Genomic DNA, 59858 nt, shown 5'->3' on the forward strand with positions numbered 1-59858 from the left:
CACTGCATCATGTAGGTGTGATTCTACTTCTTTAGATGGTATCTCTGCATGTACCAAACTATCATAATGCTCCGGGTCAATTAACATGTCATTGTTTTCTAAGATTAGTGACATATGTACATGTGGCAATCCTCTTTTTTGAAACTCACCTTTCCCAAGACACCCTTAGTAATTACATCCTCTTTCAGCTGTTCAAATTTGGCTCGAAAAATTCTTGTTGTTAGATCTAGACGATCTTATAGAGTTTAAATTGGGTTGAGTTCTGAAGTTATTTCAGTCCAAGATAGATTGCATGTCATTGTGAGAAAAATATCTGGCTTGCCCTCTTTAAGAAAAATAGCCATTCCATCTTCATATCGTTGGGTCATATCACGACGGCCACCAATAAATGATGATGGTAGTATTGTTCCTTTTCTTCCCACATTTTCTGAAGACAAATATAGAGAGAAATATTATTAGTTTCAATAATTATTCTGGGTAATTCTTAATGATTTACGAAGTAGCAATTAGATACAACAATAGTTACCTGCATTAGTGATGAGCGGATAATTTATACGCTTTTTGGCATTGTTTTTAGTATGTTTTAGTTAGTTTTCATTATATTTTTATTAGTTTTTAATTAAAAATCACATTTATGGACTTTACTATGAGTTTTTGTGTTTTTCTATGATTTCAGGTAATTTCTGGCTGAAATTGAGGGACCTGAGCAAAACTCTGATAAAAGGCTGACAAAGGACTGCTGATGCTGTTGGATTCTGACCTCCCTGCACTCGAAATAGATTTTCTGGAGTTACAGAACTCCAAATGGCACTCTCTCAACGGCGTTGGAAAGTAGACATCCAGGGCTTTCCAGAAATATATAATAGTCCATACTTTGTTCGAGATTAGATGACGCAAACTGGCATTGAACGCCAATTGTACGCTGCATTGTAGAGTTAAATGCCAGAAACACGTCACGAACCAGAGTTGAACGCCAAAAACACGTTACAACTTGGCGTTCAACTCCAAAAGAAGCCTCTGCACGTGTAAAGTTCAAGCTCAGCCCAAGCACACACCTTCGGAAGTGGATTTTTGCATCAATTACTTACTTCTGTAAACCCTAATAGCTAGTCTAGTATAAATAGGACCTTTTACTATTGTATTAGACATCTTTGATCAGTTTTATGCTATCTTAGATCCTTATGGAGGGCTGGCCTCTCGGCCATGCCTGGACCTTTCAGTTATGTATTTTCAACGGTAGAGTTTCTACACACCATAGATTAAGGTGTGAAGCTCTGATGTTCTTCATGGATTAATGCAAAGTACTACTGTTTTTCTCTTCAATTCAACTTATTCCGCTTCTAAGATATCCATTCGCACCCAAGAACATGATGAATGTGATGATTATGTGACGCTCATCATCATTCTCACTTATGAACGCGTGCCTAACAAACACTTCCGTTCTACATGCAAACAAGCTAGAATGAATATCTCTTAGATTTCTAATACAGGGGACCGAGTCCGAGATATTAGAATTTTCGTGGTATAAGCTAGATTGATGGCGGCATTCATGAGAATCCGGAAAGTCTAAACCTTGTCCGTGGTATTCCGAGTAGGATTCAGGGATTGAATGGCTGTGACGAGCTTCAAACTCGCGAGTGCTGGGCGTAGTGACAGACGCAAAAGGATAGTAAATCCTATTCCAGTATGATCGAGAACCTCCAGATGATTAGCCATGCAGTGACAGCGCATTGGACCATTTTCACAGAGAGGATGGGATGTAGCCATTGACAACGGTGATGCCCTACATAAAGCTTGCCATGGAAAGGAGTAGGATTGATTGAAGGAAGGCAGTAAGAATGCAGAGATCCAGCAGCAACAGCATCTCCATAAGCTTATCTGAAATTCTCACCAATGAATTACATAAGTATCTCTATCTTTATTTTCTGTTTATTTATTATTATTATTCGAAAATTCCACAACCATTTAATATCCGCCTGACTGAGATTTACAAGATGACCATAGCTTGCTTCATACCAACAATCTCCGTGGGATCGACCCTTACTCACGTAAGGTTTATTACTTGGACGATCTAGTGCACTTGCTGGTCAGCTACACGGAGTTGTGACAAATTATGAATTAAGATTAGAGCACCAAGTTTTTGGAGCCATTACCGGAGATCTCAATTTTGCGTACCAAGTTTTTGGCGCCGTTGCCGGGGATTGTTCGAGTATGGACAACTGACGGTTCATCTTGTTGCTTAGATTAGGTAATTTTATTTTAATTTTAAGTTTTTGTTTTTATCCTTTTAAATTTTTGGAAAAAAAAATAAATATAAAAAATTTATTTTATGTTCTTCAGAATTTTTAAGAATGAATTCTAGTGTTTCATGAAAAATGTTGAAGCCTGGCTGGCTGTAAAGCCATGTCTAAATTCATTTGGACTGAGGCTTCCAAACCATCATCATAAGAGCAAGCTAGTTGTTGCTAATCAAATTTGCTGTTGTATGACTGATTTGTATTCTAAAGCTTGGCTGGCCATTAGCCATGTCTAGTGTTTTGGACCGGAGCTTTCACTGAAAGCTTGGCTGGCTAGTAAGCCATGTCTAATTCCTGGACTGAAACTTTAGACTAACATTGCAAGATTCCTGGAATTCATATTAAAAATTTTGAAATCCTTATTTTTCTTTTCCCAAATAAATTTTCGAAAAAAAAAATTTCTTTAACAAAATACAAAAAAAATCATAAAATTATAAAAACCAAAAAAAAAAAATTTTGATGTTTCTTGTTTGAGTCTAGTGTCAATTTTTAAGTTTGGTGTCAATTGCATTTTTTCTAAAAATTTATGTATTTTTCAAAAATTCATGCATTCATAGTATTCTTCATGATCTTCAAGTTGTTCTTGGTAAGTCTTCCTGTTTGATCTTTAAATTTTCTTGTTTTGTGTCTTTTGTTGTTTTTCATATGCATTTTTGCATTCATAGTGTCTAAGCAATGAAAATTTCTAAGTTTGGTGTCTTGCATGTGTTTCTTTTCTTAAAAAAATTTTTCAAAAATATGTTCTTGATGTTCATCATGATCTTCAAAGTGTTCTTGGTGTTCATCTTGACATTCATAGTGTTCTTGTATGCATCATGTGTTTTGATCCAAAAATTTTCATGCATTGCATCATTTTCATGTTTTTCTCTCTCATTATTAAAAATTCAAAAATAAAAAAAATATCTTTCCTCTTTTCTCTCATAAGATTTCGAAAATTTGGATTGACTTTTTCAAAAAATTTTAAAAAATCTAGTTGTTTCTTATGAGTCAATTCAAATTTCCAATTTAAAAATCTTATCTTTTCAAAATCTTTTTTCAAAAATCATATCTTTTTTTTTCTTATTTATTTTCGACAATTTTAAAAATCTTTTTCAAAAATCTTTTTCTTAATTTTATCTCATAATTTTCGAAAATATTATCAACAATTAATGTTTTGATTCAAAAATTTCAAGTTTGTTACTTGCTTGTTAAGAAAGATTCAAACTTTAAATTCTAGAATCATATCTTGTGATTACTTGTGAGTCAAGTCATTAATTTTGATTTTAAAATTTAAATCTTTTTTCAAAAATAATTTTAATTATATCTTTCTATCATATCTTTTTTAAATCATATTTTTTTTTTCAAAAATTTGATTTTAAAATATTTTTTCTAACTTCTTATCTTCTTATCTTTTCAAATTTAATTTTCAAATCTTTTTCAATTAACCACTTTACTTTTTGTTTGAATCTTATCTTTTTCAAAACTACCTAACTAACTCTCTCTCTCTCTCTCTCTCTCTCTCTCTCTCTCTCTCTAATTTTCGAAAATCCTTTCCCCCTTTTCAAAATTCAATTTTAATTAACTAATTGTTTTAATTTTAATTTAATTTGATTTCAATTTTAAGATTCGAACTTTAACTTTAAAATTTAATTTTTAATTTTTAATTTTAATTAATTTTCGAAATTCCCTCTCTCTCTCCCCCTTCTATTTATTTATTCATCTACTAATACTTCTCTTCCACCCAAAATTCGAACCCCATCTTTTCCTCTGTGTTCGAATTCTTCTTTTCCCTTTTTCTCTTCTACTCTTCTTCCCTTTTACTCACATAAAGGAATCTCTATACTGCGACATAGAGGATTCCATATTTTCTTTGTTATTTCCTTCTTTGTCATATGAGCAGGAGCAAGGACAAGAACATTCTTGTTGAAGCAGATCCTGAACCTAAAAGTACTCTGAAGAGGAAACTAAGAGAAGCTAAAATACAACAATCCAGAGACAACCTTACAGGAATTTTCGAAAAGGAAGAGGAGATGGCAGCCGAAAATAATAACAATGCAAGGAAGTTACTTGGTGACTTCACTGCACCAAATTCCACTTTACATGGAAGAAGCATCTCAATCTCTGCCATTGGAGCAAACAATTTTGAGCTTAAACCTCAATTAGTTTCTCTGATGCAGCAAAACTGCAAGTTTCATGGACTTCCATCTGAAAATCCCTTTCAGTTCTTAACTGAATTCTTGCAGATCTGTGATACTGTTAAGACCAATGGGGTTGATCCCGAGGTCTACAGGCTCATGCTTTTCCCGTTTGCTGTAAGAGACAGAGCTAGAATATGGTTGGACTCTCAACCTAAGGATAGCCTGAACTCTTGGGATAAGCTGGTCACGACTTTCTTAGCCAAGTTCTTTCCTCCTCAAAAGCTTAGCAAGCTTAGAGTGGATGTTCAAACCTTCAAACAGAAAGAAGGTGAATCCCTCTATGAAGCTTTGGAGAGATACAAGGAACTGACCAAAAAGTGTCCTTCTGACATGCTTTCAGAATGGACCATCCTGGATATATTCTATGATGGTCTGTCTGAGTTATCAAAGATGTCATTGGATACTTCTGCAGGTGGATCCATTCACCTAAAGAAAACGCCTGCAGAAGCTCAGGAACTCATTGACATGGTTGCTAATAACCAGTTCATGTACACTTCTGAGAGGAATCCTGTAAGTAATGGGCGGCCTCAGAAGAAGGGAGTTCTTGAAATTGATACTCTGAATGCCATATTGGCTCAGAACAAAATATTGACTCAGCAAGTCAATATGATTTCTCAGAGTCTGAATGAAATGCAAGCTGCATCCAACAGTACTCAAGAGGCATCTTCTGAAGAAGAAGCTTATGATCCTGAGAACCCTGCAATAGCAGAGGTGAATTACATGGGTGAATATTATGGAAACACCTATAAACCATCATGGAGAAATCATCCAAATTTCTCATGGAAGGATCAACAAAAGCCTCAACAAGGCTTTAATAATGGTGGAAGAAACAGGTTTAACAATAGTAAACCTTTTCCATCATCCACTCAGCAACAGACAGAGAATTCTGAGCAGAATCATTCTAGCTTAGCAAATTTAGTCTCTGATCTATCTAAGGCCACATTGAGTTTCATGAATGAAACAAGATCTTCCATTAGAAATTTGGAGGCACAAGTGGGTTAGCTGAGTAAGAAGATCACTGAAACCCCTTCTAGTACTCTCCCAAGCAATACAGAAGAGAATCCAAAGAGAGAGTGCAAAGCCATTGAATTAACCATCATGGCCGAACCTACAAGGGAGGGAGAGGACGTGAATCCCAGTGAGGAAGACCTCCTGGGACGTTCAGTGATCAACAAGGAGTTTTCCTCTGAGGAACCAAAGAACTCTGAGGCTCATCTAGAGACCATAGAGATTCCATTGAACCTCCTTATGCCCTTCATGAGCTCTGATGAGTATTTGCCTTCTAAAGAGAATGAAGATGTTACTGAAGAGCAAGTTGCCAAGTATCTTGGTGCAATCATGAAGCTGAATGACAAATTATTTAGTAATGAGACTTGGGAAGATGAACCTCCCTTGCTCATCAATGAACTGAGTGATCTGGATCAACTGACATTGCCTCAGAAGAAATAGGATCCTGGGAAGTTCTTAATACCTTGTACCATAGGCACCATGACCTTTGAAAAGGCTCTGTGTCACCTTGGGTCAGGGATAAACCTCATGCCACTCTCTGTAATGGAGAAACTAAGAACCCTTGAAGTACAGGAGGCCAATTTCTCATTAGAGATGGCAGACAAATCCATGAAAATAGCTTATGGACAAGTAGAGGACATGTTAGTAAAGGTTGAAGGCCTTTACATCCCTACTGATTTTATAATCCTAGATACTGGGAAGAATGAGGATGAATCCATCATCCTTGGAAGACCCTTCCTAGCCACGGCAAGAGCTGTGATTGATGTGGACAGAGGAGAATTAATCCTTCAACTAAATAAGGACAACCTTGTGTTTAAAACTCAAGGATCTCTCTCTGTACCCATGGAGAGGAAGCATAAAAAGCTTCTCTCACTGCAGAGTCAACCAAAGTCCCCACAGTCAAACTCTAAGTTTGGTGTTGGGAGGCCACAACCAAACTCTAAGTTTGGTGTTGGGAGGTCTCAATAATGCTCTAAACATCTGTGAGGCTCCATGAGAGCCCACTGTCAAGCTAGCGACATTAAAGAAGCGCTTGTTGCGAGGCAACCTAATTTTTATTTATCTAATTTTATTTTTATTTTTATTGTTTTTCATGCTTTATTAGGTTCATGATAATGTGGAGTCATAAAATAAATACAAAAATTAAAAACAGAATAAAAAACAGCAGAAAAAAATCACACTCTGGAGGAAGAACCTACTGGCGTTTAAACGCCAGTAAGGAGCATCTGGCTAGCGTTCAACGCCAGAACAGAGCATGGATCTGGCATTGAACGCCAGAAACAAGCAACATCCTGGCATTTAAACGCCAGGAATATACCCTGAGAAGAGCTGGCGCTGAATGCCAGAAACAAGCATGGAACTGGCGTTCAACGCTAGAAACATGCTGCAGATGGGCGTTGAACGACCAGAACAAGCATCAATCTGGCGTTTAAACGCCAGAATTGCATGCAAAGGCATTTTACATGCCTAATTGGTGCAGGAATGTAAATCCTTGACACCTCAGAATCTGTGGACTCCACAGGATCCCCACCTACCTCACCCTCTCTCTCTCCATTCATGGTCATCCCTTCTGTTTTCCATACACCCCACCTACCTTCAAAATTCAATCTCTCTTCCCCATCACCTCTTCACCATACACATCTCTCCCTCTCCTCCATATCTTTTTCTCCTTCTTCTATTCTTTCTTCTTTTGCTCGAGGGCGAGCAACATTCTAAGTTTGGTGTGGTAAAAGCATAGATTTTTTGCTTTTCCATAACCATTGATGGCACCTAAGGCCAAAGAAACCTCTTCCAAAAAAAAAGAGAGAGAAAAGGGAAGACAATTGCTTCCACCTCCGAGTCATGGGAGATGGAGAGATTCATCTCAAGGGTCTATAAGCTCAGTGGTAGAATATTTGACTGCAAATCAAGAGATCCCTGAGATACCTCAGGGGATACATTTTCCTCCACACAATTATTGGGAGAAACTAAGGATAGGAGCACCAAAATCACTAGGGATCAAGCCACAAAGGCAAGGAAGAGACATAGAGGAGCTCAAGGATACCATTGCCCCTTCAAAAAGAAGGTGCCACCATCACTAAGGTGGACTCATTCCTTGTTCTTAATTCTCTGTTTTTCGATTTTTATGCTATATGTTTATTTATGTTTTCTGTCTCTACTTCATGATCATTAGTATTTAGTAACTATGTCTTAAGGCTATAAATAAATTCCATAAATCCTTCACCTCTCTTAAATGAAAAATGTTTTAATTCAAAAGAACAAGAAGTACATGAGTTTCAAATTTATCCTTGAAATTAGTTTAATTATATTGATGTGGTGACAATACTTTTTGTTTTCTGAATAAATGCTTGAACAGTGCATATGTCTTTTGAATTTGTTGTTTATGAATGTTAAATATGTTGGCTCTTGAAGAATGATGAAAAAGGAGAAATGTTATTGATAATCTGAAAAATCATAAAATTGATTCTTGAAGCAAGAAAAAGCAGTGAATACAAAGCTTGCAGAAAAAAAAAGCGAAAAAAAATGCGAAAAAAAGAGAAAAAAAAGAAAGCAAGCAGAAAAAGTCAGTAGCCCTTAAAACCAAAAGGCAAGGGTAAAAAAAGGATCCAAGGCTTTGAGCATCAGTGGATAGGAGGGCCTAAAGGAATAAAATCCTAGCCTAAGTGGCTAAACCAAGCTGTCCCTAACCATGTGCTTGTGGCGTGAAGGTGTCAAGTGAAAACTTGAGACTGAGCGGTTAAAGTCGAGGTCCAAAGCAAAAAAAGAGTGTGCTTAAGAACCCTGGACACCTCTAATTGGGGACTTTAGCAAATCTGAGTCACAATCTGAAAAGGTTCACCCAGTTATGTGTCTGTGGCATGTATGTATCCGGTGGTAATACTAGAAAACAGAGTGCTTAGGGCCACGGCCAAGACTCATAAAAGTAGCTGTGTTCAAGAATCAACATACTGAACTAGGAGAATCAATAACACTATCTAAATTCTAAATTCCTATAGAAGCCAATCATTCAGAACTTCAAAGGATAAAGCGAGATGCCGAAACTATTCAAGAGGCAAAAAGCTACTAGTCCCGCTCATCTAATTTGAGCTAAGTTTCATTGATAGTTTGGAGTTTATAGTATATTCTCTTCTTTTTATCCTATTTTATTTTCAGTTGCTTGGGGACAAGCAACAATTTAAGTTTGGTGTTGTGATGAGCGGATAATTTATACGCTTTTTGGCATTGTTTTTAGTATGTTTTAGTTAGTTTTCATTATATTTTTATTAGTTTTTAATTAAAAATCACATTTCTGGACTTTACTATGAGTTTTTGTATTTTTCTGTGATTTCAGGTAATTTCTGGCTGAAATTGAGGGACCTGAGCAAAACTCTGATAAAAGGCTGACAAAGGACTACTGATGCTGTTGGATTCTGACCTCCCTGCACTCGAAATAGATTTTCTAGTGCTACAGAACTCCAAATGGTGCGCTCTCAACGGCGTTGGAAAGTAGACATCCAGGGCTTTCCAGAAATATATAATAGTTCATACTTTGTTTGAGATTAGACGATGCAAACTGGCGTTGAACGCCAGTTCTACGCTGCATTCTGGAGTTAAACGCCAGAAACACGTCACGAACCAGAGTTGAACGCCAAAAACACGTTACAACTTGGCGTTCAACTCCAAAAGAAGCCTCTGCACGTGTAAAGTTCAAGCTTAGCCCAAGCACACACCAAAGTGGGCCCCGGAAGTGGATTTCTACATCAATTACTTACGTCTGTAAACCCTAATAGCTAGTCTAGTATAAATAGGACCTTTTACTATTGTATTAGACATCTTTGATCAGTTTTATGCTATCTTAGATCTTTATGGAAGGCTGGCCTCTCGGCCATGCCTGGACCTTTCACTTATGTATTTTCAACGGTAGAGTTTCTACACACCATAGATTAAGGTGTGGAGCTCTGCTGTTCTTCATGGATTAATGCAAAGTACTACTGTTTTTCTCTTCAATTCAACTTATTCCGCTTCTAAGATATCCATTCGCACCCAAGAACATGATGAATGTGATGATTATGTGACGCTCATCATCATTCTCACTTATGAACGCGTGCCTGACAAACACTTCCGTTCTACATGCAAACAAGCTAGAATGAATATCTCTTAGATTTCCAATACAGGGGACCGAGTCCGAGATATTAGAATCTTCGTGGTATAAGCTAGATTGATGGCGGCATTCATGAGAATCCGGAAAGTCTAAACCTTGTCCGTGGTATTCCGAGTAGGTTTCAAAGATTGAATGGCTGTGACGAGCTTCAAACTCGCGAGTGCTGGGCGTAGTGACAGACGCAAAAGGATAGTAAATCCTATTCCAGTATGATCGAGAACCTCCAGATGATTAGCCATGCAGTGACAGCGCATTGGACCATTTTCACAGAGAGGATGGGATGTAGCCATTGACAACGGTGATGCCCTACATAAAGCTTGCCATAGAAAGGAGTAGGATTGATTGAAGGAAGGCAGTAGGAAAGCAGAGATCCAACAGCAACAGCATCTCCATACGCTTATCTGAAATTCTCACCAATGAATTAGATAAGTATCTCTATCTTTATTTTCTGTTTATTTATTATTATTATTATTCGAAAATTCCACAACCATTTAATATCCGCCTGACTGAGATTTACAAGATGACCATAGCTTGCTTCATACCAACAATCTCCGTGGGATCGACCCTTACTCACGTAAGGTTTATTACTTGGACGATCCAGTGCACTTGCTGGTCAGCTACACGGAGTTGTGACAAATTATGAATTAAGATTAGAGCACCAAGTTTTTGGAGCCATTACCGGGGATCACAATTTCGCGTACCAATTAGTTTCTCCTGTGTGCAAGGCATCTTATAAGCCTTAGTATAATTCAGCCCATAATTTTTTCTGTCTAGTTCAAACCCATCTTAATTTTCTGGTTTCAATTTTCACATAGTTATCAACAACATATTGTTGTAGAAGTCGACCTGCTTGTAATACGGTGGAATGATCATCAGGGCGGATCTACAAATTTTTAAGAATTTGCAAAAAAGATTAGATACATTGAATAATTTTTTGGAAAAAGTTTATTAAAGTCTATACTGCGTAGGATATGGGGATTTGTACCTGGAGCATATAGCTATAATATGTTCGGCATGATACTTTGCCCCCACTTTGACTTCGAGTAATGATATCCCATCCATGAGTTCTATGGAAAAAGAAGAGGATGTTGTAGTGGATCGTAATAGCCAATGAATTCCTAAATCCTTCGTAGGCTACCAGCATGAGTTTGCACCTTAATATCTCGTCCACAAATCATTGTTTGAACGTCATCACCAACAATTATAGCTGCTACTTGTGATGCAGTTGGAAGACTATATTATGGCTGATTTGCAGGTCGCTCTCTAATGACCAAACTACACTCATGTACATCTGATCATTGTGCAAACTGGCGAAACACATGGAGAAAAAGGATTATACTAGTTTAGCAATTGTTGTAACTTGAAAACCAATGTTTCATGTAGTTGTGTGTTTTCCAGCATCCTATTCTACAACTCGTGCTCAGTATCATATATGTACAGTTGCAAAAAATGTGGTCGCGTGCCCTGATCCAGATAAAATCCCCCTATACTGTGATATATTGAGCCTTGAGCACGAAATGTATATATACCACGACCTGTTATAGCCAGTTGTTCGTCTATGTGTACACCACATGAAGTGAAAGAAAATACATGATTGTATCCATGAATATGTTTTCTAAAATGGTTTCCTTCTGCAGAGGGGTCCAGGAAGATTTCAAGCAATTCATGAGGAGCATTTACTCGGGGAAGAGAGACTTTTCCCGCATTACAGCACATCTCGAACGTTTCATGGTGAAATAGACGTGCGTTACAATAATGATGTAACACCCTAACTTTTAGCACGTCATGATCGTACCAAAAGTGAGGCATTACTGACCTGTTTTCTGTATTTACTATTTAATACTGAGCCTTTAGTTCAATTTTGCGTTTCAATTTTTAAGAAAATGCCAAAAATTTTTGTTTATATTAATTAAAATCATATATCAAAGATTTTCAAGCAATACTAGTCACAAAGTTAGTAAGAATAATAAATATCATACAAAAGAATTCAAATGAAACTCAGATACAACTCCTATCCCTCTGTATAAAATAAAATCTTAACTAACAAAGGAGAGGAAATCTGAGGAAAGTGACTCAACACATAAACTTAACTCAAATAAGACTAATAACCGCCCGCAGCTTCAAACTGAGTCTTCGAACCAGTGTCACTAAAATGGTGGAAGATTTTGGGGTGAGAACAAACCACACGTTCTCAGTAGGGAATGGGAATGCCATAAGAGTAATGAAATAAAATGCAAATAATTAACTTTACTCAATAAAAATATATTTTTATCAAACCTTTTGAAAATACTTTTTACTATTATTATATAATTAATTACCTTTTTTAAATTCCGAACTTAAGACAAATCTCAACCACCTCAATACACAAACTAATAGCACAGGAAACAGATCAAGACACAAACAAATAGCAATAAGACAAACAGCATAATCACAAATAAACAAGATGAGCAAACACAACCAAATCCAAATGTGCAAACAAAAATGATGCATGTCTAGTCCTATCGCAGGTAATGAGCTCATTTGCCGGTTTCGACCCGCACCCGACGCAATCCGACTCGCAAGTCAGATAAGACATTCCAGCGGCATAACCTCTGCAAGTTTCCACTTCTTGCAGGCGCTGATTCTCCAGCTGAAGTATGCCGAACATGACCTATGCAAGTACTTGCAGGCACTGATTCTCCAGCTGAAGCATGTGCCACTTTCTCCTGGAAGCCATTCCATACACACGGGCATCCCCGCACAATGATTCACATATAAAGCCCACAGCTTAACATTTTCCCATCGGCACCATAACCATTTATTTTTCGTCACCCTCTCGTGACCTTTTAAACATTTCATAATCACACGTGCCATGTTCTTTTCTCATTTTTTCTTTTTCTTAACAAACCAAATTCATATCATAACTTAAAACAAAATCTCTTCTCAAAAGAGTGAATTTAAAAGATTATACTTTTCTTAATAAATCGGATTAAAAATAACTCTTTCCGTAATAATTCAAAATCAAACAATATTCATAAATCAGATTGGCTTTTAAATAACGCCTTAAACAAAGTCTTGGAGTTTTATAAAAATTTCGTTAGCATTTCCTCTGAAATTCAGACTATGCCACCCTTTCAGGGTTCCAACCAAACCATTTCTAATTCTCAGAAAATATTTTTGATAACTCAAACGAATCAAATTCAGTACTAAAAACCTATTTTCAATTCTCACAGATTACTTCCGATAAACCAGCAGGTCAAGTCCAATATCCAAAACATTTATAAATCTGAAAATCCAACTAGTTCCAATGTCAAAATCTTTTCTAACTCTCAATTTATTACTAATAAAACAAATTTTCAATACAAGATCCGTTTCTCAATAAGAGAAAATATGTAAATAAAATGTTTTCCACTATAAAATAATGTTTCAAAATAAATTTATAAATCAGATTTTCGAAATAAAACCACGTTTTCGGTTATTTTTACATAAAATTGGGCAGAATTCCTCTTAAAAATTGGACTTCACCACCCATGCGGGCTCCCTCAAAATCATCACTTTCCAAACCAAACTCAAATCCAACTCCATTCAACAATTATCAATACGACAATTTCTTCAATAATTAACTCATCATATTACAATTTAACAAGTAACACTAATTTAATCACCTTTTACAGCCACAACTCAACCAATTCATCATAATCACAAAACCAGAATTTCATCAACTCCATCAAAATCAGAAAACCAATATCAATCATAAAACCAATATCAATCACAGCTTCAATTCAAACTCATCATTCAGTCGTTCTAAGCAATCATAAATTATTTGCAAATATCCATTAGACTTCCGCGGCATTCATAATTTAAAATAGTTAATTTCAAAATAAAACCCTCTACCTTCGTATGAAATCAAAATCATCGAAAGCTCCGAAGAAGCTTTCTAACTGAGCTGCTGAAGGAGAAAGCGTCAGAAATCGTCTGTGCTTCCTAGAACTCTAGTTAGCCGAACTTAAGGAGAAGAGGAGCTACGTCACCGTCAACTTCTACCGGATAAAAATAACGCCAATATGTAAAGAAGGAGGATACGAACACTTTTACCGGATTAGATTTTTTATTTGAGTTACGAATCTCAAGAAATTGACACTAGAAGCTAGGTGAGGTTTATGGTTTTCTTCATGAAGCCTCGATCTCTCACTCTCACCGTTAGTGAAAGTAAAAATGGAAGCAAAGGAAGCTGGGTGATGATGATTAAATGTGATATTAGATTAGGTGTCTTAGTTTTTCATATATATATATACACATGTGTATATTCCTTTATGCCACGTTCATATATATGCACATGTATATACACATATGGTTATTCATACATATGAATGATTATGATTAAATTAATGCAAATAAAATGTGATTCACGGTAAGATATATATATATCAAGTTTTCATTTCTTTTCCTTTAGTTTCCTAGTGGCTTCGTCCCAATAGAAACTTAAGTAATAATAATAATAATAATAATAATAATAATAATAATAATAATAATAATAATAATAATAATAATAAATTTAAATTTTTGTTTCTCAAAATAGTTTTTAATAAATAATTTAAATTAATAAAATAAGTCATAATTAAATTAAATTTCGATAATTATAAGTTTTTATTTTATTATTTTTAATCAAAATAATTTTTTTAAAAAACAAAATCTCAATATAATATAATAACTAATAAATAATTAATTATTTAATTTTTAAAAATTCGGGATGTTATATCTTACCCCACTTATAAAAATTTTCGTTCTTGAAAATGGTTATAAAATAAAAGAGGTTCATGTGGAATACAAGTACCAGGGTGAAAGTACGATTATAAAGCTGAAGTTATAAGGCAAGTTTATTACAAAAGATGACATGGTTCAAACGTGCGATGGTAAAACAAGGTGGCGAAAAATTATAAAATAGGCATGTGGCTAAAACGACACGCTTAACGTCCGCACATTGATCTCTTACCAACTCCAGAGTTTCAACTTCCTAAACATCAACCTGACGTATATTCACCATTCCAAAATGTACTTTAACAAGTAGACTATTCGTGAATTTTCTCAACCTCATCAAACACTTCGCAACCCAATATTGGTCACAAATGTAAAACCCGGTTAATTAACGGCTAATTAACCCATAAATAAGAATTTATTCTAGAAAGCCTAAAATGTGATTTTTATGGCTAAATGTGATAGAGGAGATTGAGACGAGAATTTTGGTACCAATTTTATAGAATTCGGACCAAGGTTGGACCGAACGGGCCAAACCGGGCCAACCGGACCCAAAGTGGGCCCTTGGCCCAACTAAACTAAACCAAAACCCTAGTTTTCAGCACTCTCTCTCCTCATTTGAGACACTAAACACGCTGAAATGGAGGCCATGGAGGGAAGAACACTCTCTCAAGTTCTATCTCTCACTTGATCTTCAAACCACCATAACTTTTGATCTAGAGCTCCGATTGCCGCTCCGTTTGTGGCCACGCGTTCACCGCAGAGAGCTCTACAAAACCCATACAATTAATCTTGAGGTAAGCCACGTGTTTCTGTTCGAAATTCCAGCCCTTATTTTCGAGTTTCATGGGTAAAATGTTGAGATTTTGGGTTCTTTGATGTTATAGGACCCAACTCTCTTGAAGGAGAAGATTAATCTTGTCTCCTTGGACCTTGGGTGTGGTAAGATTCTCAACCCTAGTGTAATTTGTGATTTTATGATGTTTGGGTTTTGAGATGTTGTGTATGGGTATCATGGTTGTGGCTTAGGTTGTGTATATGTGAATATTGGAGCTTGATTGGTGACTTTGAAAAGCTTGGAAAGGGTTTGGTGGTGAAAAATCTGTCCTTGGAGGTGTTGAGGCCTTGAGAGCTTGTGGATAAGTGGTTTGGAAGTGCTCCGGGGGAGCTTGGGAAAATCGGCTAAGGTATGGTTTCGGTTTCCCGTATCTAATATGTAATGTGGTAGGAAATACTTAGGCTAGAGGCCCTAAGATAGGCATTGAATTGTTGATGTTGTTGAATGATTGAGATATATGATGTGGTCATATATGTGATGATGATTATTGATGCCTTGGTGGTATGATGTATGAGAAATATGCATGTTGTGATATATGCTTGATGATTGGTTATGGTTGAATTGTGGATTGATCCATGTTGATGGCGAGTATGATGTTGATTGTGTACAATAATGATTTATTGGAATTGGTGTTGTTGAGAATTGGCATGAGGAATAGTATATGATATGTCAATGTGTTTGAGTTTGAGCCACTTGGGAGAAGTGGGGTAAAATGATGAGATAGTGATTTTGGTAAATTGTGGTTATGTGTCAATGTGTGAGTTGAGGAGGCTTGATGTTGAATTTGATACATTTTGAATTGATTTCAAAGAAAAGGGATGAAATTGTCATGTTTTGATTGATTTTGGGAAGAGTTGAAAATGGTTTGTTTTGAAAATGGCATATTGTGGTTTTGTATGAAAATATGGTTTTTGGGCATACTTTGACGGGACATAACTTGGACTACGGATCTCCGTTTTGTACCAAATCTGTTTATAAATGAAATTGGATCCGGGATGTCCATGCCGTTTGAAGAACGGGTGAAAAACAATTTAAAATGAGGAAGTTATGTCCGTTGGAAGATTGGGGTTTAAATCTGTGAATTCTGCAGCTTTTAACTTAGAAAATTTTTAGCAGAATGACCCCTTGCGCGTGGGCGCACCTGGCGCGTGCGCGCCGATCTTCCGAAAAAGTGCCATCCACGCGTGCGCGTGGAGTGCGCGTACGCGCGGCCCTGTTTTCATCCCAAAGTTGATTTTTGAGTTTTAAAAGCCAAATCTCATACTTCTAAGCCTCCGATCTCACCATTTATGTCTTAAATCACTATGGCATGCCTAGCTATTAAAAAGGGGCTAGTGAATGAGGTAACTTGCGAGTGAAGCAATGGGAATATGAATGATTAATGAGGATCAAAGATGATTATGTGAGATGTGGAGAATGGTGGTGGAAGTGCTTGTTATGCCATGGGCCGAAAGGCTGTAATTGTTAATGAAATGGCTGGTTATGGATTTAACCGCGAGCCGGAATGGCTGTGTATGATTATGAATATTGGCTGGTTCTGGATTGAACCGTGAGCCGGAATGGCTGATATGGATGTTGATCCATGGATGAGAATTCATGCATGTTGATGCTGAATTATTGATAATTGTGAATTGCACTTCCACTATCAGAGATACGAGTTTCCCTGGGTAGTAGCAGTGGCTAGCCACCACGTGCTCCAGGTTGAGACTTGATACTCTGTTGACCCTATGTCGTAAGTGTGGTCGGGCACTGTGAAAGACCCGGATGAGCTCGCCCCCGAAATATTCACCAGTGAGGGTGATGGATATGGATCATGTTTATGATCAAGTTTATAACGAGTATAACTCGAGTTGGGGATGCGCGACAGAGGGACAGTCCAATGGTTAGCGACCAGGACTTGTCGGGTTGGCTATATAACCGACAAGATGATATCATCGGCCACTAGGGACAGGCATTCATCATATGCATACTATGTGAATTGTTTGAGATTGCCTATTTGACTGCATATTACTTTCTAATTGTCTAAATGTCTTAACTGCTCCTAATTGTATATTCTTTGTCTGATATAACTGTGTTTGCTATAATATACTCCTGCTGGTGGTTGGGAGGTTTGAAGGAATTGGAAAGGGAAGTATTAGTTAGACTGAAGAATCGTTAGTCAGATGCCCTTATATGGTTTAGCTTGTTTATAAGCTTTGATATTATCTGGAGGAAGTTCTAGGATTGCCTTTGGCTTTCCTCTATTATTATGTATTATATATGTGGAAGCTGTTACCATGCTGGGGACCTCTGGTTCTCACCCATGCGGATTTTGTGGTTTTCAGATGCAGGACGTACGGTTTCCCGCTGAGGCATGCTGGAGACTTCTAGATTTGCGAAGATTCCTTATTCTTGGGGACTATGTTTTTGGTTTATATGTTTTGCTTAGATACTTTTATCTCCATTAAATAATACAAACTGTGATGACTCCTTCTAGAGGAGATTTTTGGAGAATAGGTTTTCTGTATTTGTGTCCCTTTGGGTTTCCTTTGGGGTTTCCTTATTTTATCATATGTATATGTTGCTATGCTCGGACCGGTTATCTTCGCAGCCGGATTTTGAGTCTTGATATTCCTGTTTTTGACACTCCTTTGTATATATATAATCTCGCGTTGGTTATCTTTGTTCGTTACGTTATCGATCGGAGTGTGCGCTTTTGAGTTGCGTTTTTTTGTTTACCCCTTTTTCTATAAAGGCTCCTAGTTATAATCAATCATTCATACTACTATACGTACTAAATTTTTATTTTAGAGGTCGTAATACCTTGCCATCTCTGAATTATGACTTAAGCATAAGACTCTGTATGGTAGGGTGTTACATTATGGTATCAGAGCAGTTCGTTCCTGTAGAGCCTGAGGGATGGACTGACTATGCTTCTGTGCATTCTCTGTGTGTGTGTGTGATATGTGCTATTAGTATATCTGCTTGATATAATTGGCATAAACGTTCATGAGCATGCATTTGGGACTTTGAAGTACTAGACTTCCGATATTGAGACTGATCAACTTAATATCGATTGTTTGGTATGTATAGGAACCAGATGGCGCCTCGTGGACGCGGTAGAGGTAGTGCGAGAGGTCGTACGAATGCTCGTGCACCGGAGAATAACCCTAATGACCCGGTGAACTTTATGGCTGCGTTGGAGAACATGGCTGCTGCTATGCAAGCCACTGCTGAGGCTCTTGGCCAACAGATGAACAACCATGGTAATGATGGAGGTGGAGTTCAGGGCCCGATGACCTTGGCAAACTTTTTGAAGGTTAATCCGCCTAAGTTCAAGGGAACTACTAGCCCGACTGAGGCTGATACATGGTTTCAGGCTATAGAGCGAGCACTGCAAGCACAAGTGGTACCTGAAGGGCAGCATGTCGAGTTTGCTACCTATATGCTCACAGGTGAAGCGTCCCATTGGTGGCAAGGTATCCGACGTCTTCTGCAGCAGGGTGATGACTATATCACTTGGAATGTCTTCCAAGAAGAGTTCTATAAGAAGTACTTTCCAACCTCTGCTAGGACGGCTAAGGAACTTGAATTGTTACAGCTGAAGCAAGGTACTATGTCCATATCAGAGTATACTGACAAGTTTGAGGAGCTGTTCAGGTTCTCTCGTATGTGCCAAGGGACCCCGGTGGAATATGAGGAATGGAAGTGTGTTAAGTATGAAGGAGGACTCCGGAGTGATATCTTCAGTTCAGTAGGGCCAATGGAGATTAGGACCTTCTCCGAATTAGTGAACAAGTGTAGGGTTGCTGAAGAGTGTGTGAAAAGGGCAACCGCTGAGAAAGAGAGTCACAAAGGATCATTCCCACAGAACCGAGGGAAGAGCTTTGCACCTAGAGGTCCGTCTTTCAAGAGAGGAGGCTCTTTCAGGAGGCCCAACAACAACAACTCCCAAGGAAGGAAGTTTGGGAAGCAGCCTCAGAATGATCAAGCTTGTGCTAGGTGTGGAAGTCACCATCCGGGAGCACCATGCAAGGCCGGATGGGGTTTGTGCTACAATTGTGGAAAGGCGGGGCATAAAGCCGCAAGTTGTCCGGAGAGGCAGAAACAAGGTGCTGGGAAAGCACAACAGACTGGTCGGGTGTTCACCACTTCAGCTATAGGTGCTGAGGGATCTGAGACACTCATTCGAGGTAACTGTGAATTAGCTGGTCAAACTTTAAATGCTTTATTTGATTCGGGAGCATCGCATTCATTCATTGCATTTGAGAAAGCCCATGAGTTAGGGTTGAAGATCGTAACCTTAGGTTATGACTTAAAAGTGTATAATGCTACCCATAAAGCCATGGTAACTAGACTAGGATGCCCGAAAGTTTCGTTTAGGTTCAAGCAGCGTGATTTTGTCCATAATCTAATCTGCTTACCGATGATCGGTCTTGATCTTATCTTGGGATTGGACTGGTTATCCGAAAACCATGTCCTGCTTGATTGTTCTAACAAGTCGGTGTACTTTATGCCGGAGGATACAGAAGGGCCGGTTGTGGTGAATAATTATTACTTGAATTCGATGATGGTGAACTGTTCTGGAATCGAATGTCAGGGTATCCTGTTGTTAACCGCGGTTGTTTCGGGTGATGATCAAAGGTTGGATCAGATTCCAGTAGTGTGTGAGTTTCCGGAAGTGTTTCCTGATGATATTGAGGAATTTCCACCTAACCGAGAGGTCGAGTTTGCTATTGAATTGGTGCCTGGGGCGGGACCAATCTCAAGTGCTCCTTACAGAATGTCACCATTAGAGGAATTGTTGGGTAAGAACTTTATCCGACCAAGTGTTTCCCCGTGGGGTGCTCCAGTGTTACTGGTAAAGAAGAAAGATGGAAGTATGCGACTCTGTGTGGATTACAGGCAGCTGAACAAGGTCACCATAAAGAATAAGTACCCATTGCCGATAATTGATGATCTCATGGATTAGTTACAAGGAGCTGGGGTTTTCTCCAAGATCGATTTGCGATCCGGTTATCACCAGATAAGGGTGAGGGGTGAGGATATCCCTAAGACCGCTTTCAGGACTCGTTATGGTCATTACGAGTACACTGTAATGTCCTTTGGGTTGACGAATGCTCCTGCAGTATTCATGGATTACATGAATAGAGTCTTCCGTCCGTTTCTGGATAAATTCGTTGTTGTCTTTATTGATGACATACTGATTTATTCCAAGACTGAAGAAGAGCATGCGGAACACTTGAGGACCGTGTTGCAGATTCTAAAGGAGAAGAAACTTTATGCAAAACTGTCTAAGTGTGAGTTTTGGAAGAGTGAGGTGAAGTTTTTGGGCCATGTGGTGAGTAAGAAGGGAATAGCAGTAGATCCAACTAAGGTGGAGGCGGTGATGGATTGGAAACAACCAACCACCATAACAGAGATAAGGAGTTTTCTGGGTTTAGCTGGCTATTACAGAAGGTTTATCAAGGGCTTTTCACAGATAGCGTTACCAATGACAAAGTTAACCCGCAAAGACACTCCGTTTGTTTGGACTCCTGAGTGCGAGGAGAGCTTTCAGACATTGAAGAAAAAGTTGACCACTGCACCTGTGTTAGTGTTACCTGAGCCGAACGAGCCTTTTGAGGTGTATTGTGATGCCTCATTGAAGGGTCTAGGGTGCGTGCTGATGCAGCATCATAATGTGGTGGCGTATGCCTCACGACAGTTGAGACCTCATGAAGTTAATTATCCTACACACGATTTGGAACTCGCTGCGGTTGTGTTTGCCTTGAAGGTGTGGAGGCATTATCTCTATGGGGTTAAGTTCCAAGTTTTCTCTGATCATAAGAGCTTGAAGTACCTCTTTGATCAGAAAGAGCTTAATATGAGGCAGAGAAGGTGGATGGAATTGTTGAAAGACTATGACTTTGAGTTAAATTACCATCCTGGAAAGGCGAATATAGTGGCGGATGCGTTAAGTCGAAAGTCGTTATATGCGTCTTGGATGATGCTTCAAGAGGAGAAGTTGCTCAAGGGATTCGAGAGTCTGAAAATTGGTACTCAAGAAGTATCCGGAACCTTGTGTTTGAGCCGATTAGAAATCTCAAGTGACTTTAAGTCCGAACTCCTAAAGGCTCATCAAAATGATGAAGCGTTATAGAAGGTGTTACCGGCTATCGAGCAAGGAAAACAGTGGAGAGTGTCGGAAGAAAAAGATGGGTTATGGAGATTCAAGGGTAGGATCATTGTGCCGGATGTTGGCACTTTGAGGCAAGATATCTTAAAGGAGGCACACAAAAGCGGATTCTCCATTCACCCGGGAAGTACTAAGATGTACCATGATTTAAAGGCGATGTTTTGGTGGCCGGGAATGAAGAATGATGTGGCGGAATATGTTTCAAAGTGTTTAACTTGTCAAAAGGTAAAGATTGAACATCAAAAGCCCGCCGGTATGTTGCAACCTCTAGAGATTCCACAATGGAAGTGGGAAAGTATTGCAATGGACTTTGTGTCAGGATTGCCAAAGACTAGGGCTGGTTTTGATGCTATTTGGGTGATTGTGGACCGATTGACGAAGTCAGCTCACTTTTTGCCCATTCGTATGACTTACACCCTTGAGGAGCTAGCACGGTTATACATAAAGGAGATTGTGAGACTTCATGGTGTACCTGCTACTATAATCTCTGATAGAGATCCTCGTTTCACTTCAAGGTTTTGGGGTGCATTTCAGAAGGCTTTTGGAACCCGATTAAGCTTGAGCACGGCTTACCATCCTCAAACAGATGGTCAATCTGAGAGGACGATCCAAACACTAGAGGATATGTTGAGAGCTTGTGTTTTGGACCAACCGGCGAGTTGGGATCGGTATATGCCATTAGTGGAGTTTGCATACAATAATAGTTATCATGCGAGCATCGGAATGGCTCCGTATGAGGCCTTGTATGGGAGAAAATGTCAATCTCCGCTATGTTGGTATGAAGCTGGAGAGAAAAGCTTGTTGGGGCCGGAAATGATAGCTGAGACCACCGAACAAGTCAAGAAAATCCGAGATAGGATGCTCACGGCGCAGAGTCGTCAAAAGAGTTACGCCGATCAGAGGCGAAAGCCCTTAGAATTTGAGGAAGGAGACCATGTTTTCCTTAAGGTTACTCCGACCACGGGAGTAGGTAGGGCGATTAAAGCAAAGAAGTTGAATCCTCGATACATTGGTCCATTTCAAATCCTGGAGAGGATTGGACCGGTGGCGTATCGGATGGCTCTACCACCTCATCTTTCGAACCTGCACAACGTGTTTCACGTGTCGCAGCTTCGGAAGTACACTCCTGATGCTAGCCATGTGTTGGAACCCGAATCGGTTCAGTTAAGGGAAGATTTGACGCTTCCAGTGGCTCCAGTCAAAATTGATGATACTAGTATTAAACGGTTGCGTGGAAAAGACGTTTCATTAGTCAAAGTGGCTTGGAGTCGAGGCGGTGTTGAGGAACACACTTGGGAACTTGAGTCGGAGATGCGAACGGATTATCCGCATTTATTCTCAGGTAATTGCATTTGAATTTTGTGGGCAAAATTCCCAATTAGGTGGGTAGGATGTAAAACCCGGTTAATTAACGGCTAATTAACCCATAAATAAGAATTTATTCTAGAAAGCCTAAAATGTGATTTTTATGGCTAAATGTGATAGAGGAGATTGAGACGAGAATTTTGGTACCAATTTTATAGAATTCGGACCAAGGTTGGACCGAACGGGCCAAACCGGGCCAACCGGACCCAAAGTGGGCCCTTGGCCCAACTAAACTAAACCAAAACCCTAGTTTTCAGCACTCTCTCTCCTCATTTGAGACACTAAACACGCTGAAATGGAGGCCATGGAGGGAAGAACACTCTCTCAAGTTCTATCTCTCACTTGATCTTCAAACCACCATAACTTTTGATCTAGAGCTCCGATTGCCGCTCCGTTTGTGGCCACGCGTTCACCGCAGAGAGCTCTACAAAACCCATACAATTAATCTTGAGGTAAGCCACGTGTTTCTGTTCGAAATTCCAGCCCTTATTTTCGAGTTTCATGGGTAAAATGTTGAGATTTTGGGTTCTTTGATGTTATAGGACCCAACTCTCTTGAAGGAGAAGATTAATCTTGTCTCCTTGGACCTTGGGTGTGGTAAGATTCTCAACCCTAGTGTAATTTGTGATTTTATGATGTTTGGGTTTTGAGATGTTGTGTATGGGTATCATGGTTGTGGCTTAGGTTGTGTATATGTGAATATTGGAGCTTGATTGGTGACTTTGAAAAGCTTGGAAAGGGTTTGGTGGTGAAAAATCTGTCCTTGGAGGTGTTGAGGCCTTGAGAGCTTGTGGATAAGTGGTTTGGAAGTGCTCCGGGGGAGCTTGGGAAAATCGGCTAAGGTATGGTTTCGGTTTCCCGTATCTAATATGTAATGTGGTAGGAAATACTTAGGCTAGAGGCCCTAAGATAGGCATTGAATTGTTGATGTTGTTGAATGATTGAGATATATGATGTGGTCATATATGTGATGATGATTATTGATGCCTTGGTGGTATGATGTATGAGAAATATGCATGTTGTGATATATGCTTGATGATTGGTTATGGTTGAATTGTGGATTGATCCATGTTGATGGCGAGTATGATGTTGATTGTGTACAATAATGATTTATTGGAATTGGTGTTGTTGAGAATTGGCATGAGGAATAGTATATGATATGTCAATGTGTTTGAGTTTGAGCCACTTGGGAGAAGTGGGGTAAAATGATGAGATAGTGATTTTGGTAAATTGTGGTTATGTGTCAATGTGTGAGTTGAGGAGGCTTGATGTTGAATTTGATACATTTTGAATTGATTTCAAAGAAAAGGGATGAAATTGTCATGTTTTGATTGATTTTGGGAAGAGTTGAAAATGGTTTGTTTTGAAAATGGCATATTGTGGTTTTGTATGAAAATATGGTTTTTGGGCATACTTTGACGGGACATAACTTGGACTACGGATCTCCGTTTTGTACCAAATCTGTTTATAAATGAAATTGGATCCGGGATGTCCATGCCGTTTGAAGAACGGGTGAAAAACAATTTAAAATGAGGAAGTTATGTCCGTTGGAAGATTGGGGTTTAAATCTGTGAATTCTGCAGCTTTTAACTTAGAAAATTTTTAGCAGAATGACCCCTTGCGCGTGGGCGCACCTGGCGCGTGCGCGCCGATCTTCCGAAAAAGTGCCATCCACGCGTGCGCGTGGAGTGCGCGTACGCGCGGCCCTGTTTTCATCCCAAAGTTGATTTTTGAGTTTTAAAAGCCAAATCTCATACTTCTAAGCCTCCGATCTCACCATTTATGTCTTAAATCACTATGGCATGCCTAGCTATTAAAAAGGGGCTAGTGAATGAGGTAACTTGCGAGTGAAGCAATGGGAATATGAATGATTAATGAGGATCAAAGATGATTATGTGAGATGTGGAGAATGGTGGTGGAAGTGCTTGTTATGCCATGGGCCGAAAGGCTGTAATTGTTAATGAAATGGCTGGTTATGGATTTAACCGCGAGCCGGAATGGCTGTGTATGATTATGAATATTGGCTGGTTCTGGATTGAACCGTGAGCCGGAATGGCTGATATGGATGTTGATCCATGGATGAGAATTCATGCATGTTGATGCTGAATTATTGATAATTGTGAATTGCACTTCCACTATCAGAGATACGAGTTTCCCTGGGTAGTAGCAGTGGCTAGCCACCACGTGCTCCAGGTTGAGACTTGATACTCTGTTGACCCTATGTCGTAAGTGTGGTCGGGCACTGTGAAAGACCCGGATGAGCTCGCCCCCGAAATATTCACCAGTGAGGGTGATGGATATGGATCATGTTTATGATCAAGTTTATAACGAGTATAACTCGAGTTGGGGATGCGCGACAGAGGGACAGTCCAATGGTTAGCGACCAGGACTTGTCGGGTTGGCTATATAACCGACAAGATGATATCATCGGCCACTAGGGACAGGCATTCATCATATGCATACTATGTGAATTGTTTGAGATTGCCTATTTGACTGCATATTACTTGCTAATTGTCTAAATGTCTTAACTGCTCCTAATTGTATATTCTTTGTCTGATATAACTGTGTTTGCTATAATATACTCCTGCTGGTGGTTGGGAGGTTTGAAGGAATTGGAAAGGGAAGTATTAGTTAGACTGAAGAATCGTTAGTCAGATGCCCTTATATGGTTTAGCTTGTTTATAAGCTTTGATATTATCTGGAGGAAGTTCTAGGATTGCCTTTGGCTTTCCTCTATTATTATGTATTATATATGTGGAAGCTGTTACCATGCTGGGGACCTCTGGTTCTCACCCATGCGGATTTTGTGGTTTTCAGATGCAGGACGTACGGTTTCCCGCTGAGGCATGCTGGAGACTTCTAGATTTGCGAAGATTCCTTGTTCTTGGGGACTATGTTTTTGGTTTATATGTTTTGCTTAGATACTTTTATCTCCATTAAATAATACAAACTGTGATGACTCCTTCTAGAGGAGATTTTTGGAGAATAGGTTTTCTGTATTTGTGTCCCTTTGGGTTTCCTTTGGGGTTTCCTTATTTTATCATATGTATATGTTGCTATGCTCGGACCGGTTATCTTCGCAGCCGGATTTTGAGTCTTGATATTCCTGTTTTTGACACTCCTTTGTATATATATAATCTCGCGTTGGTTATCTTTGTTCGTTACGTTATCGATCGGAGTGTGCGCTTTTGAGTTGCGTTTTTTTGTTTACCCCTTTTTCTATAAAGGCTCCTAGTTATAATCAATCATTCATACTACTATACGTACTAAATTTTTATTTTAGAGGTCGTAATACCTTGCCATCTCTGAATTATGACTTAAGCATAAGACTCTGTATGGTAGGGTGTTACAACAAATATATCTTCCGTAAACTTCTCCACGGGACACAGAACCCTAAAACATCATGTGACGTTGCACGCTTACAAGCTCAACCTTTCGTGTTCACGAAACACATCATAAAGAGCTAACGCACCACTTGCTGTGTATAAAATCATCACTTTCCAAACCAAACTCAAATCCAACTCCATTCAACAATTATCAATACGACAATTTCTTCAATAATTAACTCATCATATTACAATTTAACAAGTAACACTAATTTAATCACTTTTTACAGCCACAACTCAACCAATTCATCATAATCACAAAACCAGAATTTCAACAACTCCATCAAAATCAGAAAACCAATATCAATCACAAAACCAATATCAATCACAGCTTCAATTCAAACTCATCATTCAGTCATTCCAAGCAATCATAAATTATTTGCAAATATCCACTAGACTTCCGTGGCATTCGTATGAAATCAAAATCATCGAAAGCTCCGAAGAAGCTTTCTGACCGAGCTGCTGAAGGAGAAAGCATCAGAAATCGTCTGTGCTTCCTAGAACTCCAGTTAGCCGAACTTAAGGGGAAGAGGAGCTACGTCACCGTCAACTTCTACCGGACAAAAATAATGCCAATATGTAGAGGAGGAGGATACGAACACTTTTATCGGATTAGATTTTTGATTGGAGTTACGAATCTCAAGAAATTGAAGCTAGAAGCTCGGTGAGGTTTATGGTTTTCTTCATGCAGCTTCGGTCTCTCACTCTCACCATTAGTGAAAGTAAAAATGGAAGCAAAGGAAGCTGGGTGATGATGATTAAATGTGATATTAGATTAGGTGTCTTAGTTTTTCATATATATATACACATGTGTATATTCCTTTATGCCACGTGTTACCATGGTACAAAGAGTTTAGGAAAGAAATGAAGGATTATTTAGAAAAGTATTATTTTTGTTATTCATATTTCTCATTTGTGATTACAAAGTTCTTACCAATATATAGACCAAGAGTACGCTAAGAGTACACTCGTTATGGAATAATATCCTAATAAATTACATTGATTTTTTTTCTAATCTTCTTTAATATTTTCCTGATTTTGTTCCCTAATTATGATATTCTAATACTCCCCCTCAAGGTGAGTAGTGGGATCACCAATACTCAGCTTGGTTAGAACTATAGCAAGGGCTTGTTTTGAAACTGCTTTAGTAAAAATATAGCCAACTGGTCTTCTGATCTCACAAATAGAAGCTCAATAATTTCATTCTCAATTTTTTCTTTGATAAAGTGTCGATCCACCTCAACATGTTTTGTTCTATCATGTTGTACAGGATTCTCTGAAATGCTGATTGCGGTTTTGTTATCACATTTCAACTGGCTTGGCGATTGTGGTGGAAACCCAATCTCAGTCATCAATTGTCTTATCCACAATACTTCAGTTATGCCTTTAACGATCCCTCAAAATTCTGCCTCAGCACTTGAAAGAGCTACAATTTTCTGCTTCTTGCTTTTCCAAGTTACCAGGTTGCCTCCAACAAGTGTAAAGTAACCAGCTGTTGATCTTCTATCATTTGGGTTGCCCGCCCAATCTGCGTCAGTGTATGCCTTAACCTTCAAATGGTCATTCCTTTTGAAAATGATTCCACTTCCTGGAGCTCCCTTCAAATATCAAACTATCCTCATAGTAGATTTCATATGATCTTCTTGTGGCTTATGCATAAACTGACTTACTATTCCCACAGCATAAGCTATGTCAGGCCGAGTATGTGATAAGTAAATTAGTTTTCCAACCAGTCACTGGTACCTTTACTTATTTGCTAGGGTGGCACCTTCTACCATCTTCAACTTGTGATTAACTTGCATGGGCGTATCTATTGGTTTGCAATCCACCATTCTTGTTTCTGCCAGAAGGTCCAAAATGTACTTTCTTTGGGAGATAAAGATTCCTTTGCTGGATCGTAGAACCTCTATTCCTAAAAAATATTTTAGTCCTCCCAAATCCTTCATTTTGAAGTCTGTAAATATGTTCCTTCTCAATTTTGCAATTTCTTCAGCATCACTTCCCGTTATGATCATATCATCCACATAGATTATTAGGCAAGTGATTAAATCTCCCCGTTTTTTTGAAAAAAAGGGTATGATTAGAGTTGCTTTGCTTGTACCCATACCTTTTCATGGCAACTGTAAATCTTCCAAACCAGGCACGTGGAGATTGTTTAAGCCCATAAAGAGCCTTCTTTAATTGGCAAACTTCATGTTTTTCAAATCCCGTTGAGAAACCTGGAGGAGCTTCCATGTACACTTCTTCTTTCAACTCTCCATGCAAGAAAGCATTCTTGACGTCAAATTGATGGAGTGGCCAGTCTTCATTTGCTGCTATTGAAAACAACACCCTGATAGTATTAATCTTTGCAACCGGTGAAAAAGTATCAGTGTAGTCGATATCATAGGTCTATGTATAACCTTTGGCCACCAACTTTGCCTTGTACGGTTCAATAGTGCCATCTGCCTTGTGTTTAATAGTGAAAACCCATTTGCACCCAACTGGCTTTTTTCCTGTCGGTAGGATACACTTTTCCCAAGTTCCATTCTTCTCTAGAGCTTCCATTTCTTTATTCATGGCTTTTCGCCATTCAGCTTTCGCATTGGCTTCTCAGGCAGTTCTTGGAATGTCTTCTGTTAAGAGTCTAGCGGAAAAAGCCTTTACAACATCTGCCATTCCTTCTCTAGCCACTCTTATTGGGTATCTTGAGTTACGGGGAACATGTTATGGTGAGTACCGATCAGGAGGCATCCCTCTGTTTCTTCTTGGAGGAAGAATAAAGGTATTGGGCTCTGGTTCTTCATGTTCCAGTGCTATATTGTTATTGTTAGTGGCCTCATTAAAAACAAGGAGTAAATTATCAGATTGATAATTACTTACCTCTTGTCTGACATTCTCAAAAGGACTCTCACTGATTGTATGTATCGAGTTGTTTTCTACGTTGAGTGAAGTATGCTCGGTGGCTCCATCTACTTGCTCTGTTTGAACAGTTTCTGGGAAACAAGAGTTATTTAGCCAACTTGGTGGTTCTTTATTGTTCTCCCCCTGAATGCCATGTTGGCGGCTAAAGTAAAATTCGGATTCTAAAAAATCACAATCCATGGTCACATGAATACGACGAGTGATTGGATTGTAGCACCTATACCCTTTTTGGTGTGTAGCATACCCAACGAAAACACATTTTTCTGCACAAGGATCAAGTTTGGTTCTATTGGCTTTGGGAATATGGACAAAGACGGAACATCTAAATACTCGAGGTGGTAAGGTTAGAATAGGCGGGATTGCAGTTTGAGTAGCCAAGACTTGTAAGGTTGTTTTGTGATGGAGAACTTGGGTAGGTAGGAGATTTAGTAAGTAGGCAGAGGTCGCTATAGCTTCAGCCCAAAAAAATTTTTGGAACTTGTGCATCAAAAAGCATGGCATGACCCTGGTGTGCTACTTCATCAACGTAGTAAAGGCCTTCTCGCTCAGTACCACGCCCAATGATCTCCTTCGTAAGAATGTCCTGTAAAAGACAAAAGGTAGAGTACATGAGTACCACACAATTTAGTTCCTTTGTTACTTGGCTAACAGACAATAATTTTGATGATAGTGCAGGGACATAGAGGCAATTTTTTAATTTCAATTTTTCTGAAAAGGTAATGGAGCCTCCTCCTTTAACATTAATTAATTCTCCACTAGCTGTTTCAATATGAGCTTTTGAGGGTATAGTCAAGCTATAAAAATCATGGAGGTCATCAGTCAGAGTATCGGTAGCCCCACAATCGAAAATCCATTCATTTATCTTTTTAATTGGATTCTGATTTTGGATATCCCCTTTATATTGAGTCGCGGTTTGGGTTGAGCAGGCAAGGAGCCCTTACCGCCGCTGCTGCCTTACCATAGTGACTTGCTTCCTCTCTTCTGGCCTCGCCACAGCTACTGGTGACCCCTGGGATGCTCATAGCAGTGACTCCCTTACTCTGATTTCTTGATGACTTGGGATTATTTTTCCACCAATCTGGGTAACCCACAATATTAAAGCAGTTTTTTTGTGTGTTTCTTCTTTCTTCTTCCACCAATTGCTTTTTTCATCAGAGTTTCCCATAATGGATAATCATATCCGTTTAGTTTGAAACCAATTGACAAATTGTCAGAATTGGTTTGTGATGATCGCATTCCAAAACTATTGCGTAGCATATTTGCAATTTGTAAAGAAATGGTTGATTTTGAGTCCCTAGAACCTAACTCTGCTCTGATACCATGTTACCGTGGTACAAAGAGTTTAGGAAAGAAACGAAGGATTATTTAAAAAAGTATTATTTTTGTTATTCATATTTCTCATTTGTGATTACAAAGTTCTTACCGATACATAGACCAAGAGTATACACTCGTTATGGAATAATATCCTAATAAATTACATTGATTTTTTTTTAATCCTCTTTGATATTTTCTTGATTTTGTTCCCTAATTATGATATTCTAATACCACATTCCTATATATGCACATATATATACACATATGGTTATTCATACATATGAATGATTATAATTAAATTAATGCAAATAAAATGTGATTCACGGTAAGATATATATGAATGATTATGATTAAATTAATGCAAAAGAAATGAAAACTTGATATTATATATATATATAAATAAAGTTTTCATTTCTTTTCCTTTAGTTTCCTAGTGGCTTCGGCCCAATAGAAACTTAAGTAGTAGTAGTAATAATAATAATAATAATAATAATAATAATAATAATAATAATAATAATTATATATATATATATAAATAAAGTTTTCATTTCTTTTCCTTTAGTTTCCTAGTGGCTTCGGCCCAATAGAAACTTAAGTAGTAGTAATAATAATAATAATAATAATAATAATAATAATAATAATAATAATAATAATAATAATAATAATAATAATAATAAATTTAAATTTTTGTTTCTTAAAATAGATTTTAATAAATAATTTAAATTAATAGAATAAATTATAATTAAATTAAATTTCAATAATTATAAGTTTTTATTTAATTATTTTTAATAAAAATAATTTTTTTGAAAAACAAAATCTCAATATAATATAATAACTAATAAATAATTAATTATTTAATTTTTAAAAATCAGGGGGTTATAAATGACATGTCCTTGGGATTGATATTTTGTCTAATTTTTATACTCGTATTAAATTTATATATATTTGGTTACATTGATAATAAAAATCAGAAAATGATAAATTTTGTAACAATTAAAAAGATAGTACTTTGTTGATTATAAAAACAAAGAATTACTTCCATTATAGTGATCATAAAAAAGAGATAAGTAACTATCAAATATTTAAGTGATGTTTCACTATTTTTTTTAACTTTGTTACACTATATAATATTGTGATCTTGCTTTACTTTATTTTTTTCAAATTTTGTTATTTAGATGTGTTTAACAACCTTAATTATAAAATATTTTATTTTATTCTTTATAAAGATTTTTTTATTCATTAAATAAATTCTTTTATTCTTTTAATTATAAAGAAATATTATTTATTGTGTAGTAAAATAGTTTTATTCTTTTTTCTAATAAAATCATTTTGTTTGAAACCTTTTATTCGAAACTGTTATAACCAAGTTAAAACTACATACGATCTATAACAACATTATACTATTTTAAATGTTTATTATTTTCTTGTTCCATTATATGTTTTTGTTTATATGTTAACATTATGTTTGTTACGAATTATTTTTTTAGATGAAATAGTCAATACAATATAGTTTGAGTCTGAAATACATAAAATTTTTTTTAAGAATGCTATCTTTATATATCATAATTTTTTTGTATAAAGTTCTCAGTTGCATCTATTGTGTTATAGCATTTTTTAGTTAATTATCTTATATAAGGTATGACAATTTTTGCCTTTGCTTAATATTAGACCATTTGGCCAGTACTCCCAAGACTACTCCACAAACAAACAAGCCCAAATAAGATGATCAACAATTGTATCTTTTTCTTTTATTATATCACATGTTTATTTTGCCTTATTTTGTTATTCTGGAGTGTGTGAGCCAACTTTTATTCTTTATTCTGTTAGCATCTTATTAGAATATTCTACAAATTCAAAAAATTTTCTAGATATGATTGTATTTATGATGAGCTTGTAAAAGCTGTATATATTACAACAGCATACAGCAGAATAAATTAAGAGAAAAGCATTATACAAATTTTACCCTTCTCTTCTCCTTACTGCCCAGAATTCAGTATGGTATCAGAGCTTTAAAGCTCTACTATATCCATCCATGGTAAAGACCACAAATCCAAACGTTCACCTTCTTCTTCTTCTCCTTCTCCTGCTAGCCCCTTTTATATACACCCAAGTGAGAACCTAACATCAATTCTTGTTTCCCCTGTACTCACAGAAAACAACTAGCATTCTTGGTATCGTTCCTTTTCTGGGAAATGTGCACTAATTTAGTCCTTTCTTGGCTATTTCATTTCCTTTTACCTTCCATTACCCAAAGTGTCATTTATCTGTCTACTGCTTCTTCTGTTTGGGAAGATCTTCAAGATTGCTTCTCACAGTCAGATCTATTGCGCATTGCTGAATTGCAGGAGGAAATTTATGCACTCAAACAAGGTTCACTCTCTATCACTGACTTTTTCACTGCCCTAAAGACTCTATGGGAAGAGATAGAAAATTCACGCCCTCTCCCTCTCTGTACATGCCCTGCAAAGACTTACCGTAACCAAGACTTCATCATCCGATTCTTGAAGGGACTTGATGAACGTTTTTCAGTGGTAAGATCCCAATTGCTTCTCCTTGATCCTCTCCCTCCAGTCAAACGAGTTTTTGCCATGGTAATTTAGTAGGAAAGACAATTATAAGCAGCTTCTGGCATTTTGGATGAACAATGAACTATTGCTGCCGCCATTGAAGGTCAACGACCAGGACACAGTCGCGGACGTGGCTCTGGTTTCTCCAGCAAAGGACGCGGCGAGAATTCCTCCAAGCAGTGTACTCATTGTGGCAGAACAGGGCACATGGTGGACGTGTGCTATGGAAAGCACGGGTATCCACCTGGACACCCGCAATACCTTGGACGACCACGTGCCGGTGATCAAGCTGCTCCCTCCTTAACACAGCCGCTTCCTCCGTTGCTAACCCTACTCTGTTCTCCAGCAACGCCGCACCATCATCCTCTTCATACAGCCTGGTTCAAGAAAAACAGGCTATTAGGGCACCAACTGAACCAGTTCTTGGACTGACCCAAGCCCAGCATGCAGCCTTAATGAGCTTTCTAAAAAGGGCCAAGGCCCACAGTTCAGTTTCTAAGGATGAGATTAAGCCCTTCAGTTCCTCTTCCTCTCAATCTCAAATTGGGCTTCTCCCCAGTCCAAATTTGGGTAGCTATATTTTATGTTCTTCTCATACTTTCTCAATTTTAAATTCTGCATCACACTCTGTTTTTAATGGTGCATGGATATTAGATTCAGGTGCCACTGATCATATTGCTTCCAATTTTTTTTATTTTATTTCATACATAAAAATTAAGCCAATAGTTGTCCATATGCCCAATGGTTCCAAAGCTATAGCATCTTTTAAGGGTGTAGTTCAATTTTCATCCTCTTTAATTCTTTCTGATGTACTTTATTTGCCTCAATTTCATTTTAATCTAATTTCCATCTCCAAACTTACTTCTAAACTTCCTTATGATGTCACTTTCTCAAAACTTTCATGTATTGTCCAGGAACCGAACAGTTTGAGGATGATTGGTTTGGGTAGATTCAAAGAAGGATTATATGTTCTTGAGCAAGCTTTTCACAACATAAGTTCGTCACCTTCCTCCATCAATTATACATATATTACACCCATCACATCTTTAAACTTATGGCATTTTAGATTAGGTTATCTTTCTGGACAACGACTTAATGGCTTGCATAAACAATATCCCTTTATTTCTTTGCATCATGATGAACCTTGTGATGTATGCCATTTTTCTAAGCAACGAAAACTTCCTTTTTCTCTTAGTAATAATAAAGCGAGCATGAACTTTGAATTATTACATATGGATATATGGGGACCTTTTCGTCAAAATTCAATTCATAATCACAAATATTTTTTAACCATAGTTGACGATTTTAGCCGCTTTACTTGGATCATCTTAAAATAAAAAGTGAGGTATTTCAACATATCAAAAATTTCATTGCTTTGGTTGAAACATAGTTTAACTCTAAGATTAAATTTATTCGATCAGATAATGGTCCAGAATTTCTTTTGACATCCTTTTATTCATCAAAAGGCATTATTCATGAACAAAGCTGCGTTGAAACTCCCCAACAAAATGGGAGAGTCGAACGTAAGCATCAACACATTTTGAATGTTGCTCGTGCTCTCATGTTTCAATCAAATTTGCCTATCACTTTTTGGTCTTATGCTATTAACCATGCAGTTTATTTGATAAATAGAGTTCTATCTGTCATTCTTAATTTTAAAACCCCTTTTGAAACTCTATTTAATAAACAACCCAATTACAATGAACTCAAAGTTTTCGGCTGTTTATGCTTTGTTTCAACTATTTTGAATCATTGTTCTAAATTTGATTCAAGAGCACAAAAGGGTATTTTTTCTTGGTTATCAAAATGGTTTTAAAGGATATATTGTTTATATTTTTAAACATAAGAAAATTCTAATTTCCAGAAATGTGATCTTTTATGAGCTTATTTTTTCCTTAGCCAAAATCAATCAACAGCCCACACAAAATGATCCCATTCTTATCCCACATCAAAATAATCCAAGCCCAAATAACATCAATAATTCAAAAACACCCTCCATTCCTATTGGACCCATTCCTTTACCCAATGATCCATCCCATACTTTAAGCCCACCTCACAACAATAATTCCCAACCCCCCTCTTCTGGAAGCACCGAACCCCTTCTCTCTCCTAATTTCCCTTCGTCTTCTTCCTCCCAATCCCCTTTATCTTATTCCCCCAACTCTTCTTCCAATGTGACTTCTCCCCCATCCTCTCCTCAATCACATACAACCCCTCACTCCATTGAGCCAATTGAACCTGGACCAATCACTGTCCCTCCCTCTACTCGACATAGCCACCGTCATATCCAGCCTCCCGTTCGTCTCTCTGATTATGTCTGTAATACTTCTTTTAATCCCCAAATTTATTCATCCTCACGCTTAAGGTATCCTCTATCTTCAGTTTTCTCTTTTGCTTCTTTTTCTACCTCACATACCAAATTTCTCTTATTCTTATACTCTGACTGTGAACCAAAGACTTTTCAGGATGTTGTTAAGGTTCCTCATTGGCAGCATGCCATGACAGAGAAAATTGCTGCACTTGAGCTGAACAAGACCTGGGTTCTGGTTGAGTGTCCTCCCACTATAAAACCCATTGGATGTAAGTGGGTTTACAAGATCAAACGCCATCCTGATGGTAGTATTGACCGCTACAAGGCTCGCTTGGTAGCCAAGGGTTTCACACAGATAGAAGGAGTATATTTTCTTGAAACATTCTCACCAGTAGTGAAACCTGCAACTATCAGAACCGTTCTTGCTTTGGCTTCGATTAAGGTTTGGCCAATCCAGTAGCTTGATGTTAACAATGCTTTCCTTCATGGTGATTTAACGAAAACTATCTATATGGCTTTACCTCTTGGCCTCAAATCTTCTCAGCTAAATCAATGTTGCAGATTGCTCAAATCATTATATGGATTGAGACAATCCAGTAGAATGTGGTACGAGAAACTCTCCTTTCTTCTTGTTTCTTATGGATATCAGCAGACGATTTATGATTATAGTTTGTTTTTCAAAATTCTGGACACTGACATTTGCATAATACTGGTCTACGTTGTTGATATTGTGATTACGGGAAGTTCTTCTTTTGAGATAACAGCAATAAAGGAACTTTTGAACTTTAAATTTAAAATTAAAGACCTTGGTACATTGAAGTATTTTTTAGGTATTGAAGTAGCTCATTCTTCTCGGGGAATCTCTCTCTCACAGAACAAATACTGCTTGAACCTTTTGAACGATTCTGGGCTTTTGAGTGCAAAACCCACACCTATTCCTATGGATAGTACCACTAGACTTCATCAAGATGATAGTCCTCCTTTGTCTGATCCATTTATTTATCGGCGTCTTGTGGGTCGATTGCTTTACCTAACCACAACTCGTCTAGATATCACCTACGCCACCCAACAGCTTAGCCAATTCATGGCCACCCCTACTCAGGTTCACTAAGCAGCAACTCGTCGAGTACTTCGATATCTGAAAAATAATCTGGGCAGAGGTCTTTTCTTTTCCAGATCTTCTAGTCTTCAGATATATGGCTTCAGCGATTCTGATTGGGCAGGTTGCCCGGATATCCGTCGTTCATTAACTGGTTATTGCTTCTTTTTGGGAGATTCTTTAGCAACCTACTGTTGCTAGATCTTCAACAAAAGCTGAGTACCGATTTATCCAAGTTGGGAATTCTTGACGTATATCATCCTCCAACTTGTGAGGGGCATATTAGACCATTTGGCCAGTACTCCCAAGAGTACTCCACAAACAAACAAGCCCAAATAAGATGATCAACAACTCTATATTTTTCTTTTATTATATCACATGTTTATTTTGCCTTCTTTTATTATTTTGGAATGTGTGAGTCAACTTTTATTCTTTATTCTATTAATATATTATTAGAATATTCTACAAATTAAAAAGATTTGCTAGATATGATTATATTTATGATGAGTTTGTAAAAGCTGTATATATTATAGCAGCATACAGCTATGGGTGTTCAAATTCAAACCGATCCAAATTAAACCGCTCATCCAATCCGATCCAAACCAAAAACCAATTAAAATCGCACTAATTTGGATTTAATTGGATTCTATTTTTTGCAAACCGCTGGATTGGATCGGATTTCGGATCTACTTTTCATAACCGATCCAATCCAATCCAAACCGCACAATGTGCTATAATATTGTTATTTTATTATTATATTTATAATTATACTTATAACATGTTCAATTTGTTATACTTTTTCTATTATTCATGTATTATTATTATTTAATAAATATTTTATGTTCAAAATGTTATTTATTTATTTATTTTAACTAACCTATAATTTTATTTCTATTGTTATGTTATCGTTAGCTTTTTAAGATATTGTCAAAACATGTTACGTCATTGTTGATTATTTAAAATTTGATGTTGAGACTTGTTATATGTATTTAATTTTTTTATTTAAAAACTGCAAATCCAAACCGATCCAAACCGCTTGTAATCGGATCGGATCGGATCGGATTTCCAAAAAAAATTCATCAAATCCAAACCGCACTGCACATAAATTAAGCGTTCGGATCGGATGACTTTTTCTCTTAAAACCGAACCAAACCGCACCGCGAACACCCCTACATACAGCAGAATAAATCAAGAGAAAAGTATTATACAAATTTTACCCTTCTCTTCTCCTTACTGCCTAGAATTCAGTACTTAAATTTTTTAGTTTGTATATTTTGTTTCATATTTTTAAATGTTTAGATATTATTGATTGAAGTAATACAATACATGACGATAATATTGGTTCGTATTTTATTTATTCTATTACTTCTAATAATTTTTATTTTGAATGCTTTTGCCTAGATTTATCATTTTAATTTTTACTATTTATTTTATTTCCTAAAATATATTTTATTTACTTATTTTATTTTGTCATATTTGTGTGAATTATACCAAAATGATTCAACAAAATATAAAGCATTTTAAATTTACTATTTTTTTCGTTTTCGTTAAAGTTTACATATTTTTCATTTTAATTGGTAAATGAATATTTTAAGTATCATTTTGGTTTTTATAAAATTTTTTGTATATAGGTTTTAATTTTTTTTTGTTAGGCACTCTCACTCTTTCTTATAATTAGTTTTTGTAATGATCTTAAATAAATAAAATTTTTAACATCAATTATACTCACACTTAATGTCTACTATGAATACATTAATATGCTAACATATAAGAATAAAATAATAATTTTTTTTATAAATTTATTTATCTATTAAAATTGTGTCACAATACTAAATATAAAGAAAAAAAGTAGAATACTAACCAATTATATTTTCTTCACATCTATTGCTTTGATCAGATCTATTTTTATCAATTTCTGATAGTATTTAAAAAGAACACATTAACAAAATTATAGAATTGTTCATTGAATTAATTTTATACCGTATCAGTGGTAATTGAAAGGTTACTTTATAAGAAACAAAGCATACAAAATTAAATTGATTGGAAGCAACAAAATACGTAGAATACCCATTAATATTATCATTATTCAAACTCTAAATAACTAAAAAAAATAAATAGTCGCACGTAAAATACAAATACATGATACGTAGTTTGAGTTCCTGTAAAAAGATATCATTTAAAAAATGATTCAAGTGTAACCATATAATAAATTTATTAAGTGAAAAAATTATCATTTATAATTTACAATGTTATATATATTTATTAAAAATATTTGAACCTTTTTAGTGTATTAAATAAAACATTTAAAAGAATTGTAGAATATTAAAAAAGATATGAAATATAAAATTCTATTGGATATTACTTTGACCACTATTATTATGCGCATCTGAGTAATAGCAATCATATTATTGGAACGAAAATGGTGTACTTTAAATGATTATATTTTATAGTGTATAATTATTCTTTAGAGATAAATAATTCATGAATATAAAAATTATATTAAATTCGTAGCATAATAATTATATTAAATAGTAAATTTATCAATTTAAATCTATGTAGTGAAAAAATTGCCACTTCTAATATATCTATTTTTTAGTAGAAAAAGCAAAAAAAAAATATTAGAATTATCAACTAATTTTTTTTTGTTATACAATGAAAAAATTTATATTATCAAACATATATCTAATATAATTTTTTATAATGATATGGTGAGAACATTTTATATTCTTATAATAATATTATTCAGGATAATCATGGAAGGTTTATTGAATCAAAATTTAAGAAAAAATAAACTATTATTAATTAAATAAATATACAAGATTTCTATCCATATTATTACCATTCGTTCCGTTACTTGAATCAGTTTCACTTTTGTTATGAGTATCTAAATATTTAAAAAATTTATTATTAGTATAGAAATAATCTATGTTGAGAACTTAAGAGTACACTCGTTAGATAAGTTACAGATAAATAGTACTAAGAGTACATTAACATAGATATATTGTAGAAATAATTCAAATTAAATGACAAATTAAATTGTAGAAAGAAAAATAAAAAAATATACCAGAATTATCTACTAAATTTTTTTGTTATAAAGTGAGAAAATTTAATAACAAATATATTATTAAATATTAAACATATATATTTTTCTTATAATAATACCGTTATAAAAAATTTATATTCTTATAATATTATATTAAAAAATTATTAAATTATCCAATAATTGAAATTATAATTATGTAAAGTGCATTAAAATAATATAATAATATCTATAACAATATTATTTAGGACAATAATGAAAAGTTTATTGAATCAAAATATAAGAAAAAATAAATTATTATTAATTAAATAAATATAAATATACAGGATTTCTACTCGTATTTGGACCATTCTGTATGTTACTTGAACCAGCTCTACTGTTATTATGAGTATCTATGAATTTAGAAAATTTATTATTAAAATTGAAAATAATATAATTTGATAATTTAGGAGTACACTCAAGAGATAAATTATACATAATTGGTACTAAGAGTACAGTAACATAGATATATCGTAAAAACTTATTCATATTAAATGATAAACTAACAACATAAATTTATTGATGGGAAGTATAACCTAGAGTACCTGATACAAATTATTGATGAGAAGGTATATTTGTGATATCTTGTAATGGTGTTGTCATGTTAATTGGACCGTATTGATTTGTTTTTCTCGTCTAATACTCTCTCGGTAACTGGCATGCCTTCTGGCGAGGTGTTGCTGCCTTTGTTCTTCGTCGCATGGCATAGTTTTGTCAAGTCAGTCGACCACTTCCATGTGAATTTTCTATTGGTATGTTGTCAACTGTAATTAATCAAACAAACATATAAACATAGTTTTATACTTTTATTTAATGATGAAAAGCAAATTATAGTAGTTTTATGTTATATTTAGGTGAAGCGAGAAGGATGCAGGAGAAGATGGATGAGAAATGAAAGAAGTTTTTTCTATTATGAAATAACAGTAATGAGAAATGAGAGAGATTAAGGGAAGAAACTAGTATCCTATTATTTCAGTCAGTGAGATCATTATAGAAGTTACATTCACGTATGACATAAGAGAACGTGACTGAAGATGAGGTAGTGAAAATTCTGTGACTGACATAGACTAGAGTAAATTATTAGGAAGGATAAAAGTGAAAAAAAATTTTAGACACCAAAATGAGTTTTACCATTATATATTGTTATAGATGTACTCAGTGCTTATTGTTCATAGACAGAATTAAATCTAGATTCTTGTAGTGGTGAATACTACTTAATGGGCGCATATTTGGCGGCATCATATCACTAATTATTAAGTTTAATTGAATTAAATAAATTATTGTGTTAGATATTGTAATATTACATGTACAACATTATATATATATATAGTATGAATTCAACTATAAAAATAAATTAATATATTCTGTTAGAAATGTGAATTTAATTTTGTTTTGACTCATGATGCTATGGATTGAGGTTGGTTGGATTTATGAGAACCGTAATAGTGGATATATGTCAAATTTTAGGAAAGGTTATGTCAAAATTTTTTTTTGAAATAATCTAAATGTTGAATGATTTGTGTAGTATATATGTTGATTAGTATTAACAATATATTCTTTTTGCAGACATGTTGATGAGTAGTCTACGACCCATTATGTGAGTTTAAATTAATCCTAAGTTTTAAATTTATTTGGTTTAAAGTCAATTATAAACTGTTATCCTAATCACAACGTGTGTGACACAAGAGAATTACACGTAGAGGTTGGAGATCGCGACCCAACAGTCTCAGTCGCCTAGTAGGAATGATGAAACCGACTCCGAGACCTCAGTGGTAGATCCTAATAGGGTTCGGCATGAGACTGCCTTTGAATCCCACAAGAATCGCTGCTTCAGATTGAGGTTGTTCTTCGCCAGTGGCCTCCACTTCTTCGCGTTGACGGCTTCCTCTACCTCTACCTCTCTGCCACCAGGCCAGCCGGATCCCCAGGAAGTTATTGGCTTGAGGGAGGAGGTGCAGAAGGTGACACAAGAGCTTTACCAACAAGTGAAGCAGTCTGAGCAGAGGTACAACGACCTTCTTGCACGCGTGGGAGGAGCCGTTGTCATAAGCTCGAACCTGATAGAGAAGTTGGAGAAACTAGATCATTTGCGAGAGCAGATGGAGGTGTACAACCAGTAAATGCACGCTGAAGGCAGCGATGCTGATTGTTCCAACGGCAATGCATGTTGCTGGTGGGGCACCAAAGTCAGCACCTACTTCGCCGCCTCAGTAGGGGATCCCGACGACAATTATAGGATCTGTGGGGTTTATGGATTTATTTTTTTTTATTTGTCTATTTCTGTGACATTTTATTATATTCAAACTATTTATTTTTAATAAAATAACTAGTGTATGTTCCTGTGTCCTGCACGGGATAATACATAAAATTATATAAATTTCTTTATTAAAATTTAAATGAAAATATATAGTAATTATTATTATAAATATTTTACAACTTAAAAATATTAAAAATAATTAATATTTGTTTTAATTGATTTGGATTAGTTGAATAGTCATCTCCTTTGTCTGCTTAAGCAAATATTTGGAGTTTGAATCTCACCTTGTGTGTACAACAATCCATTAGCTAACGACAGACCCTTAATAAATAGAGCATCAATATGTGGTGGATTAGTCCTCGACTTGCCGAGTTAAGAAATCCGTAGAAAAAAATTATATTTGTCTTTAAAATAGATTAATTTTTCATTAATAGCAATACTTATGGACTTTTGTCTTTGTTGAAATTTACTTGGGACAATTTTATTTGTTGGTATCGTATTCATTCTTGAAGTCAAAAAAATATGATCAACATTGTTACTTGTTAAAACTTCACATTTTATGAAATAATTTTTAAATTTTCAAATTTATAAACTTATGTCATTACAAAAGTTATTAGATCGATTAATATTTCTTGGTAACATGGTATACCAAAACACCATCATTGAGTATTAGTTAGTGTGAAGAGAAACCAATAACAACTTTTGTTATTCAATATATAATTTATTCTATTGAAAAATAAATTAATATTTCCTAAATTTGTAAATATATTTTCTTCTAATTTCTTACACCATTTTATTTGACAACATTTATCATTAAAAAATAGTAAATGACCATACTTTCCTATAATATATATAATGTACAAAGTAATTTCTTATCTTGAAATTAATTCTGGTAGTGAGATAAAATTTAAAATTTTTTTTTCTTACTCAAATTTAAATTTAAATTTAAAATTGATTAACAACTTATCCTTTCTTAATTTCAATAAAAAAAATAAATTGGTTAAATACAAAATATTCAGCATTTAATAATTTTAATTATTTAAATTTTAATTACCAAAAAATTGGGTTAAAAATTAATTATAAACTTAATAATCGATAATATATATATATATATATATATATATATATATATTATATTAGTACGTAAATAATAATATCCAATGTATTGATTATTTATTTTTTTTTTTTGACAGAATTAATGTATAATCTATTGAGAATTGATTTATTATCCAAAATTTTTTCATAAACTTTGTAATATGTAAAAATAATAATTTTATTTTTTATTATTATTTAAGAAATTCTTCATAATTTTTTAATTATGTAATTAACTTAATTAATAACTTTGATTATTACTTTTATACTAAAAAAATATCAATTTATACTATTTACATATTTTTTCATTACTAATAAATAAATAAGTATTTGCACTATTATACTTATTGTCCTAGAAGATGACTTAAGTTACTTATTTTGTATGTTAAATAATATTTTGTATGTTGTAACACCCTAATATTCAAATCCTTATGCTCGAGTCATAAGTCAATGATATTATGATGGTACAACTCTCAGGAAGATTTTTAATACATAACTATAAGTATATTTGAAAGGAGTATTAATCGAGAAGCCTGAAAAGAATAAAAATAAAATCGCGAAGTCGTATCAGACGCGCATCGACAACTCAAAAGATAAAGCGTGAAGTCGAAAGCGATGTACAGATAAGGGCATAAAGGAGAATAAGAGAAAGACAGTATATAGATATAAGACATAAGTAAATAGCCACTAGTCGTGACCTGCGAAGTTTAGGCCGACTAGGATACAGTATAACAGTAGTTCACAACAGAAACTCCTAATCTCTCCCAAAAAAAAAACATAAGAGCCTCTATAGGGAAGTTCAAAAGAGTTCAATACATAATGTAAGCTTTTCAAAGTAAAGGTGGAGAGATTCTAAGCAAAACATAAAGTAGAGAATATGAAGATCTTCGCCATCTCTCAGATGAACCACAGCTCACTTCTGAGCACCTGGACCTGTATCTGAAAAACAAGAGATATATACGGAATGAGAACCCCCGACCCATGGGTTCCCAATACGGTAAAAGTGCCCAATAAATACAATGCATTGTAATAAAAACTCACTAAGCATCCTAAACTTCCTTTCACCAAACATTCATCCTATGTTCTCGCTAATCTATAAATAGGAAACTGTCATAAGGGGATGCTAAGTCTAAATCTTGTGCTTCATGCTTCTCAACTCTCTCTAACTCTCCAACGAATTAGAATCAGAGTCATAACAAAACCATTACCAGTTATTCTGTCTCAACAATTCTATATCAATACATCATATCCTCACCTGGAGCAAGTGAAATCACTTCACTGCGTCTACCCAGGGAGCCCAAATTACCTCATTCAATAATCATCATCATTATTCAATTACATCATTAACTCATCTCATCCAGAACAGTCCTCCGCATCCACCGACACCAGCATGAGGGACCTCTTAGTTGTACAAACACAAGCAATACAGATAAGTAATACACAATTAAAGTGCAAGTAGAACAAGTAGCACATAATCAGGTAACATAGCATATATGATATAACAATCTAAAACAAATAGGCAAACCCAAACAAATCAAACATATGCAAATGATGTATGCCTGCCCTATGGCTGATAATATCATATGTCCGTTATATAGACAACTCGACATGTCCTGGTAGCTAACCATGGACAGAAACACCCATCGCAGAGCAAGTAGGTTTGAGCTACAACCCCCTTGCTACTACCCGCTCAACCCAGAGCCAGTGAAATAACCACTATTGCAGCTACTACCCAGACGGGTGTTTAAAAGCTCAACCTGGAGCGAGTCAAATCACCACTACTGCCGCTACTACCCAGGCGACACAATCTCTGACCTGGAGTAAGTGGGACGAACTACAACCCTCGCTACTGCCCAGGTATCTCAAACATATATTCATTTAATCTCAATTCATATTATCAATCTTTATTGTTACCAAATCTCAAACATTAACCTGGAGCAAGCGGAATGAACCACAACCCTTGCTACTACCCAAGTATCACAAATACACATTCATTCCTAATCACACTCCATTATTACCAATTCTCAAACAATGACCCGGAGCAAGTGGGACGAACCACGACCCTTGCTACTACCCAGGTATTACAGACATACATTCATTCCAAACTCCATAATTAAGCTCATTTATCATAATCTTTCATACCATCTCATACCCAGAGCAAGTGGACAACGCCGCTGCCTACTACCTAGGGTCACACATCACATTCAACATGTTCCATCATTATTCCCTTACCACATTTAGTCATTAATCATATACATATACATATACATACTCAGCCATAATTCAATTCTTATCATAGCCCTCCGGCTCATATTGTACATGATACTTTCACCTTCATCCTTAGCAACTCATACAATTTTCATTACTCATCATTCATCATTGGTTCTCATTTTACTTCATCCACAAGTAACCACATGTCCTAGCTTCTTTTTATTACTAGGCATGCTATAAAAATTTAGGGCTAAAAGGATGAAAGTGGAGGCTTAGAAGTATGGAATTCGGCTTTAGAAACTCAAAAATCGACTTTTGCTGAAAACAGAGTCACGCGTGTGCGTCGCCCACGCGCACGCCTGGAACGCAGCAAAACACAGTGACGCGTACGCGTCCCTCCATGCGAATGCGTGGATGGGGGAAAGCCCAGTGATGCTTACGCGTCAGCCACGCGTACGCATGGGTACGTTTTGTGCCCCAGGCACAAAAGTGGCACAAATCAAGCACAACTCTCTGGAATTTTGGCTGGGCAACTATTTTAGTTCATCGACGTGTATGCGTGGGCCACGCGCACGCGTGGGTAGTGAAACTTTGAAAACGACGCATGCGCGTCGGCCACGCATACGCGTGGAAGTGTGTTCTGCCAAAAATTTTACTAAGTTAAAAAGCTGCAGAATTTCATTTTTAAACCCCAAACTTCCACCACACATAACTTCTTCTACAAAAGTCCTTTTTCAACCATTTTTGAACTGTTGGAAAGTTCTTTGAATAAACTTTCATAAAAATCCATTTTGAAGAATTCTGAACACCGTGGACCGAGTTACGGACCACCAAAGTTGGTCAAAAATCAGTTTTCTACCCAAACATAGAAATCACCAATTTTTCCAATGTTCACAAGCCAAATTCATTTCCACTCATGCAAATAACCACAACCCAACCACATCCACATAATTACACTCAACCCAAAACCAACCTACCTCATCTACACAACTTTACCCAAACCATCAAATTCCACTCTTAAATTCCTCAAACCATATTATTCAATAACCAAACCAATTATTCACATATCCGATGTCTAAAATCCATCCATCCAATTACTCATGTCATCACACAATCCACATGTCAACTTACCTTACTTATCTCTTTCTGGCCTCCGGCCCAAATTCACAATTTAAATGCATAGTCCACAAAATAATATTCATTATTCAATTCATCAAATTCTCAACACACCATACATACAAATTCACGCAATTCTCAACCCAATCATTAATTTACATTACATATCAACTATGCATATTAATGCCAACCATTCACACAATCCAAACTAAATCCTAAGGGCATCTTGCCTAGGAATTATCATCACACCACACGGTACTTAAATGAAACTTAAACCGTACCTCTTGTAGCCAAACCAATTGAGCTTCTTCTTTGAAAGTCTCCACCAACCCTTAGCTCCAAGCCTCACCAAAGCTCCACAAGCAACACCAACCTCCCAATTGTGCACCAAAATCACCAAATACACTAACATAACTAATTTCACATATATGCATCAATCTAGGGCTCATGAAAATTATAAATCACAAGGGTTTGAGTACTTATTACCTCAGCCTATATGAAATAGGAATAGAACCCACTGAGAATCCATGTTAGAGTATCCCTAAACAATAAAAATCACAAGATTTCAACACTAACTACCCAAAAATGTGTAACAGTGGGAATTTTGAAAACTGGGCAGAGATGAATGGAATACTCACCACAAAACTTAGATAGAATTGTAGAGAAAGAAAAGAGTGACGCGTGACCACAAACAGCTTGTCAATCGGAGTTTCGGAGAGAAAGTTATGGTGGTTTGAAGATTAAAGAGAATTAGGGTTTTCTCTCTTCTTCTTCCCTTCTCAATTTAGCGCCTCACACCCTTTCTTTAGGATAAAATGAGCTGAAATGCTCATAACTAATATTTATATATGTTGGGTCTTGGGCCCACTTAGGTCCGGTTCACTTATTTTTGTCTGTTAGCCCAATTTTGGGCCAAAACCTTTAAGATTAGCGCTCTAAATTGTACTTTAAATATTTCTGCCTTCCCTAATTATAAATCCTAATTTCTTAGGCTTATTCACTTATAATTAATTTTCTCAACTGCAATACCAGACAGATCTCAGCCGGTACTGCCGGTCAAAATTCCAATGCGCATTTTTACGCAAAAAACTATATTTTCCGACTCAGAAAAATCCACTGAGTCCAAATATCATTTTTAAATTGTCAAATTCCGATTGCTAAATTTTTCAACCATATTCGCTCTTATTTAATTTATTAATTAATTAATTATGGTTTGACCGGATTTTACATATGTTAAATTTATTAAATATTAAGATGAAAAAATTGTTCAATAAATTATATAAATAGTCATTACAGAAAAGAAAAAAAATTATATCTCATATATAATAAATAATCCTTTATATATATCGTGTCATGTATATATTAAGATTATCTATTTTAATTATATGAGTGATTATTGTTATTTTTACTTTTTTGTTACATTAAAAAATAATATTTAAAACTAAAAAAGAGATAATTAATTTTTTTATTTGAATTAAAAAATGTCTTATAAATACATCCAACTTTTATATATACTAAGTGTTATAATATTAAATAGTATTGTATTTGTTATAAAAATGATTCAAAATATTAATCCAAGATATATTTGGACCTAGTAAAACCTCAACACAAGCAAGATCAACTAAAATCCATTGTTGGGGTCCCAAATTCGATTTAGGTTCATTATCTTAAAGGTCCAATGCAGATGAAGTCCACGTGCCCCCTCTTAAATCGGCTCAGATTGGATCTCCGTTGCTAGTTAGATATGGTAATTAGTACTCAGGGAAACGTGAGAATCCCCTTTTCATCTCTCACTCCTATTTAAAAATAAATGCTCCAATTCCGTCTCCGTCATTGCAAGTTCTTGTTTAATTACCCCTTAGGAAAGCAGATCTCCTTGGATATCTACGAATATTCTTTAAAATTTTTTGAAAAAAATGAACACAAAAAGACATAATATAATAATTATAAAATAATCAATTCAATATAATTCAACATAATTTATAACGTATTCGTTATGAAAAATAACATTTCAAAAGGAGAAAACATAAAAATATATTCCAACATAATAACATAACATAATATTTTTTGGATGATACTGAGCGACGTAGTGACGGACTTGAGAGGCAGAGAAAGTGAGTTAGAGAGAGAGGATTGAGGCTGAGAATGAGTCTGGAAGAAAAAGGAAGAATTCGAATTGAAAGTAGAAATTAGGGTTACTAAATTCAAGAAATGGATTTATGTATATATAAATTAGAATAAATTAATAATTTTATATTTGCGTATATTTAATGGGTTCCATAGGGTGGGTACTTATGTCCGTGTCCCATTAGGGGTGGCAAACGGGAAAGCCCACTCTGTCTCGCCAAAAGTCCGCCATCTGGTGGGCTGACCCACCCCATCCCGTCTAGTAAGGCGATCCTGAATTTCTCCCCCGCCCCGCCTAATAGTATGCTGGCGAGTTGGTGGGCTCTCTTTTTTTTTCATAAACCATTAAATATTAAATAATATATAATTTCACAACAATTTCAATAAATTTATAATTTCTAAAAATATAAAAAAAATTATAATTTTAAATTCACACACATTAAAGTCTTTATAACTATAAATATGTAATAAACATAATTATAAACCAAATATTTTAAAATAAAATAATAAAACCAACATTGTACAAAGCAAAACAAATATTATCCAAAATATATAATTAAACATCTTCAAGTTTATAGTCAATCAAACATAAAACATAATCCAAAATATAACTTAGAACATTTTCAATTATCAGTGTCATCCTCTTATAGATCAATAACATCATAGAAATTTGTAAAAAATAGCCCTGATAAAATAAAAGTTTGGCACAATGAAAAAACCTACCCCGCCCCGCTCCTGTCCCACCGAAGCCCGCAAAAGTCCATGGATTAGGCGGTGTGGGATAGGCGGGCTTTTTAAGTTTGGCGGTCTCAAATTTCCAGCCCAACCCCTTTTTTGGCGGGTTATGTGGGCCAACCCGACGGGTTTCGACCTGTTTGCCACCCCTAGTCCCCATCCATCCCCAAAACGCGAGTAATCCCTATAAATACCCGTTTTGACAGTTTTTGTGATCATCCCTATTGCTAGCATTCATTGGTTCATGACGTGAACCTATTCTAGCCACTCAATAAATTCTCAGATAATCAAAGTTTAGGTTATATCATTTTTATAAAGTCATATGTATCTTTGTTATAATAATATTAATAGAAGATAAATGGATAAACACTAAGCCATTGTTTGGATATAAGATAGAAAATAAGAGGAAAGAAAATTAGAGAAAAAATGGAAAGAAAAGTATATTTTTTTTGTGTTGTTTAGATGAAGAAAAAATGAATGAAAAGAAAATAGAAGAAATTTTTTTTTTGCTTGGATGAAAGGAAAAGTAAGAAGAGAAAAAATTATAATAGAATAAAGTTATATTAATGTTTTTATATATTATATATAAATTATAATTCAAATGCTAATTCTGTATTTTTACCATGTTTATACTTCTGTACTACGAAGCACAGACACTTCGTTGGATTGTCGTGTCCGCGTGTCGGACACATTTCGGACACGACACTCACCGACACTCGTCCGACACGCGTGTCTGCTGTGTCCAACCGTGTCTTAATAAAAAATAAAAAATTCTTCTCCGGACACACTTGGACACACCTAAACACCATCACGTGTTAGCGTGTCCTGTCTTATTCTTAACATATATTTTTAAAATAAATTTAGATATAATATATATTATTATTTATTAAAACAAAAATATTTTAAATACTTGATATAATTAAAATAAGACATTAAAAATAATTAAAAATTCTAATTTATATTTTAATATCAATAAAATATCAAAATATGTATGCGTGTCCCCGTGTCATGTAAGATTTTAAAATTCGCGTATCGGCGTGTCTCGTGTCGTGTCGTGTCCCGTGTCCGTGTCAGTGTCTATGCATCATAGCTTCTGTATCAGTTTTCTTTGCAACTTTGAAGAGAAAAAATTTACATGAGCTCCACGTACACTTTTATGTTTTTTATTCAATTTCTTTGTTGATCCAAACAATGAAAAATTGATTTTTCCATCCATTTTCTTTTCCAGCATTTTATTTCTCTATAAATTCTTCTAATCCAAACAATGCATAAATAAGTCGCATTTTTCATATATATAACAATAACTAATATCACATATTAGGTTAATTTACGTTGATAAACTAAAACCACCCCAAAATTACCTGAATCTCCCAAACCCAAAAATATTTCCTAGTTGTCTCCATTTACATTTCTATATAAATCGAATTTAATGAATTCCAATTAGGGTAATAAGTAGTAAATCGAATCTATAGGATTCAAATTACTTGACATTGTGATTTGAAAGTAAATTGAATTCAAAGAATTCGAATTATGTCATCCCCTACTAAATCGAATTTATAAATTTTGATTTATATGGTCCATGCTAAATCGAAACAATAAGGTTCGATTTATACTCATTTAGTAGCAATCAAACTCATTGTAAATCGAATCTCCTTCATTCGATTTAGTAGCATAGATAGCATCCAAGTAATTCGAATCTTATAGATTCGATTTACTACAAAAACATATAATTCGAACTCCATAAATTTGATTTACATAGATATATAAATTGAGACGTGCATGTAGCCTTTTTTACTTTGGGGGATATACGTAAAATTGGTTTACAAATGATTTATAAAGATGATTTACCCTACATATTATAACTTGTGAAATCATATATTTTTTATGTATAGACAACTTAAATGTTGATAAGTCTGAAAAATTTTAGAAAAAAAAATAAAAATATCAAAAAATTACATTTTGATCCATAAGGATTTTAAAAAAAAAATTGTCCATAATCTATAATTAATAACTTTAAAATTATATATATGTTATTTATTTTATATATTTCTTTTTATTTTATAGAGACTTATAATTTGTTATCAGCGATGTTAGTGGTTATAAAGAAATTTTTACCTTTAAATAAATTATAGAAAAATTAAAAACAAAATTAGTTGCTATTTTTCTGATAATTCATTTAGTTTTTAGTTTAAATTAAAATTAAATTATATATAATAGATAATATATTTAAGCATGTTTTGAAAGAAACTATTGAATTTTATATAATTGAAAGTTAACTATTGAATTTTATATAATAAACATATGAGGAGTGAAAGTGTAACACCCTACCATACAGAGTCTTATGCTTAAGTCATAATTCAGAGATGGCAAGGTATTACGACCTCTAAAATAAAAATTTAGTACGTATAGTAGTATGAATGATTGATTATAACTAGGAGCCTTTATAGAAAAAGGGGTAAACAAAAAAACGCAACTCAAAAGCGCACACTCCGATCGATAACGTAACGAACAAAGATAACCAACGCGAGATTATATATATACAAAGGAGTGTCAAAAACAGGAATATCAAGACTCAAAATCCGGCTGCGAAGATAACCGGTCCGAGCATAGCAACATATACATATGATAAAATAAGGAAACCCCAAAGGAAACCCAAAGGGACACAAATACAGAAAACCTATTCTCCAAAAATCTCCTCTAGAAGGAGTCATCACAGTTTGTATTATTTAATGGAGATAAAAGTATCTAAGCAAAACATATAAACCAAAAACATAGTCCCCAAGAACAAGGAATCTTCGCAAATCTAGAAGTCTCCAGCATGCCTCAGCAGGAAACCGTACGTCCTGCATCTGAAAACCACAAAATCCGCATGGGTGAGAACCAGAGGTCCCCAGCATGGTAACAGCTTCCACATATATAATACATAATAATAGAGGAAAGCCAAAGGCAATCCTAGAACTTCCTCCAGATAATATCAAAGCTTATAAACAAGCTAAACCATATAAGGGCATCTGACTAAAGATTCTTCAGTCTAACTAATACTTCCCTTTCCAATTCCTTCAAACCTCCCAACCACCAGCAGGAGTATATTATAGCAAACACAGTTATATCAGACAAAGAATATACAATTAGGAGCAGTTAAGACATTTAGACAATTAGAAAGTAATATGCAGTCAAATAGGCAATCTCAAACAATTCACATAGTATGCATATGATGAATGCCTGTCCCTAGTGGCCGATGATATCATCTTGTCGGTTATATAGCCAACCCGACAAGTCCTGGTCGCTAACCATTGGACTGTCCCTCTGTCGCGCATCCCCAACTCGAGTTATACTCGTTATAAACTTGATCATAAACATGATCCATATCCATCACCCTCACTGGTGAATATTTCGGGGGCGAGCTCATCCGGGTCTTTCACAGTGCCCGACCACACTTACGACATAGGGTCAACAGAGTATCAAGTCTCAACCTGGAGCACGTGGTGGCTAGCCACTGCTACTACCCAGGGAAACTCGTATCTCTGATAGTGGAAGTGCAATTCACAATTATCAATAATTCAGCATCAACATGCATGAATTCTCATCCATGGATCAACATCCATATCAGCCATTCCGGCTCACGGTTCAATCCAGAACCAGCCAATATTCATAATCATACACAGCCATTCCGGCTCGCGGTTAAATCCATAACCAGCCATTTCATTAACAATTACAGCCTTTCGGCCCATGGCATAACAAGCACTTCCACCACCATTCTCCACATCTCACATAATCATCTTTGATCCTCATTAATCATTCATATTCCCATTGCTTCACTCGCAAGTTACCTCATTCACTAGCCCCTTTTTAATAGCTAGGCATGCCATAGTGATTTAAGACATAAATGGTGAGATCGGAGGCTTAGAAGTATGAGATTTGGCTTTTAAAACTCAAAAATCAACTTTGGGATGAAAACAGGGCCGCGCGTACGCGCACTCCACGCGCACGCGTGGATGGCACTTTTTCGGAAGATCGGCGCGCACGCGCCAGGTGCGCCCACGCGCAAGGGGTCATTCTGCTAAAAATTTTCTAAGTTAAAAGCTGCAGAATTCACAGATTTAAACCCCAATCTTCCAACGGACATAACTTCCTCATTTTAAATTGTTTTTCACCCGTTCTTCAAACGGCATGGACATCCCGGATCCAATTTCATTTATAAACAGATTTGGTACAAAACGGAGATCCGTAGTCCAAGTTATGTCCCGTCAAAGTATGCCCAAAAACCATATTTTCATACAAAACCACAATATGCCATTTTCAAAACAAACCATTTTCAACTCTTCCCAAAATCAATCAAAACATGACAATTTCATCCCTTTTCTTTGAAATCAATTCAAAATGTATCAAATTCAACATCAAGCCTCCTCAACTCACACATTGACACATAACCACAATTTACCAAAATCACTATCTCATCATTTTACCCCACTTCTCCCAAGTGGCTCAAACTCAAACACATTGACATATCATATACTATTCCTCATGCCAATTCTCAACAACACCAATTCCAATAAATCATTATTGTACACAATCAACATCATACTCGCCATCAACATGGATCAATCCACAATTCAACCATAACCAATCATCAAGCATATATCACAACATGCATATTTCTCATACATCATACCACCAAGGCATCAATAATCATCATCACATATATGACCACATCATATATCTCAATCATTCAACAACATCAACAATTCAATGCCTATCTTAGGGCCTCTAGCCTAAGTATTTCCTACCACATTACATATTAGATACGGGAAACCGAAACCATACCTTAGCCGATTTTCCCAAGCTCCCCCGGAGCACTTCCAAACCACTTATCCACAAGCTCTCAAGGCCTCAACACCTCCAAGGACAGATTTTTCACCACCAAACCCTTTCCAAGCTTTTCAAAGTCACCAATCAAGCTCCAATATTCACATATACACAACCTAAGCCACAACCATGATACCCATACACAACATCTCAAAACCCAAACATCATAAAATCACAAATTACACTAGGGTTGAGAATCTTACCACACCCAAGGTCCAAGGAGACAAGATTAATCTTCTCCTTCAAGAGAGTTGGGTCCTATAACATCAAAGAACCCAAAATCTCAACATTTTACCCATGAAACTCGAAAATAAGGGCTGGAATTTCGAACAGAAACACGTGGCTTACCTCAAGATTAATTGTATGGGTTTTGTAGAGCTCTCTGCGGTGAACGCGTGGCCACAAACGGAGCGGCAATCGGAGCTCTAGATCAAAAGTTATGGTGGTTTGAAGATCAAGTGAGAGATAGAACTTGAGAGAGTGTTCTTCCCTCCATGGCCTCCATTTCAGCGTGTTTAGTGTCTCAAATGAGGAGAGAGAGTGCTGAAAACTAGGGTTTTGGTTTAGTTTAGTTGGGCCAAGGGCCCACTTTGGGTCCGGTTGGCCCGGTTTGGCCCGTTCGGTCCAACCTTGGTCCGAATTCTATAAAATTGGTACCAAAATTCTCGTCTCAATCTCCTCTATCACATTTAGCCATAAAAATCACATTTTAGGCTTTCTAGAATAAATTCTTATTTATGGGTTAATTAGCCGTTAATTAACCGGGTTTTACATCCTACCCACCTAATTGGGAATTTTGCCCACAAAATTCAAATGCAATTACCTGAGAATAAATGCGGATAATCCGTTCGCATCTCCGACTCAAGTTCCCAAGTGTGTTCCTCAACACCGCCTCGACTCCAAGCCACTTTGACTAATGAAACGTCTTTTCCACGCAACCGTTTAATACTAGTATCATCAATTCTGACTGGAGCCACTGGAAGCGTCAAATCTTCCCTTAACTGAACCGATTCGGGTTCCAACACATGGCTAGCATCAGGAGTGTACTTCCGAAGCTGCGACACGTGAAACACGTTGTGCAGGTTCGAAAGATGAGGTGGTAGAGCCATCCGATACGCCACCGGTCCAATCCTCTCCAGGATTTGAAATGGACCAATGTATCGAGGATTCAACTTCTTTGCTTTAATCGCCCTACCTACTCCCGTGGTCGGAGTAACCTTAAGGAAAACATGGTCTCCTTCCTCAAATTCTAAGGGCTTTCGCCTCTGATCGGCGTAACTCTTTTGACGACTCTGCGCCGTGAGCATCCTATCTCGGATTTTCTTGACTTGTTCGGTGGTCTCAGCTATCATTTCCGGCCCCAACAAGCTTTTCTCTCCAGCTTCATACCAACATAGCGGAGATTGACATTTTCTCCCATACAAGGCCTCATACGGAGCCATTCCGATGCTCGCATGATAACTATTATTGTATGCAAACTCCACTAATGGCATATACCGATCCCAACTCGCCGGTTGGTCCAAAACACAAGCTCTCAACATATCCTCTAGTGTTTGGATCGTCCTCTCAGATTGACCATCTGTTTGAGGATGGTAAGCCGTGCTCAAGCTTAATCGGGTTCCAAAAGCCTTCTGAAATGCACCCCAAAACCTTGAAGTGAAACGAGGATCTCTATCAGAGATTATAGTAGCAGGTACACCATGAAGTCTCACAATCTCCTTTATGTATAACCGTGCTAGCTCCTCAAGGGTGTAAGTCATACGAATGGGCAAAAAGTGAGCTGACTTCGTCAATCGGTCCACAATCACCCAAATAGCATCAAAACCAGCCCTAGTCTTTGGCAATCCTGACACAAAGTCCATTGCAATACTTTCCCACTTCCATTGTGGAATCTCTAGAGGTTGCAACATACCGGCGGGCTTTTGATGTTCAATCTTTACCTTTTGACAAGTTAAACACTTTGAAACATATTCCGCCACATCATTCTTCATTCCCGGCCACCAAAACATCGCCTTTAAATCATGGTACATCTTAGTACTTCCCGGGTGAATGGAGAATCCGCTTTTGTGTGCCTCCTTTAAGATATCTTGCCTCAAAGTGCCAACATCCGGCACAATGATCCTACCCTTGAATCTCCATAACCCATCTTTTTCTTCCGACACTCTCCACTGTTTTCCTTGCTCGATAGCCGATAACACCTTCTATAACGCTTCATCATTTTGATGAGCCTTTAGGAGTTCGGACTTAAAGTCACTTGAGATTTCTAATCGGCTCAAACACAAGGTTCCGGATACTTCTTGAGTACCAATTTTCAGACTCTCGAATCCCTTGAGCAACTTCTCCTCTTGAAGCATCATCCAAGACGCATATAACGACTTTCGACTTAACGCATCCGCCACTATATTCGCCTTTCCAGGATGGTAATTTAACTCAAAGTCATAGTCTTTCAACAATTCCATCCACCTTCTCTGCCTCATATTAAGCTCTTTCTGATCAAAGAGGTACTTCAAGCTCTTATGATCAGAGAAAACTTGGAACTTAACCCCATAGAGATAATGCCTCCACACCTTCAAGGCAAACACAACCGCAGCGAGTTCCAAATCGTGTGTAGGATAATTAACTTCATGAGGTCTCAACTGTCGTGAGGCATACGCCACCACATTATGATGCTGCATCAGCACGCACCCTAGACCCTTCAATGAGGCATCACAATACACCTCAAAAGGCTCGTTAGGCTCAGGTAACACTAACACAGGTGCAGTGGTCAACTTTTTCTTCAATGTCTGAAAGCTCTCCTCGCACTCAGGAGTCCAAACAAACGGAGTGTCTTTGCGGGTTAACTTTGTCATTGGTAACGCTATCTGTGAAAAGCCCTTGATAAACCTTCTGTAATAGCCAGCTAAACCCAGAAAACTCCTTATCTCTGTTATGGTGGTTGGTTGTTTCCAATCCATCACCGCCTCCACCTTAGTTGGATCTACTGCTATTCCCTTCTTACTCACCACATGGCCCAAAAACTTCACCTCACTCTTCCAAAACTCACACTTAGACAGTTTTGCATAAAGTTTCTTCTCCTTTAGAATCTGCAACACGGTCCTCAAGTGTTCCGCATGCTCTTCTTCAGTCTTGGAATAAATCAGTATGTCATCAATAAAGACAACAACGAATTTATCCAGAAACGGACGGAAGACTCTATTCATGTAATCCATGAATACTGCAGGAGCATTCGTCAACCCAAAGGACATTACAGTGTACTCGTAATGACCATAACGAGTCCTGAAAGCGGTCTTAGGGATATCCTCACCCCTCACCCTTATCTGGTGATAACCGGATCGCAAATCGATCTTGGAGAAAACCCCAGCTCCTTGTAACTAATCCATGAGATCATCAATTATCGGCAATGGGTACTTATTCTTTATGGTGACCTTGTTCAGCTGCCTGTAATCCACACAGAGTCGCATACTTCCATCTTTCTTCTTTACCAGTAACACTGGAGCACCCCACGGGGAAACACTTGGTCGGATAAAGTTCTTACCCAACAATTCCTCTAATGGTGACATTCTGTAAGGAGCACTTGAGATTGGTCCTGCCCCAGGCACCAATTCAATAGCAAACTCGACCTCTCGGTTAGGTGGAAATTCCTCAATATCATCAGGAAACACTTCCGGAAACTCACACACTACCGGAATCTGATCCAACCTTTGATCATCACCCGAAACAACCGCGGTTAACAACAGGATACCCTGACATTCGATTCCAGAACAGTTCACCATCATCGAATTCAAGTAATAATTATTCACCACAACCGGCCCTTCTGTATCCTCCGGCATAAAGTACACCGACTTGTTAGAACAATCAAGCAGGACATGGTTTTCGGATAACCAGTCCAATCCCAAGATAAGATCAAGACCGATCATCGGTAAGCAGATTAGATTATGGACAAAATCACGCTGCTTGAACCTAAACGAAACTTTCGGGCATCCTAGTCTAGTTACCATGGCTTTATGGGTAGCATTATACACTTTTAAGTCATAACCTAAGGTTACGATCTTCAACCCTAACTCATGGGCTTTCTCAAATGCAATGAATGAATGCGATGCTCCCGAATCAAATAAAGCATTTAAAGTTTGACCAGCTAATTCACAGTTACCTCGAATGAGTGTCTCAGATCCCTCAGCACCTATAGCTGAAGTGGTGAACACCCGACCAGTCTGTTGTGCTTTCCCAGCACCTTGTTTCTGCCTCTCCGGACAACTTGCGGCTTTATGCCCCGCCTTTCCACAATTGTAGCACAAACCCCATCCGGCCTTGCATGGTGCTCCCGGATGGTGACTTCCACACCTAGCACAAGCTTGATCATTCTGAGGCTGCTTCCCAAACTTCCTTCCTTGGGAGTTGTTGTTGTTGGGCCTCCTGAAAGAGCCTCCTCTCTTGAAAGACGGACCTCTAGGTGCAAAGCTCTTCCCTCGGTTCTGTGGGAATGATCCTTTGTGACTCTCTTTCTCAGCGGTTGCCCTTTTCACACACTCTTCAGCAACCCTACACTTGTTCACTAATTCGGAGAAGGTCCTAATCTCCATTGGCCCTACTGAACTGAAGATATCACTCCGGAGTCCTCCTTCATACTTAACACACTTCCATTCCTCATATTCCACCGGGGTCCCTTGGCACATACGAGAGAACCTGAACAGCTCCTCAAACTTGTCAGTATACTCTGATATGGACATAGTACCTTGCTTCAGCTGTAACAATTCAAGTTCCTTAGCCGTCCTAGCAGAGGTTGGAAAGTACTTCTTATAGAACTCTTCTTGGAAGACATTCCAAGTGATATAGTCATCACCCTGCTGCAGAAGACGTCGGATACCTTGCCACCAATGGGACGCTTCACCTGTGAGCATATAGGTAGCAAACTCGACACGCTGCCCTTCAGGTACCACTTGTGCTTGCAGTGCTCGCTCTATAGCCTGAAACCATGTATCAGCCTCAGTCGGGCTAGTAGTTCCCTTGAACTTAGGCGGATTAACCTTCAAAAAGTTTGCCAAGGTCATCGGGCCCTGAACTCCACCTCCATCATTACCATGGTTGTTCATCTGTTGGCCAAGAGCCTCAGCAGTGGCTTGCATAGCAGCAGCCATGTTCTCCAACGCAGCCATAAAGTTCACCGGGTCATTAGGGTTATTCTCCGGTGCACGAGCATTCGTACGACCTCTCGCACTACCTCTACCGCGTCCACGAGGCGCCATCTGGTTCCTATACATACCAAACAATCGATATTAAGTTGATCAGTCTCAATATCGGAAGTCTAGTACTTCAAAGTCCCAAATGCATGCTCATGAACGTTTATGCCAATTATATCAAGCAGATATACTAATAGCACATATCACACACACACACAGAGAATGCACAGAAGCATAGTCAGTCCATCCCTCAGGCTCTACAGGAACGAACTGCTCTGATACCATAATGTAACACCCTACCATACAGAGTCTTATGCTTAAGTCATAATTCAGAGATGGCAAGGTATTACGACCTCTAAAATAAAAATTTAGTACGTATAGTAGTATGAATGATTGATTATAACTAGGAGCCTTTATAGAAAAAGGGGTAAACAAAAAAACGCAACTCAAAAGCGCACACTCCGATCGATAACGTAACGAACAAAGATAACCAACGCGAGATTATATATATACAAAGGAGTGTCAAAAACAGGAATATCAAGACTCAAAATCCGGCTGCGAAGATAACCGGTCCGAGCATAGCAACATATACATATGATAAAATAAGGAAACCCCAAAGGAAACCCAAAGGGACACAAATACAGAAAACCTATTCTCCAAAAATCTCCTCTAGAAGGAGTCATCACAGTTTGTATTATTTAATGGAGATAAAAGTATCTAAGCAAAACATATAAACCAAAAACATAGTCCCCAAGAACAAGGAATCTTCGCAAATCTAGAAGTCTCCAGCATGCCTCAGCGGGAAACCGTACGTCCTGCATCTGAAAACCACAAAATCCGCATGGGTGAGAACCAGAGGTCCCCAGCATGGTAACAGCTTCCACATATATAATACATAAT

At 36.6% G+C, this 59858-nt stretch overlaps 2 protein-coding genes and 1 non-coding gene across 3 annotated transcripts; 1 reads left to right on the top strand and 2 right to left on the bottom strand.

Annotated features, from left to right (window-relative positions):
* Positions 1-4702: 4702 nt before the first annotated feature.
* LOC148568741 (small nucleolar RNA R71) lies at positions 4703-4810 on the bottom strand. Its single transcript, XR_015882938.1, has one exon. It is a non-coding gene; the product is annotated as a small nucleolar RNA R71 (small nucleolar RNA).
* A 13464-nt stretch (positions 4811-18274) lies between these two features.
* LOC148568742 (uncharacterized) lies at positions 18275-26771 on the top strand. Its single transcript, XM_088484764.1, has 2 exons — positions 18275-19367; positions 26500-26771. The coding sequence occupies exons 1-2, from the start codon at positions 18275-18277 to the stop codon at positions 26769-26771; spliced, it is 1365 nt and encodes a 454-aa protein (XP_088340890.1).
* A 14932-nt stretch (positions 26772-41703) lies between these two features.
* LOC148568743 (uncharacterized) lies at positions 41704-59024 on the bottom strand. The gene is made up of 2 exons (XM_088484765.1): positions 57932-59024; positions 41704-41723 (listed from the first exon to the last, which is right to left on the bottom strand). Exons 1-2 carry the CDS (start codon positions 59022-59024, stop codon positions 41704-41706), a joined length of 1113 nt encoding a protein of 370 aa, XP_088340891.1.
* Positions 59025-59858: the final 834 nt, after the last annotated feature.

Source organism: Arachis ipaensis, chromosome B4 (assembly GCF_059453495.1).
Source record: "Arachis ipaensis isolate K30076 ecotype BB chromosome B4, ASM5945349v1, whole genome shotgun sequence".
In the NCBI taxonomy this organism is placed as follows: domain Eukaryota; kingdom Viridiplantae; phylum Streptophyta; class Magnoliopsida; order Fabales; family Fabaceae; genus Arachis; species Arachis ipaensis.

Coding starts and splice junctions, on each gene's coding strand:
- LOC148568742 (XM_088484764.1), top strand. CDS start 18,275: ATGGCGCCTCGTGGACGCGGTAGAGGTAGTGCGAGAGGTCGTACGAAT. Junction 19,368..26,499: donor ATCTGAGACACTCATTCGAG/GTAACTGTGAAT, acceptor AATATCCACTAG/ACTTCCGTGGCATTCGTATG.
- LOC148568743 (XM_088484765.1), bottom strand. CDS start 59,024: ATGGCGCCTCGTGGACGCGGTAGAGGTAGTGCGAGAGGTCGTACGAAT. Junction 41,724..57,931: donor ATCTGAGACACTCATTCGAG/GTAACTGTGAAT, acceptor TATCCCGTGCAG/GACACAGGAACATACACTAG.